We start from the raw sequence: 72,089 nt of genomic DNA on the forward strand, positions 1-72,089 counted from the left end.
GGATGGATGGATGGATGGATGGATGAATGGATGGATGGATGGATGGATGGGAATGGATGGATGGATGGATGGATGGATGGATGGATGGATGGATGATGGATGGATGGATGGATGGATGATGGATGGATGGATGGATGGATGGATGGATGGATGGGGTGCACTGCCCAGTGCAATTCCAGGGACCTGGGCAGCTTCCAGGGAGCAGGCACAGCCATCCTGGTGTGCTCAGCAGGAGCCTGTGCACCACATCTTCTGTGCCCACCCATCCCCAGGGACAGCTTTCCTAAGCCTGTGTTCTGGTCTCAGCTGTAATATCAACAATAATCATTCCAGGAGGGAAAAAATGAAGGATTAAAGCTTTTCTATACTTTTTAAGAAGGTCTGAGTAATGACATGAATTAAAATTGCTAAATGGGTTGAGAGTTATAGTTCTCTGCAGTGAAGCAGAGAAATGTGAGTCTGTGGAAACAGCAGGATCTGTAACATTTGGGAATTCAAATGGAGAAATTGTTGGGATGGAGTTGGCATTGGAGAAAGCAGTTTAAAAATCCCTTTATACCTCTTTCTCTAAAACTAAGATTATACTTGATCTCAAATGTAAAAAATCATATTTTGTCCTAGAGTAAAACCAAAACCAGCATATTTCTTTAAAAAAAATTAGATTTACCATCAAATTGTGGTTCACAATCCCTCCCATCAAATCCTGACAATAATTTTTGTTGTCAGTAGCAGCAATAAATGATTGCCCATCTTAGCTGTAGAGGACATGCAGTTTATATGATCCAAAGAATTGCCAGTAACATACACAAAAATGAGGAAAAAGCATTATCCAAATTACTAGAGCAGCAACCTGCTGTAACAGGCTTATATAGTACAACCTGTAGAAATATTCATTTATCTCTTTGCTTAATGCAATGCCTAGTACATGAAAATGATACTTTGCACCATCTTATTTACTGCAGGCAAGAAGGTTAATGCAGGAGAACATATTAAAGGTCATTTCCATTCTTTGAAATAATTAAGTGTAGCACTTGCAGAATCCTTTTAGGGAGATTTGCAACAGAAAATGCTTTTAAATAACTCCATGGGTAACTGCATTACATAAATCCTCAGACAGTGGAGGCTGGACAAAGAACTTGGAATAAAACAGCAGCCCCCATTTGAGAGTCTCAAGGTGTCTTGAGTTTCCAGACCAGCAGTGCCCACTGCACACCCTTTTGTGTATTGACCCTTTTGTAGCCCCTGTAGGAACATTTTTATGTGCTTACAACTAGATTAATTCAAGATTTCCATATTGGAACAAACCTTCTAGTAGACTGGAAATACCATACATTCTTCTCTATCATTTCACCAGATCTCTCAAGGGCTCCAAAGATACTGAGGCCATTAAAGGAAGTTCAATAAACAAGAGCAGGAATCAAGCTGAAAACCTCACAGTCCTGGACCCAGAAATTCCTCTTGGAGCAGAAAGAACTGTGAGACCTCAGCAGCCAGCATGGGAGAAGGTGGATCTGCAGCCAGAGAGGAGGAGCCAGGCAAGCCCAGCACTGCTGGCATGGCTGGAACCCATTTCCTGCCTCTCTTTGGGGGCAGTGTTTTTGTTAGATGGAGAACTTCTAAGAAATCATTTTTAATACTCTTTGTTCAGTGTTGTCTCCTCTTGAGGTATCACAGTTAAAATACCCAAAACTGGTGGTACTGAGAGAGGTGCACAGAGACAGCAGAAAGGAGGCTCCTGTGTTTTAGTTGTAGCACACATGGCAGGAATCCCTGAGCTCCCACATGCAGGAAGCACAGGAGAGGCAGGCATGTCTCCCTAAATTAGGTCATAAGAGGAGCAATGGGATGTGTCAGAATGATGAGGTGGAGAGGCTCCGGCTGTGAAACATTTTGGTGGTCTCTGTTAGCGCTGGCAGCCACAGGGACAGTGCTGTGCCTGAATTACACCAGGAGACATTCCCAAAGCAGTGACAAGCTCATAAACACACAAATCTGCTCCCCAGGTCCAGTGAAACCCTTCAGCTGCCCCCAGGGATAGTGTGAGCCCCAGCAAAGCCCTGCTAGTGCTCACTGGGCATCAGCTCCCAGCAAAGAGTGAGCTACAAACAGCCCATGGAGAGCAGGCAGGGATGAGATTCTGCTTGGGAAATCTTCTCGTTTTGGTAATTTATCACTTTTCAGACTCAGCAATCACTTGCTTCTGCATAAAAGCCATGAAACCTGTAGGAGCATCGGGGGGTAGGATGGTTGGGACAGATGGACACGAGACATCTCTGGAGCCAGGGCTGGAAATTGGGGTTTATTTTACAGGCCCTGGGTGCAGGGCCCTGCTGGGAGCTGCCAGCCACAGCTCAGAGCAGGCCTGAGAGAAGAGAGGGGGAGAGAGGATGAGAGGGTGAGAGGGGAAGAGAGGAAAAGTGTAAGAGAGTAAAAAGGGTAAGAGAGTAAGAGGCAAGAGCTAAGAGAGCAAAGTTCCTGTAACAATATAATAAATCATCTTCTGTGTTGAATATTCTGATTCTCACTAACCAGTGAGAATCTAGTACAAGATACAAATCCTACAGCATTTACATACAGCCTATAAGAATCATTACATTACCACACTGTACTACATTTTAAACCCTAAAAACTCCTCTTTGGGCCCTTCTGCCAAGCTGTAGGGTCTGCTCTGACCCTTGGGCCTGTCTGCAAGCAGAGGGTGTTGTTCCATCCAAAGGGGATCACCTTCAGCTGGCCACACCATTGTTTTCCAGTTGTTCAGTAACTGAGGTATCTCAAAGCTTGCTTTCATTTCAATATCACTTATAGTTACCATATTCTCAAAATCTTTTGCCAGACAATCATATTTATAAGGCTTTCCTGTTTCATCTTCCCCAACAGAAACCCAAAAGGAAAAGTCAAAGTGCTGGGAAGTGTCCCCACGTTCTTTAAGCGTCCCCAGGCTGTTGGCACAGGTGGGGTCAGCAGATCAGTGAGTGCTGCCTGCTCACTGATGTTCACAGCTACACCTCCCCCTGGGCAGGGTCTCTGCCCATGCCCACAGCCCCTTGGAGGGCAGGGCAGCTCCCCAAAGAGGGGGCAAGGTGCCAGGGAAAGGCTTCTCCTTCCAGCACCAGTCAGTGTGGCACAAACATCAGGAATATTTTCCTGCTGAACTCTGCTGTCAGCTACAGGCTGTAATTTCTGCCCTCAGGCACATTACAAGCATAATGGAGAACACATAAATGAATGCACAATCATTACAGATATTTATATGCATCCTGCTGGTGAGAGATCATGCCTATAATTCATATGTGGTAAAGCCACAAAATTATGAAGGTCTTCCTAGCACAGCCGTTCATAACCCAATGGGAATCCATTACATTTTTATTTCTCATGCTACAAGAGGCAATTTATGACTGTCTGTATTTCACATTATGTTTTAGAGGTGATGATAATGTAAAAGCAGCCTGACCTCAAAATGGAATAACTGATTGAGGCAAAGAGCCATTGCACAAAATGCATACTTCGTTTCTTAAAGAAAGAAGCAACTATGGTTTTTTAATATTTGTCATGGAATTCACTTCAGAAAAACATTTTCATCAAATTAATTTCTTTAATTTAATTTAATTTAATTTTCCTTTTAGGCACAGAGATCTGGATTAATTTGATTTCCCTAATTTCAACCCAACATACAAACTCAGGCTCTTTCAGAAACATTAAAATACCTCATTCTCTGGTCTTTCAGTCAGGTCCTTCCCAAGCCCCTTTCCTTGAGCTGTTCTCAGCCTCAGTGGAAATTTGCTGTTACTATTTATCTACTTCCTTATTGTGTTGTGAGACTTAGGCTCTTGGTGTATTTACATGTATTTAGAAGTTACTGTGGTGGCATGGCTAAAAGAGGACAAGAATTAATGTCAGAGCTGTCACACCTAACTACTCAAAATATGATGGGTTTGAGTTGTACTTATTCCTTCTTAGAACTGAAATAACATTTGTGATAACAACTGTCCTATGTCCTCTGCAAAACCATTCCTTTACCAGTGCTGTTGTGTGGGGCTTGTTATTATTTCTGGGGTAAATCTTCTGTAATATCCATTTGATTCCTAACAGGAATATAATTCTGTTCATACCTTTGCAAACCCACCACATTTTCATTTTCAGATTCTCAAGTCCCCAGTATTAAGGATAGCATTGCCATATTCTGGTAACAGTTTTTTAAAAGCAGTAAATTGTGTTCTCTCTTGAAGGGCTGCCTTTTTGAGGGCATGAGTATTTCAGAACAGATCCATAAAAACTGACAGCTAGCTAAACTTTATACATCTTGACCTCACTAAGAGCCCTGTTTCACCTGCAGCAGAGCCATTTATATTGGCATCATGTGTTACACAAGGCTGGCTGCAGTAAAATTACCCTTAATAAGCCAGACTATATTTTAAAAAAATAATGAAATAAGAAATAATGGCTATAATATTTAATGTGTCATTTAACTGTCACATTAATAGTAAATCCGTCAGTAAAGATGACAGAGCTACAGTGATTTAGCAGTCAGCAATCCAGATCATCAGAGCTTTATGTTAACACCAGCAAAGAGCATTTTGGGGTCCAAGCCATGTAATTTCTCAGATGGAAAATTACTTTCTTGAGCTTCCTGAACAGTCACAACTACATGGGACTTGTAATGAGGCTGCTCAGAATTACTCAGAGTACCAGAACATGGCTCTAGCAAGAGTGAAACATGATGCCATTTTCTAGATTTTACTGGGATACCTCCTGATGGACTATTTTAATCTTTTTTAAATATCATTCTGACTGCACAGAATTTCATATTGTAACAGTGCCTTCTTCTCTTCACATTAAGCAAGCCTAGTGTTGGGCAAAGGTACAAATTTATTTCCCACAGTGTGAGGCCTGAATTGCAGCTGAGCTTCTGAATGTTTCAGGGATGTCAGCCCCAGGCTCTCTTAGCTCACCATGGAAAACTCCAATTGCCCAAAGAGCCTCCTGTCCATGGAAAGGGAACAGCTCCAGTGCCACCTGTCCTGTTGTCCTCTCCTTCATTGCAAGGCCACCAGTGTAGGGTTAGCTGATGCCACATGGCTCATGTGCCTGAACCCACTTTTTTCTTGGGCACTGGGCTTTGCTCTCCCGCCTCCCAGAGCAAGGGAAAAGCTCCAGAGTCCATTAAAAACATCCCAGGCCATTTGATCATCCAGATCAGAATCCATCTAAGAGGGTTTGGGTCACAGTCACAGAGGAGACACTTCCCAGACAGGAGGGATGTGCCCACTCAAGCCCTATATAAACATTACCTATGCAAACACACAGCTTTACCAAGACCTGCTTCAGGCTGTGTGCTCTGTGGAGGATTTTAGGCCTGAAGCTGCAGCCCTGGTCTCAATCTTCAGTGCTGACCTCCCCCTGTAACAACTCTCATGGCCACTGTGCTCTGCTTAAAAATTCAGTAGCCTCTGGCCACAGATAACCATCCACCAAACAACCTTAAATGTTATCCTCTCAAGGTTAAAAAAGTGTGTTTGGGATTACTTTGGCTTTCAGGTCACATTCTTGCATCCTTCCTGAACTCTTGCTTCCCAGGAGATTCTGACTGGTGATGGATTCAATGTGTTTTTACTCCTGTCCTTTAAAGCTGATTCATTCATCACACTAGGTGGAGTACATTTTTTAAGCACTGGAATGAGAACTGGTCAGCACAAAACAGCATGTGTGAAAGGGAAAACTGTGCTGAAAGCAGGCCTGGGGCAGTGCTGGGGAAGAGTCCAGAGAAATGCACAAAAACCTCCCTTATCAAACCCAAAACTTTGTATCAAGCAGCTCATTGCACCTCCCTCTCAAAATCTCTGGAATCTCAACTGATGTTCCTGTTGTTATCCTGCATTGAGATTTACTCATATTAATCTGGAATATGGCCCAAAAATTTCAACATTTTCTCTCATCTTTGCTGGGGGAAAGCATCAGGAAAGAAAAAAAGAAAGCTGCTCCACAGCCAGCCTGGATTGGGACTGTCTACACAGTGAACAAAACATCACAGACAGAAACTATTCCAAGTAATTTTCACATCACTTTTAATAGACAATGACATTTCTCCATATATATATTCTCTGTATGAACACTCACCCTCTTGGCTCTCCCAAATTACTGCCAAAGAAGATCTTTTCTAAAACAAGACCAGCTTTCTTTGCAACCAGAGCTGTGCACATCTTTACAAGATACATCTCATCACTTACTTTTCATGCTACGACCAAAAAGAATTAGGATATAAAAATGCACATCAAATAACAAAGGTACTCCCAAGATGGACTAAATGTAAAAACTGAGGAAATCTCCTCTTAAAATCAGATTAAATTAATAACAGGCTCTGCCTTTGCATGGTACAGGAATACATTTTTACTAGAAATGCCCTGGCCATTGAAGATTTGGCTCTTGTCAGTCCAGCTGTGAGTTTGGGACTGGTCACAAAGCTCAGGGCACAGGGTTTTCATCTCTGGGGGTAGAGATGCATCACTCCTGCACTGTGTGCACATAAACAAACCCAGTTTAGAACTCAGGCTGTTAATACCCAACAAAATCACAGAGCACATTTGGAATTCAGGCCTAGAAGCTTTGTTGAACTACTGGCACAGAAAAAAATTGAGCCCTAGAGATGAAATCTTTCTGCTACTGTTGATTTTCATGTATCACTAACCTACATAATCTGTTATTTAATCTGCCATCACTGTTTTTAGTGGGCCAATGCTGATAATTTTTTTAAGCTGTCATTAAATACAGAAATGAGGAGAGACAGATGTCACAGTCACAGAGGAGACACTAACCAGGCAGAAGGGTGTGCCCACTGAAGTCCTATCAGCACACAGGGTGATTACCTTATCTTGAGACAACAGCTCCTCAGGAGGGGGCTTCAGATATGGGCAAGGGGGGACACAACCCTTATCTGTTGGAGGAAGCTGATAAACACAGCAAAGGGTATCTTGGATCTCCTCCAAGATCTCCTGTTTCTAAAATGCATTAGTATTAAAATTCTACACTAACACAGAAAAACAACTTTCTCCCTTTCCTTGCATTCTGCTTTGTTTCCCCCATAGCCAGTTTCTGAAGCATGGAAAAAACCTCAACAATTCCAAAAGAGAAAAGCCCAGTACAAAGGTACAAGTTTGCCATTCTACCACAGTCTATACCTTCTTTCAGCAAAGTGCAAACACAAGGTGCTTCCTGTCCCAAGCTCTGCAACAACGGAAATCCTTTCAACAGAAGCATAGATGGGTCAAAACATACCAGAACTACTGCATTCAGATAGAAGAAAGTTCCCTTTCCCACCTATTATTCTATTCAAAGTGTGCTTGAGAGCATTAGTGGCTCCCAGGTGGTGTGTGTGTGTGGTGGGTTTCACTGAATGTCTTCGGGGAGCTGAGAAATGTGTTGGTCGTTTTCTCTTCAGTAAAAATCTCCTCTTGTGACAAAGGAGAGGGGACAAGACATATAATAATTAATCCAATAAGTGTGCAAAAATTGCCTTGGGAAATCCTAGCTGGGACACAGGATCTGCCCAGCACCACCAGAGCCAAACCAGTGTCACTGTGGGCTGGACAGGGACAGGGAGACCGGCAGGGAGCAGAGCACCCCACTCCCAGCTGCATTTGGGGTGTTCCATGTTGCAGACATCTTTTATGGAAAATCCTTTCCTTAGGATTTTTCCTCCTGAGAAGCTGAGAGGCCTCAGGAACAAAATGTAAACAATGATTGTCTGCTGCTGTGGAATGCAACAGGTGCATCTGGGATTGGCCCATGTTGGATGTTTGTAATTAATGGCCAATCACAGTCAGCTGGCTCGGACAGAGAACTGAATCACAAGCCTTTGTTATCATTCCTTCCTATTCTATTCTTAGCTTAGCTAGCCTTCTGATGAAATCCTTTCTTCTATTCTTTTAGTATAGTTTTAATGTAATATATATCATAATAAATCAGCTTTCTGAAACATGGAGTCAGGTCCTCATCTCTTCCCTCATCCAAGAACCCTGTGAACACCGTCACAGTTCCTGACTTTGTTCTCCTGAGTTTCAGAGATCCTTTGGCCCTGCACATCCCTACCAGCAGAGGAGGACGAGGCAGCAGCACCTGGCACAAGCACACACATGACAGCCCTGAGGGACCCTGGAGGGTCACTGAACACACCCCAGCAGCACCCCCAGCCTGGTTTGCTCTCTTTGGCTGCTGATGGAGTTCTTTGTGTGTTTGCATCACTTATACAACAGAAAGCAACTCACACTACATAATGCACACAGCAAAATGTTACCAATCCAATTAAAACCAGGAGTCAGCTTCTGCTTTCCAGAAAATGAAAGCAGCATTTGATTTTAAGTGGTGATAAAAAGCCTTTAAAATCATCACTGTAGTTCTTACTACTTTCAAAAGATACACTTCCAAGTCAAATCAACCTCCAAGACTAAAGCCAGAATTCAGATTACCTGACTCATTCCAGCAATACTATTCAAGGAAATGGGATGATTCTTCCCACCATGGGGCACACAGTAAGCTGTATTGTTATACAATTCTGTGTCACACATTAGGATCCAAAATGAAAAGTCTAAGCCATCCTTGAAGAAATGTGATTCCCAAAAACCAGGAAAGAAAATCAATAGGAAATAACATTTGAGCTATTCAGAGACATATTTCTTTCACAGAATCACAGAATTGTTTAGGTTGGAAAAGGTTTGAGATCATCATGTCCAACCTTTCCAGCACTGCCAGGGCCACCATGTTTCCACGTGCCTCATCCTCATGGCTGTTAATTCCTCCAGGGATGGGGACTCCAGCTCTGGCCTGAGCAGCATGCTCAGAATCCCAGAATCTTTTAGGCTGGAACAAGCCCTCCCAGCCCACGGAGTCCCAGCTGTGCCCGATGCCCACCCTGTCCCCAGCCCAGAGCCCTCAGTGCCACCTCCAGCCCTTCCTGGGACACCTCCAGGGATGGGCACTGCAAACCCCCCTGGGCAGCCCCTGCCAGGGCCTGAGCCCCCTTTCCATGGGGAAATTCCTGCTGTGCCCACCCTGAGCTGCCCTGGCCCAGCCTGAGGCCGTTCCCTCTGCTCCTGTCCCTGTTCCCTGAGCACAGCCCGACCCCCCGGCTGTGCCCTCCTGTCAGGAGCTGTGCAGAGCCACAAGGGCCCCCTGAGCCTCCTTTGCTCCAGGCTGAAACTCCAGTTCCTCAGTCCCAGTGCTGGACAACCCTTTCAGCAGCACTCAGTCACAGAATTTAACATAAAATCACTTTTAAAGTTAAGTAAGCTACAGCAGGGTAAATTGATCAAAATGTTGCCCTATTGCCTCCAATGCCTTGAGCAGGAGAAATGAGCACTTGCTAGGCCAAGGCTGGCCTGAAGATTTTATTTGCACAATATTCAGCACAACAGGGCCCTGTTCCAGCCTGGCCATCACAATAAACCTTCTCAGCAATGGTCTCAGCAATGGTGCAAGCAGGTCCCACCATTGTTTGAAGCACTGCACCTTTGTAGCTGGGGTGAACAGAGCACCAGGACCAACCCTACATCACCCTTCAGCCAGGAGGCTTTTGGCATGCACATCCCATCAGGAAATATTTTTGGCACTGAGCAGGCCATATCTGTTGTGGCTGGGGAAAGCCAGGGAAGCAGGAAAGCTGGATTCAATCTCCCAGATTCCCTGGCCCATGGCAGGGGCTGCTCCCTCCTGCTCTGCAGGGGTTTGAGGGCACAGCTCTGCAGAACAGAGCAACCTGGAGGTGCCACAGGGGAAACTGGGCAAGAGTAAAACCTGAGGGGCTGCAGGAAGAGCAGAAGGATGCTGAGTGCAGGAAAAAGGAGGGAATGCAGTGTACTGGCTGAAAAATGGGGGGGTGAGAAGAGAATCCCCAAACAGCAACAGAAAACACAAACTGTCAGCTTTGTGACAGGAATATCTGCAATCATCCAACCTTCACCACCTGTTTAATTCCAGCAATTCCCTTCAAACCAGCATGTCCCACCACTACCAGCCAAGGAACCTCTTGGCTCCCCCTTACCCACAGACTGCGTGCAGCCACTCTGCTCCTGCTGACAGACACAACCTTACAGAAACAAGACTGTCTGACCCTCCAGCAGCAGCACAATGAGCAAAAATTGTTCCACCTCTGAATTCTTTTTGTTCCACAAATGGTCAGTTTATGATGTAAACTCTATTTGTGCATCTGTATTAACAGGGCACACGACAGAGCAGGCTCAATTTGTCATGTGCTACCTGGTCTCTTGTCTGGAAAGCCAAAACAAAACCTGAAATTTCTCATTTGCCTGATTTGTGATGCATTCAGCCCTTACTGAAAAGTCCAACTCTGTGGCTACAGTTGCTCTTCATTTTCCCCTACTTCCAGGCTGTTAAATCAAAATAATACTAATCCTAGTAGTAGTAGTAGTAATAGTATTAATAATAATAACAATAATAAAACTTTCACATATAACTCAACACCTGCACTGGCCAATTGCCACTAAAGAAGTACTACTACTACTACTACTACTACTACTACTATTACTATTATTATTACTAAATGTATATTATAGATTATACATTATATACTATATATCATATAGTATATATTATTATATATTATTATTATATATAATATTGTCTTATATATTTTATATATAATATAATATAATATAATATAATATAATATAATATAATATAATATAATATAATTATAGTGAAGTGCAGGATTTGCACAACTGTTGTTGACAGCTTTGATGAAAGCTGTTTATATTTGCACGTGTGTAATAATCAGAGATCAAGTCTGCTCCAATAAAGTGATTTATCATAAGAAACCTGACTATTACAAGCTTTCCTGTAGTGTATTAAATACCTCAGCCTGCCCACAAATGCAGCCATGGGTACCCATCCTGTTAGCCTCAATGGCACTGTGAAAACAAATCCCCTTTTTGTAATGATAGCAATAATTTCTTTTTCCTCCAGGTAAGACAGGACAGAAAATCTTTGCTGTGACAGGCAGAGAGTGCTTGTGAAACAAACACACACAGATGTGCTTGTCTATTTTAGCACCAGAAAAGCTAAAATAGGGGAGCACATATGTGTGTGTTTGTCCCTTGTTGGGCACCCTCCAGACAGTGAAATCCCAGGCAGCCAGGCTCAGTCCCACTGCACTGACACTCTCTGGGCCCACTCTCTGGATTTTCTCCCCACACCCAGCTGGTAGAGGCGCCAAAGAGCATCCCCCAGCCAAGAGCCCATTCCAGGCTGCTGACTCACAGCATCCTGTGCCATTTTGAAATGTGCTGGGGTTTAATGCTCGTATTTCAGCCCTCATGCGCTCTCGTTTGCTGTGTGCAGCCCTGGCTGTGATACACCCCAAGGGTGGTGGGAATGCCTCCTTTCCATGCCAGCTCCCCCAGGGCAGCCTCTGAAGATGTGAGGGGAGCACGTAGAAGGCGTTTCCCATTGTGCTGCCGCGCACCTGCAGCTGCCGGCCAAGGTCACGAGAGGAAACAACAAAATCCTTCCAGAGAGCCCCTTCCTTTGTCATCTGAACACGGGCAGGAAACACTGGAAGTGTCTTGAGAAAGCTTTTCTAATGAGCTCTCAGCCCAGCCTTGCAGAGGACAAAGATGATCCTTCCAGCTGAAACAGCCTATTCTACCCTAGCCTGCTTTGAGGAAAAAAGAGAACCAGGACCTGCCTATGTCACACCAAAATCTACATCCTCATGTTCACTGGGATTCCTGAGCTTAAGAGCACAGGAACAGCCACAAAACCTGGGTTGGAGGGAAGGGTCTGGGTCAGAGCTGCTCTCGCTGAGCCGCCCCATCCGCCTGAATTCAGGTCTTGTTGCTCTGGTTTAACCTCAGGAGCCCTTCAGAGGAGGCTCAGAGTTATTCTGCAGTATAAATAATATTAATTACCACCCCTTTTATTTCATAGATATTCAAAGCCCATTAAAAATACTGCACTCAGTGTGCAAATAATATGTAAAAGGTGGGGGGTTTTGAAAAGCAAGTTTTAAAATTATGCTTTCTCTTCAAAACAGATTATTAAAGTTAAATCAGCATCATTTTCTGCTGCATTAAACCGGGGACAAGTTAAAATGTCTGCAAGTCTGCCTGAAGTATTTCACAAACATTTCTCTTTCCTCTTTTTTACTGTAAATCCATCATTATAGAATAAGTTAATTTTGCTACATACTTTTTCAGGGGCAGTCAGGAAGACAGATCCTAACAGAGCTGTTCATGCACAATCCTTGCAAACTAGCAAAATCAATCATTTTCCTTTTCTCTGAATTTCCAAAATTAATGTAAATCCTGAGAAGTCAAAGCAAGGATTTAACTGCATTAAATTTTCCATTGTGCTTTTAAATATACATGTTCTCTCCTTTGAGATTCTGTTTGGATGTAAGGAACCAGCTCTCATTCTTTTTAATCTCTGTGAAAGTGCACAGGGATGGGCACAGCATAAGCATTTGTATGGTCAAGATGAAATATCAGCAAAAGAAAACTGTCCAGGGCAGATATATTTCAGTATGAATCATTAGTTCCTAAAGCTTGCATTTTTCGTTATTCATTCCCCATTTTTCATCCTGTATTACTCCCTCAGTTTGCAGAGCTGCACGGAGATCCTCACAGCTCACAGCGCTGGGGGGAGCAGCCCCACACCTCAAAGTGAGCAATTCACAGGTAAACAGAAGATTAAAAATTATTTCTCCAATGCACTGCAGAGATCAGTCACTGAAATTTGGCATTTTATAGACTGAACCCTCCAAGGTCTGTGACTGCTTTCCCTGACTATTTGCAGGGTACATCCTCATGCCAAAATTCCAAGTTACAATACCCAAACCCAAAACCTCAGGTTTCCATCTGATTTGCACTGCCCCTGTGCTTGAAAACTAGAAAGCAATTGATGCAATTATAAACACAGCATTAAAAATCAAATGCTATTTTATCAGTTCTAGGGAAAGCCTGAAACTTTTACATTCCACATTCCCGTGCAACAGCTAAATTCAGAGCAGCACAAATCAGAGCAGCCTCACTGCAGAGGAGACATCAGAGCCTGCAGAGTTTAAATAAAGGCAAAGCCTGCCTGCTGTAGCCTGCACACAGATGGCTGGGGGCAGAAATCCATCCTGACTGGTTTCCAAGCCATTAGGAGCTCTCACACATCCACTCAGTGGCTAAAGAGGCACAGAGCCCACTGCAGCACAGGGACAATGCACAGGGGGTGGCACTGGGGCTCCTAAACCATCTGCACTTGCACAGGCCTTGGCAGCAGGAGCAGGACTGGCAGCCTGGGCCTGGGGTGTGATAAAGGGAGGGTAATAAATGAGTAAAAGTCACTGAACCAATTTACAAGGCATTAGTGCCTTGGCTCTCACACTGCAGCCCTCGGCAAGAACTCATCCAGAGCAGCTCTCTCCACTCTGCTTTTGGCAAGTGCTCAGCTCCTCCAACAGCTTTGGAGAAGGCACATCACCAGCAACAGCTTTGGAGAGGGCACATCACCTCCAGCAGCTTTGGAGAAGGCACATCATCACCTCCTTCCCTCACCCCATGGGCCTTTGAGCAGCACAAACCCATCTGGAACCCCTTGGGATGGGGGGCAGCAGCCTGGGAGTGGGGCCTGTGTGGAGAGGCTGTGGAGCCTCACGGGGCCTGTGTGAGCTGCAGCCACAGCTGGCACTGCCCAGCCCAGCCCGGCTCCCACACAGGTCACAGGGTGTCCCTGCCACCCCCAGCCAGGAAACATCAGGAACACATGGCAGAGAGAGCTGGGCACAGCCAGGGGACACCGGCTGGGCTGGCACAGCAGGGCCATGGCTGGGGCACAGGAGACACTGAGTGTGAGTGTGAGTGTGAGTGTGAGTGTGTGAGTGTGTGAAGGCTGAACTTGAGCCAGCAGTGTGCCCAGGTGGCCAAGAAGGCCAAGGGCTCCTGGCCTGTGTCAGGAATGGTGTGGCCATGATCTCCCAGCAGGGAGATCATCCTTCCCCTGTGCTCAGCACTGCTGAGGCCACACCTCGAGTGCTGTGTCCAGTCTGGGCCCTCAGCTTGGGAAGGACCTTGGGACACTCGAGAGCATCCAGAGGAGGCAACGAGGCTGGAGAGGGGCTGGGAACACAAATCCTGTGAGGAACCCCTGAGGGAGCTGGGGGTGCTCAGCCTGGGGAAGAGGAGACTCAGGGGTGCCTGTATCACTCTCTACAGATCCCTGAAAGGAGGCTGCAGCCAGGGGGGGTCGGGCTCTGCTCCCAGGGAACAGTGACAGGACAAGAGGACACAGCCTTCATCTGCACTAGGAGAGGTTTAGGCTGGACATTGGGAAGAATTTCTACACAGAAAGGGTGATTGGGCATTGGAAAGGGCTGCCCAGGGAGGTGGGTGAGTCACTGTCCCTGGAGGTGTCAAAGGAGAGACTGGATGTGGCACTGAGTGCCATGCTGTGGGTGACAGGGTGGGGTTGGGTCACAGGTTGGACTCAATAACCTCAAAGGTTGGTTCTGTGTCTGTGTGTGCATCTGTGTTTTTGTGTGTTTGTGTTTTTGCGTGGTTTTGTGTGTTTGTGTTTCTGTGTGTTTGTGTGGTTTTATGTGTTTGTGTTTTTGTGTGCATTTGTGTTCTGTGTGTTTGTCTGTGTGTTTGTGTTTTGCATGTTTGTGGTTTTGCATGTGTTTGTGTTTTTGTGTGTTTGTGTGTGTTTGTGGTTTTGTGTGTTTGTGTTTTTGTGTGTTTGTGGTTTTGTGTGTTTGTGGTTTTGTGTTTTTGTTTGTGTGTTTGTGTTTTTGTGTGTTTGCGTTTTTGTGTGTTTGTGGTTTTGTGTGTTTGTGGTTTTGTGTTTTTGTTTGTTTGTGTGTTCTTGTGTGTTTCGTGTTCCACAGCCCCGTGTGGCCACACCAGGGGAGGAGGTTGGCTGTGAGCAGGACACACCAAGGTCAGTGCCATGACTTCCCTTGGGATGCACACATGGAGATTGGATCACCTGGGCTCAGACAGCTCACAGAGGAAAACCCAGAGCCTTGAAGGGGCATCAAGGAAAGCATTGGAGCTATGGGCCATGTCACATCCTGTAAACACCACTTCCCTTCAGGAACTGTTTATGGGCACTCACTGAACAAAGCCCAGTGAGCCACATCCCTTCTCTGGTCCTTTACAGGGGGAGGGACAGTGGGATGAGCAGCAGCCCTAAAGCAAACCCACAAAGTGTGTGACCTGCCTGTTGTGCCACCCTGCTCTTCTCACCCCACTACTGTATAATCTTCCTCTCAAGATAAAACTGCCTCCGCACTTGAGTAGCCACATGAATCCCAGCACAGCAGAGCTATTTGTGTGCTGCAGCTTTTGGGATGACAGCTCTTCTCTGCCTGGAATTGTTATTTAGTATATAGGTTGCAGTTCAAGCAATAATCTGACTTTTTATGTCCCCTGAAGCTTTCATAGAACAGTAAGAGGCATAAAAATTAGGTCTCAGACTTCCTTGAAAGAAAAATCAACATTATTTCACCCAGTTAAAAATCTTTTTCTGTTTTAGAGCTTTCTAGCAGACATTTAGCAGCAGGACAATCAAAGAGCCAGTACTGCTGGGTGCAGGGACCTGTGCCCCTGCTAACCCCAGTGCTGAATGCAGGAGCTTCAGGCTGAGCCATCAACGGGCAGAATGCCATGGGAAGGCCAGGGCCAGGATGGGCAAACAGTTGTGTAAACAGTGCAGGAAGCAAAGGGAAGAGGCCATCAAAGCCCTGGTCCTGTCTGATCCCTCACAGCCAGGACGTGAGCGCAGGTGGGGTTCACAGAGGGAAACCTCAGCAGTTCTGCTGCCCCAGGAGCTCCACACCATCCCCTGCACACTCTGCCTCTGGAGTTATTTAAATTAATGCCACAGACATAAGAATGTTTGCACTGCAGACTTACCCAAATTAAGATGGATGGATGTTCCTCTGCTTTCAGATCTTGCATAGCAGAGAGAACCTCTTCTTCACCAGACATAAGCCTTCCATTTCCACCAGCAGTCAGAGCTGAAAGCTGGGCTGCTTCAACAACCAAACAACTGAGTTCATGAATGGAAGGTGACAATTTTCATTTAGGAACAGATTTCTTGGTTTCTAAGGGGCATTCCGGTTAAAACAGGAATGTTCTTCAGGTGAAAAAAAAAATCACTGAAATGAAGATTGTTTATCAAAAACATTTGTAGAAAACTTTTTATCAGTTTCTCACCTCTACACTTGACCTGCTCTTCCCACTGGAATCCTGTGTAAAGGTTTGTGCTATCCATTGTGAGGCTACAGCCTTGTTGTTCCAAACCCCTGGGGACTGTGCCTTCAGTGAGCACATCAAAGGGATCCCTGACTCCTTCCTTCAGCTCAGGAGTGATGCATTTTATGGCTTCTGCTCAGGCTGTTATACAGTGTTAGTGCAATATGGGTGCATTTTGTACCATCTATTCTTTCCTGCCATTTCCAAACAAGGCAACAATATCATTTGGGACCATTCCCTGCTGAACATTTTAAGAAACACCCCTGTAGTCATTAGTCTGTATGAAGCAGTGGTCTCATTAAGGAGCAGGGGACTGACCCTTCCAGGAGAGATCTGCTGCAGTGAAATGAGTGTAGTACAACCAGAACAGGGCTCTGGAAAATAGCTCAGAGATGCTATCACACCTCCCCAACAAACACCCAATTCCACCAGCTCTAACTGAAATTCCTCAGCAGTTTTTGTTGTTTTTTTTTTTTTTTTTTTTTAAATACACTTTAAATTAAAAACAAATCAGAGCTCCATTGCTTTGTTTAAAAACCCTGACAAGAGGAAGCTGAGTCAGAGTGGCTCCAGGATGCACACCTCAGGCTGTGACAAAAAGGAAACCAAGTGGAAACCAAGTGACCAAGTGGAAATGACTAAGAGCACATTGCACTGCCCTGATTAAAGGCCCAGAAATAATAACACAACGTGCTGCAGAGATTATGCCTTCCACACAGAGCAGGAATTGTTATTTTTTAACCTTCAGGTAATGGTCCTTCCAGAGAGGCTGCAGACAGCCATCAGATACAATTGCACATTTCAGATGGGAGGGATTTTGCACTGATTAGCTGAGCTGCTGGAAATTAGCATTTGGGGTTTGTTTTTATAACTGAAGGAAAGCCTGCGCTCTCCCCTACTCTAACTGGTCAGAAAAATCCTGACACAGTTGGATTCACTGCTGTGCCTGCATTCCCAACCCTGGCACACCTTCCCTTGCACAGTGCCTGTAACAGGCTGGGTTTAGCAGGACAGACTCCTCAATCTAACTTTTATAAACTGTTACAAAAGCATTTTTGGGCTGTGCTGGCCAGGGTAAAGCCCTTCCCTAGTGAGATAGAAGGATGAGAATTAAAAGATTATTAGTTGCAGCTGTTTCAATAGCTGTCTCTGGTTTTGATGTTTGTGCTTATCAAGAAGGGCTTATTTATCATGTGGAATTTCACCATAACTCAAATTACTTGTGAAGGAAAGGAAAACTCTCACTTAGTGAAAAGTACAGGGCTGCTTTATCCACTTTGCTGGTTAGGAAAACAATGAACTTGTTCCTACCACTATGTTTTCCATGAATTCTATGAGGAGAACTTCGCAGAGCCCTGCTCAGATGAGACAGTGAACAAACAGCACAGCACAAACCTGAAGCCAGCTGCAGCCAGGAGTCAGCCTGCCCTGCTGGGAGCACAGCAGGCCGAGAAACTGGAGCTCCTGATCAATCTCCTCAGCCACAGATAGAATCTAATTCTGAAGAAAGGTGCTTTAATCTCACGTTCATTCTGTGCACTTACCAACCCAGTAACTTAGACCAACCCCCCGGGTGTCTGTGCACAGTGAGCACAGCCAGACTGAGCAGATTTAATGTGCTGAGTGAGGGCTGTGATTCTGCCCATTATAACACATTATTCCTCTCAGCAGCAGCAAGATGACAGTTATTACTTCAGATTCCCAGGAATGTCAAATTCAAACTATGCACAAAACCTGTAAAGCAAAGTTGAGTTCTACCCCATCATTCAAGAGAGGGAGGACTATTTTAAACTTTACTAGTCTGGCAAATTGCTCAGCCTGCATTTCAATAACACAGGCTGAACTCTCACAGAAAGAGATGCTGATCTAAACCAGACATGTCTGACCCAGGTGCCACAGAGCCCCAGAGCAGCAGCTAATGAACATCTGTGGGAAAAGCACTGGAAAGAAGCAAATGATCCAGTGAGGGCAGCTGGATATAGCATGGAAGAAAACTCATACTGCAGAGCTGAACAGAAAAGGGCCTGATGTCATTTGGAGATGGGAATGGCAGGAAAACACCATGAAATGACAAGTAAAAAATTACCACTCCTTTTGCTCTGCCACCATCTCCATCCATGAGGCACACAGACAGTGTCTGCTAATTCATTTTTCACCTGTTCCCTTCTATTCCACCAGCTGGATTGTTAAATAATATTTCATACCCAAAATTACACAACTAAAAGGTAATTATGCCTGCCAATGTTGTCTGATCATGCAAAGGATTTTTCTCATTAGCAGAACAGTGTGAATTAATATTTTTGAAGCATTACCCTCTGGATTGCAAAAGGCTTGAGCCACCAAGGAATTTTTCCAGTCTTATGATTTGGTCACAAAGATAAAGTCTGAAAGTCTGAGATCTACAAGAAATCTGTTTGCCAGCATTTAAAACTTTCACATGGTGACTTTCACTGCCTGGGAGGGATCAGGGCAAATGTGTGGGACCAGCCAGAGGGCACAGGGCACTCTGAACCATCAGTTCTGCTGCTGCTGGAATTGGTTCTGCTTTCCATGAAATCTCAATGGACCTTCCCTCATAGCCAGAAAGGAAACCTAAAGAGCCAGTTCAGCGCTATGAAATCTATAAAGCATCATGGGAAGGTTTGAGATGGTAAATCAGGTCTCTCGAAATTTCAGTGGAAGTATCTTCCTCTTAAACGTAGAAAAGGTTTCCAGTTTTCTATCGAGCTCTGCAGCAGAGCATGTGAAAAGTCCTTTAGAAACTTTCTCACTTCTTACCTTGAACTCTTTGGGGGAGATGAAGCAAATCAGATAATAGGAAGGTAATTTAGCAGGCTTTGAAAGAGACCTGGACAACTTGAGCACACAGAGCACACAGAGAGAGCCCTGGGGTCTCCTCTTTTCCCTCTGAGCAGAGGATGACTCCTTCCCTCCTCCTTTCCTGAATGTCACCCTCAGTCCCAGCCCCACACAGGACAGCAGAGGCACCAGGGGCTGGAAATGCAGCTGGAGCCACTTGCAAGGGTCAATCCTTTATCTGGGCCCTGTCTGCTGTGGGCACCACGTTATCAGGGGCTGCATCCTGCCCAGAGAGATGGAAAACCCCTATCAGCATCTCCTCTCCCAGCAGTGACACAGCTTATTTAACAGCTCATTTTCCTGCAAGGAAACTGGACTCTCTGAGCTCCTCACACAAGACTTTGAAAAATGTCTCCTTTTTTAAAAATAATTAATATAACAAATTCCTTCAGGAGTCATTCATCTTCATGCTGTACAGCATGAAAAAGTGAAACAATCTGACCAACCTCAGCCTTCTGGCAAGGCAGGAAATCAATCCCACCACCTGTGCTGGACTGTAATGACAAATAGGGGCAAGAGAGTATTTAACTGTGGAATAATATTAAAAATTTAATTCAATAATTAAAATTATTAAAATCATACTTAAGATACATTGAACATTTGCCTACATTTATTATAAGTGGTTCCAAAGAGTGTGTTTTGAGTAAGCCCTGCACTTCTCAGTTTTCTTCTGCATTATTTAGTGGAAAAGAAATCCTCTTTCATTTGTAGTGCACAGTGCCAAGAGCTACACCCTTGTGCTCAGTTTAACACTGAAGCTTCCCCTCCTGAGCGCCCTGAGTGATCTCCAGACCTAGAACTCAGCATACTCAAGATGCTATGAACATTTTCTCCTTCTGAAAGGCCTACCTACACTGCCTTGCTCCTCAGGTTACCTGTGAAAAACACTGTGACATTTCATCTTCACACCCAGCACGGGCAGAGCTCAGCAGGAGCCCAGTCTCATTAACAGGAGGGCTCTACCCTTTTGGTTTCCAGGTATAAAAATTCTTACAGGTAGGACAATTCCGAACAGCTTTGAAAGCCCTGTTTGTGCAAAGCAGCATGGTCTGTGCTGATCAAGTGTCAGTCACCAAAAGTTCCTCTCAGATATTTGCTAGCTGCTAAAACTCTCTCTAAAACAACAGCAAATAACAGAAAAACACTGGTGTTTCTCTCAGAGCCAGTTTCCTTTTATTCAGTTCCCTCATAGGGTCAGCAACAAATAAGTAGATAGAGCAATAATGCTAAGTTTATCTTGTTTCCTCCACTCCCTTTTCTCCCTGGGCCACTAAGAGTTGGAACAATTGCAGGATGCCGGGATGCAGGATGGGAAAAGGCTGACTCCCAGCTGGAAAACCTTGGACACTGGAGAGCTGAACACTCCCAGTATTGCTTCACTAAAAGAGAAGTGTATTTTTCTATTTGATTTTCATTTTTTGTATTCTGCCTCACATTTTTGGATTCTGTTGAGTTCAGTTTGCCTGATTTGGTACCAGAATGAAGCTCGGCCACCTCGGACTCGGGTAAGAGACAAATGTTATTTTCTGTCCTTCAGCCATTAAGTTAATTTCAAAGGGTTTTTTTACCTCCACCCAGATTATTTTCTAATGTCTTAAATAAGTTCAGAAATATCAGCAAATGGGCTGTGAATTTTATACATATCCATCAAATCCTTTGGGTCTTACACTGGTGGCACCCACACCAAGTTAAGCACAAACAGCAGAGCTGTTAACAATTCACATTGGAAGAGGAAATCTCTGGCTTTGTTGTCTCATTAACAGGAGGGCTCTACCTTTTTGGTTTCCAGGCATAAAAATTCTTATAGGTAGGACACTTCCAAACTGCTTTGACTGTTGGGCTGTACCATAATATTCCCAGATTATTTAAAATATATGTATATACATTTCACGGGGGTTTGGGTATTGTTTTGTACTATTTATATCATGTTGCCACTGTTCATTCATAACGGAAAAGAGGTGGAGATTGTGCTGCCAATTGCACCTGTGAAGGCTTTAGGAAGGGATTTCCCTCCTGGTGTGGGCAGGTGCAGCTCCAGGGCTGTTTGCAGTGAGCAGAGGTGCACTAGGCTGGGATTTGATGCAAATCTTTTATTGGGGTGGATTTGGGGTCTGTCTGTAAGGTGGGTGGCTTTCCTGTGCCCAGAGCCAAGAGGTGACAGCCACGGTGTGCCCTGCCAGCTCTGGCATATCTGTCCAAAACTGAGAGGGGAGTTTATCAAACCCAGGTCAAGGATGTGGTCTCCTAATTCCCAAATGTCCCAGGTACTTTAACACCCTAACTCTGGAGTGCCAGGTTTTACACACCTTGTCCTAAAAGACCAGCAATTCTTATTCCAGAGGTTCCTTGATCTCAGTGGTTCACAAAGACTCATCTTTTTTCTGATGGGTTATTTTATGAGCAGTGGCTCGACACAAAAAGTTCTTTGGAAAGGCTTTTATCTTGTCCTAGAGCAGGTGTAGCAGGTCCCTGCACTAACAAGCTCGCTGTGCAGCTTGCAGAGACAAAGCATTTCTGCATAAGAGATGAAGTGATACTGGTTTCTCTGTGAGAAATCCATTCTGCAATAGTGGGACTGTCAGTGTGCACAGCACCTCACCATGCTGGCTGTCACGCTGTAATAAAGATAAAAGAAGGAAAGAAATGCAAGGGAAAAAAGATATGGAGGAAGATGAATTTCTGTGAGAAAATCTCTTCCATTCTTAGCTCCCACAAACATTCCAAGCTGGCTGTTTCTGCAGTTAACAAAGGTAGAGTTAATCAATGTGTCCCTGCCTCCTGTGAATATAAATCATTAGATCAGCATTTGTAAAAGCACTCAGTATTATAGATGTTCATGCAGGAAAATATATTAGACAAAATCAAGGATGCTCCAAAGATCTACAAAAGCTTCTCATCTAAGGTTAATTGGTGCCTGGTAACAACAACCCATATAGCAGAAACAAATCACAGAAATGCTGACTTGAAATTTATCCCTGGTATCTCCAGGAGGTGTTTTATCCTTAAATAAAGGGTGACCCACAGGAGAAAAGGACACAGGATGCATTTAGCATAGGAAAGCCTTAGAATGATAGTGTGCTAGAGAGAAGAGTGGGAATTTACAAGTAATAAAACAAATTAATTTGAAAGCAAAGAATAAACTCAATTAAAAAATCATCCCTGCTTTGCCCATAAAGCCACAAACCTGGGCTATTTTTCAGACTGTTACATCTGCACTGCAGTGCAACGGGAAGCATTTCCCAAAGCTCTGCTCTTTAACAGAAGACCACAAGAGTGTTCTTTACACATTTTTAAAACAAATGTTAACACTGAAATACTGAAATTGAGTCCCTGAGCAAGGTGCAGCTGACAGGCAGGGCAGGGTTAACAGCTCTGCTGCCAGCTCTGCCTCACATCCTGCCTTGCTGAGGAAACGGCTCTGAAAACAGGATAGAGGTAAAAATCACAGGGCATGGCTCAGAAAATGCTCTGATTTACAGCACTCATGGAACAAAGGACTTCATGTCCCTCCATAAATCAATTAATTACATTAATATTTCAAACTCAAAATAGAAAAAAAATTTCATAAAACTCTCTTTTCTTGCCTGGGTATGTGTCTACAGAACTACAGGTTTAAATCAGGTCAGAAAATAATTTTTGTTTTCTAAAAGAGCAGAGGTTCACATAATCAAGATAACTGATTATTTCTGGCAGCTGAGCTTTCTGTAAGGAATCTTCATTGTATTTCCATCATAATTCCAGGTTTTGCTCAGATTCTACAAGTTTAATTCAGAGGTTCCAATGTTAGTGCCAAGAAGAAAATAAGAAAAATTAGTGAGAAATTTCTTGGGCATGAAATTACTTTGGTGTCTTCTTTTTTTTTTTTTTTTTTTTTCACAAATGGGTTTCCCTTGTTATCCTCGTGAGTTTACAAACTGGAACCCCTCAGAGCTCAGCACTGGTGTGAGTGGTTTCCCCTCCTCCCCGGGCACAGCAGACAGGAGTTGTTGGTGCAGACTGAGCTTTGCTGGCACAGAGGTGCCCATTTCACCCTCGCAGAGCAGCTCCCACACAGCCCTGGGGGCTGCAGGAGGGCAGAGCCTGGGGAGCAGAGCTGGACACTCCTCTGGGCCATGATAAAAAGGGTTTTGTGGGCTTCCCTCAGGGCTCTGCTCTGCCAAGGGCCATGCAGGGGCAGCAAACACAGAGAACCAACACTGGTGTCCCTGTCATGGCCAGGAGCCACCAGCTGTGCTGCTGAGGAGCCCCCAGGGATCCTGCCGAGATCCCTGCAAACACACCGAGAAATGCTGGGGATAAACCAGGGCAAAATGAAGGCATGGTTTGGAAATGAAGGCAAGGCTTGGAACTGAAGGCGTGGTTTGGAACTGAAGGCATGGTTTGGAAATGAAGACAAGGTTTGGAACTGAAGGCATGGTTTGGAACTGAAGGCATGGTTTGGAAATGAAGGCATGAACACCACTGCAGGACACTGCCCTGTGCAGCCCTCCATGGGGGACCCAGGCTGCCCCAGGCCCACCCCAGGCTGTCCCTGCTGGGGCTGCAGCCCCTTCCCAGCCCCAGGACCCCACAGGACCCTCTGTCAGACAGGATTCTGTCCCTGCTGGGGCCCCTTCCCAGCCCCAGGACCCCACAGGAGCCAACACACACCCTCTGCCAGACCAGGATTCCTGCCCAGCCCCAGCCCAGCTCTCCCATGGCAGTCTCATTCCATAAAGGCATTTATTCCCATGCAGGAGCACAGAACAGCCCCAGCTGCTGCCTCCCAGGAGGGATCCAGCCAAGGAACCCCAGGGCTTTTATCCCCTCCTATTTCAGGGGTGCCCAAGCCTGGCTCTCCCTGCTGAGCCCTGGGCTGTCTCTGGCTGTGCCCCAGCTCCCTGTGCCCTTTCCTGGGGTTCCAGCCATCCCCAGGGCTCCACCTGAGCTGCCCCAGAGGCTGCACAGAATTAATTCCTCACCACACCCCTCACCACTGCCCCTCCTGCATTCTGCAGCAAGCCTGGCCCTGGAATATGAAAAATCAATAATAAATTGTGAAGAACCTGTTTGCAGTTCTTGAGTGCAGGAATACAAATTAGCCCCTTTCATTTGATTTTCACTCATCTGCATCAGTTTCAGAACTGTCAATAAGAATAGAACTGGCTGTGTTTTGAATGCAAGCTTTTGCTGAATATGTTGAGTTCTTTCATCTCCTGAAAGGGAGGGAAGCTGTTTGTGCCATGGGTCTGAGCTGTGCCTGTGCTGCTGTACACATCTGTTGGGCAGGCAGGGGGATTTGGGGCCCAGCCCTCCCAGGTGCTAATTAAAACATTCACAGGACCTGGAGCAGCTCAAGAACTGAAATTTCCAGGGCTGACAAAGACAGGAGAAGGGCACAAGGGCAGCCTATCCCTCCATGGCACTGCCTACACTCCAGTGTTGGTGCTCTGAGAATAGACTAGGGGTCAAGAGGTGAACAGACTCTGGAAGACTTTTCTCCAGACAAGTATTTTTATGTGAGAGCAAAACTCATACAATAGATTAGCAGCTGCATTCGAAACCTTTATCAAGAATTAGCCACAAAAGCCCAGAAGGTATTGTGAAAAATGACAGATATTTTAAAGAAAGGCCAGCACAAACTAGGGAAATGGCATAGGTACCTTCCCAAAGAGTAGCAGAGAGAAAAAAGAGTGTTCTGCTCCAGCACTGCTGCCTGAACTGCAAGGACTTATAGAACACCATCATAGTTAGAGGTAGGCAGAAAGGCAAAAATGTTTTAAATTCTTCATTTTTGATACCCAGAGAGGCCACTTTTATTGTCCCAGTTGTCACAAAGACCCTTCTGTCCCTGTCCACTTCCCCCAGCATCCCCTGGCACAGCCTGGGGCAGCAGAGGCCTCTGGTTGTGTCACACATCTGTGAGGCCACAGAGCAGCAGCGGCACCTCAGACTTTATCCTTTCCCTGCATCCCTGTCCCTCCAGCCCCACCTGCAGGTGTCCCCGACCCCTGGCACAGCTCAGCAGGGCCGGGGGGCTCCTGCAGCACACAGGGCCCGTGGCCTCATTGTGCAGGGCAGTGGGAAGGGAAATTCCACTTCCACCAAACTCCTTTGTCCACGTTTCTAAGCCAGGCTCTGGTAGCTCCAGTCTTCCTGTTCCCCTTCCTTTGGTGATGCTATCTGCTGTGAATCTGTGCCCTGGGAACCCTCAGGGAGCACAAAGCCTCCTTCCAGTGCTTGGCCTGAGGGGACCAAGGGCTGCTGCTGCTGACCTGCCAGGGATAGGAAATCCTGCCATTGATGGGAAGGGCTCCTGGGATGGGCTCAACCCCATCAGCAAATCCCCCTGGCACAGAGCTTTATTGGCTTCTCCATTCTGTCCTGGGATGGTCCCTGCCTCTACCTCCAGCCCTAGACCTGAATCCAGAAGGGATTTGCATTCTCTTTCTGGTTTTGCTGTCATTATCCTTCAGATACAAATGGTCTGTCTGCAATTGAATCAGTTTACTCATGGCTTGATGAGCTTAAAGGCCTTTTCCAACTTTAACAATTCTGTGATTCTGTTAGGATTAGGCCAAGCAATCAATATTAATAATAATGTATCAGAGTTTTCAGCACCTCCTCTAGGAGCCCAAAGCTGCAATGGATTTGTGTATATTGGCTGTTTGCTCAGTGCTGGTAATGTGGGGGTTTAGGTTCTCATTAAAGCATAAACAAGGATGGCACATTTTAGTGTCATTGACATGGTCAGGGCACTCCAGACACTCACCCAGGACACAAATGAACAAAGGAGGGCAGAAAGCAGGAGAGCTGGAATGCTTTTTGCTGTGGGTACATTTTACAAAGAGAGAAATGTGAATTCCAGAGGGGCAGAACCATCACAGAGCTCCATCCTCTGCAGCACCATCTCACAAACACCTCTGCTTTGTACCCTGGAGCTGCCAGCAGCAGCTTTGGTAAAAGATCGGGATTAGAACAGATACTGAATTACTAAATTACACTTGGACATGACTTCAGTCCCAAACAGGAAGGAGGGGACACATATCTCAGTGGAACAGATTTTCTCATTTCCCTGCTGTGAAGTGATGAGCTGCATCACCTGCCAAATCTGGACTGACCTGCAGCTTCTTCAGATGAAGAGAAAGGGTTTATTCACCCCAGAAGGGCTTTCCAGTGGCTGTGATTAGAACATGAGCTGTGGCAGAAATAAATGTTCCATTACACAGCCTCTGAAAAGTTCCACCTCAGCTTAAGAAAAATCTCTGTTAAATCACAACCACTCCCAAATAGAAACAGATCCGCACAACTTACAACAGCTTTCCTCATCTCTTTAAGCTTCCCTGTGTCTGGGGCCTGCATTTTCAGGCTCTCCAGCTTTCCCCTATCAGCACATTAAAGAGGAAATTTGCTACCCTAGTTTTATTTTGATTTAAAGATGGAGTTTTCCTGACAAGAGCTAGGCTGTAACTAAAACTATTGGAAGACTCATTGTAAATTCACAAGAGCAGTAAAAATATCATTTGCATCATCTCATAACACATGGAGATAATACAATGGAAGTGTTCCAGGAAAGGACTGTAACTATAGGGATGGACATAAAAGGTCTTAAAGTTAATTAAGCCTGGTCTACAATCTGCTGGATCTGCTGGATAAGGGCAGGAAATTGAGAAGAATGAACTGACATTTGAATGAGACGTTCTAAAAAGGGAGAAAAATACAGAACACTAAACAAAATCTATCCAGACACACCCTGCTTTTTCAGCCTCTTGCCCAGAGAGAAAACAAGAGATTGATGTATATGTGCATGCTTTCTTTATCTGCCACAAGGTTAATTTTCAGAGGAAACACTGATGCATTCAGCTACCCCAGAGAACACTCTGGACAAAGGAATGAGCACACCCAGGCAGCTGGGCAGGATTTCTCTGCTGCAGATTGGGGCAGTAAATATCAGTTATGGGCACCTGGGCACGATGCTCCTGTGCCACACAGCTACTTCTGCTCCTGAGCTTTTGTTAAAGAAAAACATGGGGAAAAAAATCTTACCTGCTATTAACACAGCTACATTGTACTTTTAAAACATCATATTTATTGCAAGTGGTTCCTCAAAGGAGAGGGACTTTTCCTTAATGAGGAGGCTCAGCTGGAGATCTCTGCTAGGAGGCCTCTCTGATATTCAGGATTTATGTGGAAGCAGAGGGGAAATGGAGAAAGCTCTTCAATACATTATTCTTATTTGTGCCTTGTGTTCTTTCAGCTTGGCCAAACTCTGGAACACCCAGTGGCAGCTCCAGCCAAGCTCTGTAGAGCTGAGCCAAGCAGGGGAAGCACCAAAGCAGAGCCAGTCTGAAAGGTGCACACCATTAATGTAGGGAGCAAAGCTGCTCAGAGAGGCTGCAGAAATCTTTTCAGTGATCACAAACACCTCCAAGATGCCCAAAATATTCCCTTTCTGCGCTGGAATGAGCAAATAATTTTTGGAGGATTCTCTTGTGCTCCTGCTCCTCCAAAATCTAACAGCATCAGAGTGGGGTGCTGGGGATCAGGGCGGGTCCTGCACCTCTGTCCCACTGAGCCACCTCAGTTTGGGATGAGAGAGAGGAAATTGGCTCAGAGGAGGCAAGGGAAAAAGCTGGATCTACAGCCAGGCAAAAATGTCACTGAGAGTCCCTGCCCGGGGGAGCACTCCTGAGCATCCCTGGAATGTGCTCTTGGATGCAAAGAAGGGAATGAGTTCTTTGCCTGTCTGCAACACTGGCATTTCTTCACTATTTTCAACATCTGCCTTTATCAATAATTAATCCAGATGGGAGGTATCTTCCTCTTTATCTTGGACAAGGAATTCAGAGGGGGAAATGTCTGCAGTTCCAAACTATGCGTGCAGGGTGATCCCACCCATCTTATCAGCTCCCTTCAGAGAAGGAGGGCTCCACGCAACCCAGAGATAACCCCCACCATGGCTCTGCTTCAAAAGCACTTGACAACTGTCACCACAAGACATGTGGCCAAGAGCAGATTTTCTGTCATTTGATTGTTTGTTTCACCCCTGCAACATCTGCCAAGTAAATAAATCGCAGCAGTCACAGGTATTGTGGGATTTCTGATTGTGATAAATGGAATGCTCTAAAGCAGGGAGCACAGAATGTGTGTGACAGTAATGGTGAGGTGAGAATATTCTGTGCCAAGCCCCAAACTCTGCCTGTGGGTTTGAGCCCATTCCCTAACACCAGAACACCCTGCTCCCAGGCACCAGAGGCTGTAAAAAGCTACTGTAGGGGCCTGAGTAAATATATGTATTGTTATGGAGAGCGTCCCTGTTAAGATCTATGTATTGAAGATCTGTGTGGGTCTGAGTTGCTCCAAACAAGCTACAGCTGCTGCCCAATCAAGGACATCACAGCTGCAGCCCATTTACAATAACTAGAATCAGGGCAGGGTAACTTCTACAATACAGAGATCTTTTACTGCCATACATATATTTACAATACATATATTTACTCAGGCCCCTACACATATATTTACTCAGGCCCATATATTTACAATACATATATTTACTCAGGCCCCTACAAGCTACAGCAGAGTGGGTTGGGACCTGAAACTCCATGGGATTAATGCTGTCAACAACTGAGAGAAAGCCAAAAATTTCTGGTTATGATGATATTTTTACTTGCTATGAAACAAAATCTAAAAATTGCTTTAATAATTTAATCACAAATATTTCAGCAGCTGTGTTTATACTGGACATTGTTCTTAAGCACATTTTACCCCTTGTTGTATTTTGGACTGACATATTTGTACATGAAGTAAAAGGCTTTATGCATGGGCAGACTGGACAATACTCCTTATTTAAAGGCTCTAATCCATTTTGGGAATACTTCAGGGAAAGTAAAGCATTGTGTGACTACAGGAGAAAGAGTCAGAAAGCTCAAGCAGCCCCAGAACATTTCAGTGCTTCATGCTTTGTATGTGTCCCATTTCAAACTGGCTCTCATCAGCTCTCAAGTGTCTCTGCAGCTTCTGTGCTGACACCCAACACGATCAAGGACAGTGAGCAGAGCAGGGATTGTGCCCTGCAGGACACAGCCCTGCCTGCTGAGAGTGGGGAATGAGGAAAAGTTGTTAAAGCTCCCCTCAGGCTGAGTGTGCCTCTGACAGACCTGAACCTCTGCTTCCCTTCTGGGCACAAGGCCAGCAGATTGACCAAGATGGGATTTCTTGCTGGACATGCCAGGATGGGCACAGAAAAACAGTCATCCCCTAAAACAACAATTAGCTGCATCACCAATCTGATGAGAAGGAAGTCTGTACTGTCACTGCTCCTTTTAATGACTCCAAAACATTAATTTATCTCCATCACATCCACAGCAAACAACCCTCAGTTCAAGAGTGCACTGTTCAACAACAGAAGCCATTCAAGAATTATTAATTTATCTAGTCCAAAAATAGTCCTTCCTTAAGGTCCATGAACATTCCAGTAACTGAAACATTAACATATATTTAATTTGCATCTCAATTACCAGATTTACAAAAAAGGAACTCAGACAAAAGCCAGATTACTACAGATTGACAGGGAAATTATTTGATTAAAAATGAGAATAGGAATCCAAGCTTGTGCACGTGACCTGGAGGAGCAGCCCCTCTGGGGTGACTCATTTTCCTGGGTAAGATTTTTGACATGACACCTAAAATAAGTCCTAGACTTTCTTGACCTATGTGGAAGTTGCACAATTTTGTACAGACTCTCCAGGTCTCCTTTTATTAGATCATGTAAGGGATTCATTTCCACAAACAGAAGAGTTTCAGATCCCCAGACATATTTAAATTAACACTATCCACAAAAGGCTACAGGTACCAAAACAATGCAGGACAAGCAGGCACAATTCATCAGCCCATCTCCCCCAAACATCCCCAGGAACAGAGATTCTTAGAGGTTTTCTTGAATTCTAACGGAAGCCAATTTCAGAGCTGATTCTGAGCTGTGCAGGTGTTATGTAAAGGAAATCAAGATCTAAGCCAAGCAAATGTGTGTTTGTGAACAGGAAATTGAATCTGGACCTACACCAGAAAAACACATTCAATAAATAATTGTATCCATTCTTTATCAGATACAAATAACACAGGAGCACAGACAGCACCCCCCAAACTACAAATATACTTTGAAAATTTTTAATGGAAGTTTTAATTTTAAGAAAATACATAATAAGAGAAAGTTAGCTAGAAATTGAGAGAAATCAGCAGAGGTTAAAAATCCTTGCACCTTTGAGATTTTGGGCCTTGGTGCTTCACTGTCTGACAGGACCCTCCCAACTCAGTCAGATTTGTCAGCAAGGAACAAAAGGGATCTTCCTTCCTCACTCTTTCTGTTCACAACCAAAATCTTCCTGGACCATCCATTTCTGATCCTCAGCTCTCACTCTGCCTCCTCTCAGGATTCACTGCAGCATTTGAACCAGCAGGGCACTCACTGAAGTGCAGGCAGGGCTGTCAGGATCTCTGGGAGGGCTCCTGGGTCCATTTTTGCTCCATTTTTGCTGCTCACCCCTCTTTAGGGCTCAGGCTGTCACTCACTGACTTGGAGAGTGGCTTTGCTTCTTTGAAAAGAAAAAGAAAAGTAAAAGAAGATAAAAATAAGGAAAAATTGAAAAAAAAAAACCACCAAACCAGGTCTTGCCTCCCTCGTTTTCTTCCCCGTTCTGTATCTGAGATAACAGAAAGACTTGGAGCACAATTTGGCTCCAAGGCAATAAACATTCAAGGTATACAAAGCAAGTATTTACAGTTCTTTTATAGTCAAATTTCTTCATTTCCAAAACACAAATCTGTCTTAGCTGAGGACTCCATCCACCCATAAGGTGAAGCTGTATTTTGCATCATCCAGGAGAAACTTTCTGGTGAGGCGAACAGACAGGGAAAAACAATTATTAACAAACTTCTCCCAAGCCTACCAGAAACTTAAGCTCAAATCACAAAGCCGTTTCAGATTAGAATTAATTCTCCTTTTCCCTGGAAAGAAAATATGAGGAGCCCAAAGGAGAAGTGCTGAATTATGTCCTCACCTGTGCTTATACCCTGCTGCAGCATCAACACCAAGAACTGAGCAGCACCAAATGCAGCACGAGTGCTCTCACTACACTGATATTTTTAAAGAAGCAAGTTTGCTTAAGATATTGCTCAAGTGTCTGTTCATTCAGAGGTACATCCCAAGTAGAAAATGTAATTTTTCCAGTCAGTTTTCAGGCAGGCATTTGCAGTCCAGACTGTTCAGTCATCAGTGGAAATCGCTTCTCACATGCACAGAATCGACACAAGGACAATCAGAACTCAGCCCCAGGTATCCAGGCACGAGGCTGCTGAAATCAGCTCAGGAACCTGGAAAGGAACAAGCAGCAGAGTGTTCCCAGGAAAGAGCACTGCTGTGCCTTGCTGGGACATGTGACAGACACAGAGACACCGAGTTCTGCCCCAACACGCGGAACAGCTGAAAATGGAAACGAATTTTAAAAAAAGAAAAAACAACAACAACAACAACAAAAAGATTCCTCTGAGCCAAAACTGCACAATTTCCTTAGGCAGCTGTTCTCGGGTCACTGGGGTTTGAGGACCTCCCCAGTTCCTGCTGTCACCGGGTGCCCTCAGCCCCTGTCCCATGGGAGCCCCGGCAGAGCCAGCACGGAGGGGAACGGGAGCAGAGGTAACAACAGAGAGGGGACACATCTGGGACACAGCTGGGGACACAGCTGGGACACAGTGGGGACACAGCTGGGACACAGTGGGAACAGTGGGGACAGTGGGGACAATGGGGACACGGGTGGGACACAGCTGGGACACAGTGGGGACATAGTGAGGACACAGTGAGGACACAGCTGGGACACAGTTGGGACAGAGCTGGGACACAGTGGGGACACAGCTGGGACACAGTTGGGACAGAGCTGGGACACAGTGGGGACACAGCTGGGACACAGCTGGGACATAGTGGGGACACAGCTGGGACACAGTGGGGATACACAGCGGACACAGTGGGGACAGAGCTGGGACACAGTGGGGACACAGTGGGGACAGAGCTGGGACACAATGGGGACACAGTGGGGACACAGCAGGGACACAGTGGGGACAGAGCTGGGACACAAGGGGGACACAATGGGGACACAGCAGAGGACAGAGCTGGGGACATGTCCTGGTGCTGCCCTCGAGCTGGGCACAGCTGTGGGCAGCCGTTCTGAGCTGAGGGAAGGGGACAGCAGAACCTGAGGGCGTTGTCACTCTGGTCCCTGGCAGGACCCCACAGGCACATCTCAGTGCTCTGGGACAGACCATGGTTTTTATCTGCCTGCAGAGACACAGGAGCTTTATCAGCCCGGGTTTGCGCAGCCCTCTGTGGCCCCTGAAAGGCTGCAGTAAGTATTGCTAAGGCTGTTTTCTTTTAATAATGTTCTGCCTGCTCACAAAACTACAGCACTGCAAAGGAAAAAGATAATTTATCCCTCCTGTGTTTGGTGTGCTAGCTTTCTGTTCCTTAGGTCTTGCTGCAGTCACACATTTACTTTTAGTCTTACCCATCCTATAGATGGGAAATTAAAGTTAAAATGGATTCTGTATGGCCAGGCTGTTCAGAGTCATTCTGCTCCCTGAGACCAGGTTCTGCTCTCTGTATCTGCCGTGGTTTCATTGAGGACAGCAAATCTGGAGGTGTTTAGATACTGTATCAAAGTACATTCTTTCCATCTGAAAAATAATTTTTCAGTGCTGTTTGCTCCAAGAAAGACTAATTTTTTATTTTTTTTTTTGTATGGGGTTTTTCATTTTCATTTAGATGAATCATTTAGATTTTTACTGGAATCATTCAGATTCCAGTAAGAATCTAAATCATTCAGATTCCAGTAAGAGAAAATAAACTTTCGTTTCCAGCCTTTCTCGCAATCAGTAATGCAAATTATCTCAACAACACAGACATGACCCTTTTAAAATGTGTTAGCTTTCTTGTGTATTTGTATATCTCGTGCCACTTTTAGCAAATTTCTCTCTCAGAATGTTCATTATCACCACTCTACATTATCCATTTGGGGATTTTTGGATGCTGAAAAATTCTCAAAGATAAGCATAAGGTTTTAGTATGATTGACCAGGAAAATAAATCATTTCAGAGGCAACTGTTCCTCATGTCCTAAAATCTCTGTACAGAAGCCTGGTTTAACTTTTGTTTAACATCCAAGCAGAGAACAAATTTATTTGCCAGCTACACTACTAACCTTGCATAAGAATTAATACACACTTTTAGAGTTGGAAGTAAACCAGGTGAGAGGCAAGTAGCAGAAAAAAAAACCACACACACACAAATATTCGTAAGAATATTTCATCCAATGTGGTTTCATTATGTGGAGACTGTATTTATATCAGCTGTTCATCAACTTTACAGTTGATTACTTGCCAAAACAACCTGTAAAATGCAAACTTTTAATTAGTACAGTATTGTCTGTATCTCCACCCAACATTTTTTAATAATTACTCGCAGTCTGGGAGAAGAAACTGCACTATATGAGTCATGTGTCACACAAATCACTTTGAATACCAGAATTTCTCAGTTAACTGTCTATGGTACCCTGCAGACCAAGAGTTATTTGCTAAAATAATTCAACACATAAAATGAATAATATGGGTGGGAGAGCCCATCATTTGCTGGAAGAAAATTTAAGAGCACAGCAAGAAACTCAGCTGCTTGAATAAACCACTCCCTGCTAACTTTCAGCAGCATTTATGGTGCCTGATTAGATTAAAAGAGGCTGGAGCTGTTGGGCTGATGAGCCAGGACAGAGGGAAAAGGGGGCTGTGTGGGGCAGAGCAGGGCAGGGACTCTGTCAGCATCCCAGAGATCCACCTGCATTCCCACCAGGCTGGAAATGGGGGTCCTTGTTCAAGGGATGCACCTGATCCCATCCCTCAGTGCTGGCTGCCCAGCAGACACAGAAGAAAGGAAAAGCTGATCCCCACAGGGAAAAAAAGGGAAAGCTGATCCTACCTGTTAACAACCCTGTTCTCCCTCAGAAGTGTTCTTGCTGCTGGCTTTGTGGGAATGCTCAGGCCTGGCAATGTCCCTTTCTGCTGCTGCCTCTGCTCTCTGGCTGAGAGCTGCTGGGAAGGGAAACTGTCATGGCCAGAAAAGAACATTTAGCACAGCTTGTCAGGAGCTGGCACCCAGGGAGAAAAGTGCCCTTCCCACAGGAGAGAGCCCATGGCAGCACTGCCCACAGGGCCTGCTCTGGGTGTGCTGCCAGGAAGGGCACTCCTGAGCATGCTGAGGGACCCAGGGACAACAGCAAGGGCTGCCATGAGGAAAATGGGCATGGTGTCCTGGGGAACGTGTCCTCAGGGTCAGCCTGCCCTGGGGAACGTGTCCTCAGGGTCAGCCTGCCCTGGGGTGTCAGGATCCGTCCTAGTGGACAGATGACCTGATGGTTCGTAGGAATGATCTCAGAGTGCAAAAACCAACACAGCACAAGGGGGTTTGCTGTGATAATCAAAACAAATGCAGTTTTATTGAAATAACCACAGCAAAAATGCGATAGAGGGATAAAGGGAGAGAAAAAGATAGAGAAAGAGAGAGAGAAGAGAGAGAAAGGGAGGGGATATAGCTACCAACGCAGAGACGAAGCCCTTTGGTCCAGTCCAGCCGAGGGTCCGCCTGTTGCGCTGGGGAGATCTCAAAGGCTCTAGCTAACTCAGAGGCTTTTATTACTGAAAACTGTGAGGGGGGAAACAGATACAGTAGGGAACAGATGTAACAGGTAGTGTATGCTCTCAGCAGTAAATGAGAGCCATTGTTTTCTTGCTCCAGTGGTCACAACCTGCAGGCAAACATCTTGCTTTGATCAGCTTGCTTCCCCCACACACCTCCCCCGGGCTGGGGGTTTCAGTCCCAGTCCGTGGAAGGGGCAGAAGGCCCTTTCCACATGGGGGTTCCATGTCTCAGTCCTTGGAGGGAGGAGAGGGGCCTTTTCATGTCTCAGTCCTTGATGGAGAGGCTTCTTACATCTCCGTCTGTCTGTCACGGTGGTTGTAAAACAGGTGAGGGTCTGCTGTGGGAGACCACCTGAAACTCAGGAGAAGTCCAGCCAGGCCGAGAGGTGGGACAGCTTCCAAGGCTGCTATTGTTGAAAACGGGGCATAGTGCCCTCTTCTTAGCATACAGCAAACACACTTGTGAAAACAATAGCTTAACACTGAGCTTTCAGGTCTCAGGGCCCTTGGCATGTGACTTTTCCCCTTCAGAGCCAGATATTCTAGACGGGGGGTTCTTCTCTTCAGTGGTCTCCCAAGGATGATCGTGAGGCAGATGAGGGAAAATTCAGACCGACTCTCACATGGGGAATGTGTCCTCAGGATCAGCCTGTCCTATGGGGCAAGTCACTCCCGTGGAGTTTGCTCTTGTCCCTGGAGAAGAGCAAGCAAAGAGCTCCAGAGTGCACTGTCATTTTCCCCAAATGAGCAGCTTGAAAGTTGCCAAAGGTGGAGCAGAGATGAGTTTTTGCAAGAGGCTCTCCCACCTCAGTCTGTGGTTGGGCTGCAGTGCCAGAGGGCAGCCAAGATCTCCAAACTGCTGCCAAAGGAACAATCCACTTTCCAGGGAGGTTGGACAAATATGAACAAGGAATCCACTAATCAGGAGTTAAAGGAATTGAAGCCTCCTTAAAATCTACAAACACAAAGATGGACATGCTGAGTGGAAGGGGCAGCGAAATTTCAGCTGAAATGCACATTCATGTAAATATATTCAGTCAGCACTTTCTGTTTTAAAGCTTCCAGGCAGCAGCTCAGGCCCACAGGAGAGCTCCACTCAGCACAAGAACCAGAGAAAAAGGCTCCTTAAACACTTCACTCTGCTCTTTGGCAAAACCACAGCCTGTGCTGGTTGGCATTGGCCAATGGCTTTCTTTGGTTATTGTGTTTTGTAGTTTTATTGATAAAAGTCAGACTTATGCAATCACAGCAGAATCATATCACTGCCCTCCAGTTTCCAGTTGTCCATCTACACAAATAAAGTATAGAAAAACAACTAAAATATACTCATTGTTTCTAAAAGTATTCAAAGTCAAGCTAAAGGCATAGAATAGAAAAACCTAGCTTAATCAAAAGGCTTTGTTTGAATCCAGAAAACTGGATCAAACACAGCTTATCTACCACAAAGCAAATTCAAAGGCACCTTCTTCACTTCCTACCCAGCCACAAAGGAGGAACATTCCTCAGGTTATGTACAACAATGTGAGAGAGAGAACAGTACAGCAGAGAAACATTTCATGGTAAATAAAATCCTTTTTACTGACATTGATGCTGCACCATGGGATAACACTGATTGCCTGGTTACCAAAGAGTAATTTTGGAAACGTCTCAGCACCTTCCTGATGAAAATATTAATTTAATCTCGCATCCAGCAGCCTGTGTGATGTCAACTTCTCATCACAATTAGTAGGTTTATTTTTGATGTGCATGCTGACAGCTCCTAAAAGCTAATGGAAAGTCATTTATGTGCAATTTAAAGTCTGATTACTTGAGTGTTAAAGTTCCCTGACAGTCCTTTATATCGGGAATGGGAAATTTAGGAAGAAAATGAATCAGCTTTGATAACATTAGAATAACTTCTCTGATTTGAAAGTCAGGCCTAAAGTTTGCTAATATTAACACAGGATGCAAAAATATGATTTCACCTGAAAATCATTTCACAAATTATCATTTTGCAGATGTTAAAGTCTGGGAATAGGGGATAAAGGAACTTTATGTGAGTCTCCAAAGCTTCAGAAGACAAGGAGTTGAATCAATAGATGAGCCCTTAAAGAAAGATAATTTGCTGTATTGTACTTGGAATTGATTGAAAATTTCATACTAATAACATTTTCTACCAAAAAAAACCCCAAACATTTTATTCTAAATCAATCTTTTCCATAGGAACATATTGACTACAGCATATTTTGTGTTGGGGCATGTCAAAACACTGGATTTGGGTTTGTCAGGCCTGAACATTTCATTTCCAGTGGAGCTCAGCTGTGGTGCCAGGCTGCCCTGGCCCTGGGCACAGTGGGGAGCTCAGCTCTGAACGTGTGAATGTGCTCCTCAGAGCAATGACAGCCTCTCAGGGGGATGCTGGCCCTTACATCAGCATTCAAAGCTCACTTTTTATTGAATTGAAATACTTTGTGCTGCTTTTTTACAGTTTTCATCCAGCTAAAGCTATTTCATAGAAGGAAGAAGCTTTCAAATTTTGATGCTGAGGAAAATGAACAGAAACAAATGTCCATTTCCACTTCCACGTGTGCTCCCTCTGCTGAATCTGATTCTGTTGTTATTTATATTGTTGCTTTTCTGTATTACTTTCTAGGCTACAGAAGAAGATGAGCCACCTTATTCTACTTTTCTCGTTGTTCTTGGCCCCAGCATTTGCTGATGGAAGAGGTCAGAAATCAACCCAAAACCTTTGCTCAAATGATGTCAGCCACAAACGCCAGAAGAGAGACTGGATATGGAACCAATTGCACATCCAAGAAGAGCTTGATACACCTTTGCCACACCACGTTGGCAAGGTAAGCAGCAACCTGTCAGCAATGACTAAAAACAGCAAATGAGGATCTTGAAAAGAGTATTTGTTTGCAGTCTAGGCGGGAGAAATGAAAAGGAAATAGAAATGGGACTTAATACCTACATATTGACATGTTAAAATCTTCAGAATGTGGGCAAAGAGTAAGTGAAGAGCAGTGCCACAGGGATTTTAATTCCTTTGAAGAATACAGGTAAATTTAAGGGAATAGCAGGTCTGGAGGTTCCAAATGCAGGAACAGCCCCATTACCTGCAGGTGCATGGTTGGGAAGGAAGTCTGGTGACTGATGCATGTTAGGATTTTTCTGGCAGCACAAGATTCTTTCAGAAACCTCAGAGATCAGCAAGTAAAAATAAAAATCAGCAAATAAAAAAACAACAGTTTACATCTTTCAGCTTGTACTCAAAACACGAGTGCTATGTTTCGAAATACTGTTACACAATCAAAGATATTCTTGCACAAAGCGAAAGCAAAGAATTTTTAAAAATACTAACGAGCATTGACCTGGTTGCAAACTCATGTTCCTCAGGGCAGGGCTCATAAAAGCCAATCATGCACTGCCCATGGCCAGGGAAGTTCTCCCAGTGCAGCCTCTCAGTGCTTCCCTTTTGTCCTCAGCACCAGAAAAGGCATTCTGAGAGGTTTCTGCTTTTTACACTGAATAGGTACACAGGAATCAATAAAGAAGGCACAGACCATCCCATCTCTGAGACAAGGGTGGGATTCTCTCTCATGGGGCATCTCCAGAGTTGTGAGCTGCTCTCCAGCAGTCCCAGCTGCCTGAAGCATGATTAAGGAATGAGGGGTGGAAATATTAATGGCACTTTTCAAGAGAGAAAACTGAAATTTAAACAATGCTCAACAGTAAATGACAACTAGAGGATAAATCAAATCCTGAACACCCAACAGGTGACATTTATAATAACATCAGTAACAAAAGGGTGGGAATACTTGGTAAAATCCAGCAATCCTTGATAATTCGCTGGCTGAAATAAGAATACTGATATAGTGCATGGAAAATTGGGGTTTAAATCTTCTAGCAGTGTCCCTGTATGTGCGAGGGTATAGAAAGGGAAGTATCATTATGTTATCTGCAGATCAACGAGTGTGCAAAAGCATTTAGAACTGGATTAAATTATATTTTAAAACTGATTAATGCTCATTCCTCTTCTCACATCCCTTTTTCACTGCATATAACCTTAAATTTCTATGGGGAAGAAATGTAACCTTCCTGTCATACCATGAGCCTAAAAACTGCCTATTAAGGGATTGGATGTGACTGAGCACGAGAAAGCTGTCAGCTGTGGCAGGAATCCTGCTAAATGCTAAGGAACAGAGGCTAATGCTGAATAATGTCAGGAGCTGTGAAGACAGATTTCATCCTGTAATCCTGTGAAACTGAGCAAAAACCCCTGGCAGGTCCAGAAAGCTGCAAACAAAAGTAACTCAGACTGAAGGTGGCTCATGGCATTTCAGACATAACGCAGTTAATTATTTGTAAGTGTTGGCTGCATGAACAATTTAAACCTTTAGGAAATATGAGGTATGATTTAAAAAAAGCTTTGTTCTGTATAAGCAAGGAAGTTTCAGTGTGGGTGCAAGTGTCACCCCACGAGCGCAGCTCTGCTGTGGTGCTGCTCAGTGGCAGCACAAGCCCTGAGGGTTCCCAGTGGGGTGAGGAGTTCCTGGCTGTGTGAATCCCCCAGGACAGACCCAGCTGCCAGGCCCCACCTTCATCCCCCTGAACATCCCTTTGCCCCCAGATCACGTCCAGCGTGAGGAACAAGAACGCCAAGTACATCATCGAGGGCGAGTTCGCCAACACCATCTTCAAGGTGGAGGAGACCAGCGGGGACGTGTACGCCTTCGAGAGGCTGGACAGGGAGAAGAAGGCCGAGTACGAGCTGACGGCCCTCATCATCGACAGGACGAACAACAGGTCCCTGGAGCGCCCCTCCAGGTTCATCATCAAGGTGTACGACATCAACGACAACGCCCCCGTGTTCGTGCACAAGGTGTTCAACGGCTCTGTCCCAGAAATGTCACCTGTGGGTGAGTCCTCCCTCCAGCGCCCGGCTCCCTCACGGCTGGCCTTGAAAAGCACCGCTTATATTAATTAATATGCACCTTGAAAACCCTTCTCTAGGGACCTCAGTCACCAAGGTGACAGCTGTGGATGCTGATGACCCCACTGTGTCAGGTCATGCCACCGTGACCTACGAAGTCACCACAGGAGGGGAATATTTCACCATTGATGACTCTGGTAAGTCAGACACACAAATGTCCTTACGCTTTGTCCATACCCTACCCTTTGTAGAAAACACAACTTTAAAGCATTTTCATTCTGTAAAAGAGGAATGATCATTCAAAAATATAATTTTAAACATGATTAAAAAGGTTTTTCATTCACACTCCACAATGCCACTGTCTGTATCTAGAAATGAACTCATAAAGCCAGGATATCAGCTGCCATGAACACAATGAGGAGATAAAAGATCATTTTTTTTCCATCTTTGGAAAGATTAACCAGGAGCTGAGTTCATGTTTTCAGTTTAGCATAGATACTGTTCCAGTGACCAAACATGAAAAGGGAATACACAAATTCTGAAGCAGCATTCGGTAATCAATAGTAATTTGCTTTCCTAAACTTCCTACCTTAAATTTTGCCCAGTTTTAAAACCAATGTCAGTATCTCTTGTAACCACACTAGTTTGGTAGAACAAAGAAAGCAGTAAAAGGTTAAAGATCCATTAAAAGGAATATTCTGCATGAGCTCTCCTAAATATTCCATCGGGAAGAAAAATTTCTAACATTTCTTGAAAAGTACCACTGTAAGATCGGTATTTAAAGCTGAATGTGTGGAGATAAAAAAAGATAAAAATTTGCCACCAAAATTGAAGAGATGTTGGACGTGCTGCAAAATCTAATTGCATCCAATATTGTTTTTTCACAGGTGTGATTTATACAAAAGAGCCTAATTTAGACAGAGAGACCAAGGCCACGTACGAGATTGTTGTCCAAGCCAAAGATGCTCCGGGTTTCTCTGGGGATTCCAGCACAGCCACAGTGATCATCGCCCTGTCCGACATCAACGACAACTCCCCCGAGTTCAAACTCTGTGAGTGCCCCCAGCCCTGAGCCCCCTGCAGTCAGGGGCTGCCACAGCACAGCCAGCCCAGCTCATGGGCCTGCTCAGCTTTCCTTAAAAATGCCCAAAAGAACTTCATGTGTTCAGAAGCTCTTCTGTGTTTCAGCCAGAGCCAGTTTTTCACCTAGAACTGAAAACAAAAATCAGTATTAATTTCATCCCTTTGCTAAAGATCCTGACAATTTGGGGTATCATTTGTGCTTTCACATGTCTTAGAGATACAAAATGCTAAATTCTCAATGAAATACTTTTATGTGCATCTGTCAAGTAAGAACAGTTTCAGCTGAGTCCTAACTTCCATGTACACAGTCCTTATGTATTTTTCTTTTTTTTTTTTTTTAACAGCATCATTTCACTTTAAAGTTCCTGAAAACGTTTCGGTCGGAGGAGAAGTCGGCAGAGTCAAAGTAGAAGATATTGACGAACCACAGCACAGAAATACAAGATACAGCTTTATCCAAGGAGAGTTCAGGGACACCTTTGACATTGTAGCAAATCCATACACAAATGAAGGAATCATTAGGCCAAAGAAGGTACTTTTCCCCATAACAGAGATGTTTATTGTGCTTTTCCATGTGTAACAAGTGATTTTTTGGTTTAAGACTAGCAGCAGGAAAAAAAGGAAGCACATGAAAGTCAGCATGAAATATATTGATCCTGAACACCAGCTCTCCGAGCTCTGGGAGAAGAAGAGCTGGTGATTTCTGGTCCTTTTCAACCTCCAGACCTGAAAAACTCCAGAATTACTGCAGAGGGCAGTGGGGGCTGTGTCAGATATTCAGGTTAGGTGCTTTGGGTTCCTCTCAAACTTCAAGTGGTTGGATGCTTCAGAGAGACAGTGATTTAAGAGTTGAGCCAAGTGGCCAAGCCAAAGAATCATTCCCTTGTGAAGCCCACCTGAAACCAAAGCAGAAAATGTGAACAAATCCACCTGACCCCCTTTCTAAAGTCTCTTTGCAGTTTGGCATTTGCTCCAATCCGAGCCACAGCTCCCTTGCTTTCCTCAAGGTGAGGAAAAGCTTTTTTTTCCTTAAGAGCTTCCCCACTAATTTCTTATGTCTTTAAGACTCTCCAAAGCCTTTATTAGGGTCTGTTCTTTGTTTTTTTTAAATTCTCAAACCCACATGATTTGTACCAAGGGACTGCTGCAGAGCATTGCCAAACCAAGACTTCATTGATTTCATTGACTTGCTGTTAAAAGAAAAAAAAGAGGAGAAAGGACCATAAATCAGCTCCTGTAGTCCTCAGATTGACAGGAATGTGTTTTTCCCTTCCAAATGCTTCTCTGTAACTGCTAAGACTAGAAATGTCATCAAGAAGAGAAAACTTTCAGGAAAAGCTGTACCAAGGATTTCAAGACTGGCAGTAAAATCCTGGCTGTGGTCACACTGGGTATGAGCAGCTCTCCTTCCCAGGAGCTGGGAATGCAGTGCCTGCCCATGGGAGGAGCACTCACAGACCCCACACACCCTCCCTGAGCGATTTGGAACCAGCTCTTCCTCCAGCACACAGCGGGCAAAGCTCACCCCGTTTTCAATGTGATTTTGGCTGTGCACACGTCATAATTTTAAATACACAGCCATGTGAGATAAAATGTCAGCTGCTGGATAAGTCCCATCACTTGCCCTTGCAATGTCTGCCCAAAAAGGAAAACAAGAGTCACCATAACTGCTGTGAATCTCAGTGCGTTTAGAATCTCAGGTGGTAGAACAAAGGAAACTTTGAAAGGATCATTTCTTACTGCCCGAGCTCCTGGCCTTCCTCCCATTGTGTGATTCCTTTTTTAGTCTCAGGCAACTGGAAAAACAGGGAAGAGGATGTAATTTCTCACTGGATGCCCCAGCTGTCAGCCAGTGCAGATCTGCAGTCTGCCTTGAGTGCCTTCAGAACACAAAGGATAGCCAAGAGGAGAATCTCTTCCCCAGCCTTTGGGGGACAGGAGCTCACCGAGTTTTGGTAGTTACAGCATTATAAAAACACAATTATTCAACCCAAAATAAAATTATTTTGCTGAACTTAAACTACTGGATGAATCTGTCCCACAGCAGAGGTACCTTGAGCCACGCTATGATAGAGAAGTTCAACATGGGAAATGCTCTCCCATGGGTCCAGCCAAGATGAAATTTGGTAACATTGCCAAACATGAATGAAAGCACAGATCTTAAATTACAGAAAGCCAATGGAAAGTCTGCTTAGACATCACTAATAAAAGAATATCTGTAACTGTCTCTTTGTTTCTAGCCCCTGGACTTCGAGGCAGTGTCAGAGTACAGGTTCAGCATCGAGGCCACGGACCCCACGGTGAACCTGCGGCACTTCAAGCCCGGCAATCCCCGCAGCATCGCCAGCGTCGTCATCGAGGTCACGGACGTGGACGAGCCCCCCGTGTTCAGGAGGCTCCCCTACGAGTTCAAGGTGAGGGAAAACCACGCAGAGGTGAAAACTCTCGGCTCGGTCCACGCCGAGGACCCCGACGCAGCTAAACGGAAAATCAGGTGAGACAACGCCAGCTTTAGCAATTCTGTTTGAAAGTGCAGAATCCATCAATAGCACCAAGAATTTCACAAAGAACCCAGAGTTTGGCCCTATTTTTTTAGAATCTGCCTGCCAAACACAACAAAAGATAATCCAATTTAATTTTTTCAGCACTGCAGCCATGGATATATATGCTCACCGAAAGCTGAACATAAATTTCATCTACCCATGTCATTACCACATGGACTTACTGATAAAACATTTGCACGTTTAGGGAAAAAAATATAAACTTGGATATTTTTACATTATTATAATTTATTGGGGTTTTTTTTATTGTAAGAGCTCTCTCAATCATGTGTTTAGAGAAGAAAATAGACTTCTGAAAGAGCAAAGAACCATAATATGGAAACTCTTCCCACAGATGTATTTCACTGTCACAGCTTGCATAGTTTTAGGGCAATATTCTCAGCCCTCCTGGCCAAGATATTAATGCAATTTGTCACACAAGAAGCCTCTGACCTTCCTCTGAGAAGAAATGAAATGAAACACAGTATTACCATCCATGCATTGACATATCTTGTTTTAAACAAAATCCAGATATATTCAGCGTAGAGCAAATCCTAATGGAGACTTCGTCAGGGTATCCAACAGCGGAGTTATTCAACTTCCCAAGCCTCTGGACAGAGAATTCAGCTCCTCATACAACATCACTGTGGCAGCTGTGGAGATCCTTGAAGATGGTAAGTGCCCCCCATTTCCCAGTTTGAAAGAAATCCGGGTACACCTTTCCAGGAGGGCTGTCAAGAAGGAAAGGCACAACCTGACAGGCTGTTCCTGCTGAGCTAGGAATGAAAGGAGTGCTCCAAGGCTTGCATCATCATCTTCCCAATCAAACAAGTCCCTACAAATAGGTCAGAGATCATTTTAAGGTTTGACTCCTGGCTTTGCTCAGCTCCAGGGAGTGGGGCAGGCCAGTCCCAGCTTGGTTTGATATTTCACAATATAGACATGTTCTGTGCCTGCTGCTTTAGTGCCAGAGAACAATCAGCATGCAGTGGAAAGAATCAGGAAAGCCATAATCTACTGTCATTTCACTCCTGAAAAATCCTTGATGATTTAACCTCTACGAGAGGCTTTAGGAAAATATCTAAATCTCAGAGGGAAATTTCAGTTGTGATGGAGCTGGAAAATGTTCCTCATGTGTGAGGCACAGAAGGGGCAGGAGGTGTGGGCTGGGGGCTCCAGGCTGTGCCCTGCTGTCGTTCCAGGCCGCCTGTCCGACAGAGAGTCGCACGCCCACGTCCATGTCATCGTGGATGATGTCAATGACAATGCTCCAGAGCTGGTGTCTCCTGAGGAGCCCCGAGTGTGTGAAAATGCTGCACCTGGGAAGGTGAGACGGGGAGAGCATTGCCCTGAAATCTGAATTACTGCTCAAATAAAATGTGTCTTTTAATACAAGTGAGTCTCAGTTCCCATGCGAAAACACCCGATTATTTCACTGATTTCCAAAACATCAGGAATAGCTCTTAAGGATATTGCACTGCTGGAATATTGACTTTTATCTGCTTGCACACATGGGCTGTGCGGCTCCTCTCCCCCCAGGCTCTCACATCTGTGTATTGACAGCTGAGCCATGAAGGACAGTCAGGCTTTGCACAGCAGCAATCAGCAGCTCAGTTCCTTCACACAGATGCCTGAATGTGATACTGAGGAGGAAACCATTTCAAACTAGTAACAGAAACATTGCTGTATGGAACATTATCCTGCAGTCACAGAGTGCACAGATCTGCACATCCAAATTGTTACTACTTGGCACACTGTTGGTATTTTGGGTTTATGTGTTTGGCCTCAGACACATGTGTTCAGCCCATACTGTAATATTTGTTTGATTAAGACACTTTGAGTCAAGGTTTATGGGAAGTACTCCCCAGTTTAGTGTATTTAGGATGGAGAGGAGAACTGGAGGAACAAAGGGAAAGATCATGGGCTGAGATCAGAACAATTTAGTGGAAACAGCAGTGAGATAAGAGAATGAACAGTAATAGCAACAATATAAATAACAGAAATATATATAGAAAAAAACAGAGAGCAGAGCAGGCACACCACCAAACATGCTCCCTCTGGCTCAGCACCAGCATTATCCCACCCCTCCCTCCACCACACCTCAGACAGAAGGAACCCCTTCTCCAGGAAGAGAGTCCCTTTGCTCTCCCAGAAATGACATGAGGTGCTCAAGAATAACCACTCTGCCCCCTCCCAGCTACTGGAAAAAAAATAACTCTTTGCTGGCCAGAACCAGGACACTGCCACTGCCTGAACTATCTGACAGAACACACAAGGTATTAATTTCACCTTTAGTTTAATTTATAAAATACCTTTGGGATATAACCAGGCACATTTTTTATATTTTATACATCTAATGTTCATCAGGTTGAAGATTTCAAAATCCAAGCATGTCCTTCAGGCATGGCAGTCTCAAAGGCATTCCAGGAATGACAGTCACACCTCAGAGTAGGCTGAGGACTTCAGAAGACACCATCTTGGACACTTCAACAAGCCATATGTCTTTAAAAATTAGGCTTTTTTCACGCTTTCATTGCACAAAATTTGAAGAGGCAAAACTGCTCTTTTTGAAGACCCACAAAGAAAAATCTGAAACTGAAAAAACTTGAAGAGGGGTGTCCTGAGGTGTCTCTGTCCTGCTCTGAAACTGAAGGGTTACACAGGACACAGAGCCCAGCTCAAACACCCCACATGCTTTATCCCTGGAGGCAATGTACGCTGAAAACTGTGACCTCTTCCATCCTTGCAGGTGATTGTCAGGATTTCAGCTATTGACAAGGATGAAACATCTCCCAGAGGCTTCTTCAGATACTCGCTGGCCACAGAAGACAGCAACTTCTCCCTGATTGAGAACTACGGTAGAGTATCCCTGCAATGCCCTCCTCAGCTTGTTCCAGAGCAGGACCCCAGGGCTCAGGGAACAAAAGCTGCAGCACTGACCTGTGGCTGGTTCAGCTGAGCTAAGTAACTCTTTATTTGTACTGAAAAAAACTATGTTTGATGAAACCAAAGTGTGACGGTGTTCACAGGGGTTCTTGGATGAGAGAAGAGACAGGAATGTTGAGTCCATGTTTCAGAAGGCTTAATTTATTATTTTACAATATATATTACATTAAAACTATACTAAAAGACTAGAAGAAAAGGTTTCATTAGAAGGCTAGCTAAGCTAAGAATATAATCAGCAAGAATGATAATAAAGCTTCTGTCTCAGAGAGTCTGAGCCAGCTGACTGTGATTGGCCATTAATTAGAAACAATCACATGAGACCAATCACAGATGCACCTGTTGCATTCCACAGCAGCAGATAATCATTGTTTACATTTTGTTCCTGAGGCCTCTCTGCTTCTCAGGAGGAAAAATCCTAAAGAAAAGATTTTTCATAAAAGATGTCTGCGACACCAAAGTTTCACTGGGTTCCCAAAGGGCTGGCACTGTCTAAGGGGAAGAGGCTGACTGGGAACCTGTGAGGACAATCTGGTGGAGATTATCACCTGGTGGGATGTCCTTGCTCTGGTGGAGATTATCACCTAATGGGATGTCCTTATTCTGGTGGAAATTATCACCTAATGGGATGTTCTTGCTTCTTCCAGACAACACAGCTAACATCACTGTCAAATACGGGCAGTTCAACCGGGAACTTGCCAAGTTCCACTACCTGCCCGTGCTCATCTCAGACAATGGTGACCCTGACCTCACCAGCACAAACACCCTGCTCATCAGTGTCTGCAAGTGCAACGAGAAAGGCAACTTCACCTTCTGTGAGGAGAGGGCAAAGCAGGTTGGCGTCAGCATACAAGCGCTGGTGGCAATTTTTATCTGCATCTTCACAATCATTGGTGAGTATCTGACTTTTGGAATGTTCTCTGCAGCACAGTGTGAGGATGTCTTGTTCTTTTTTTAGCTGAGATCTACAAAAGCTTTGTGGCTATGAAATGGTCACAAAGACAGAAATGCTGTACCTATTTGATTCATCTCATGTGCTCTTCCTCTCTGGCCTGTTAGAACAGCTTCAGCTGCAAAGCTGCTCACTCCTCTAGACAGGCTATTGCACACATGTATAATATACTTGATTTACTGGTACCAGCCTCATACACAGCTATAAAACAGGAAATTTGGGCTGGAGCAATAACAACAGGTATTCCTGGTTCCTATGGCAGGAACTAGTCCGGAAACCCTTGAAGCAGCACAGCGAACATAAATGCATTTGTAACAAATCAGCAGACCAGTACCTGCTTGCTGCATTTGAAATCTATCAGAGAAGGCTGAGCACCTTTTCCTTGCCTGAGAACTGGGCTGTTTTACAAGTTCCACATAAGCAGCATCTGATGCTTGGCATTAAGAGTTCAATTATTAATTCATTAAGTTGATTCAATGACCTTGTGACACCATGCACTTGTACTTGTGATTCCAGCTCAAGAGTCAGAGCTGGAATCACAAGTACAAGTCTGACAATCTCTGTCCAGACTGAACTCTTTGAACAAATCCTTAAACAGAATTTTTTAAAATAAATATATGTTAAAAAAACACTCAAAAAAACCCCCCCAAGACTTCAGACTACATTACATATCATAAATGCAATTTGTCTTAGTGCCTTACTTGTCTATTCACTTGCGCTCATCTAAGTTTCCTTTGCAGTGATTGTGTTGCTGATCCTGCTGAGAAGGAGGCACAAGAAGGACCTGAGCGGGCTGGGGAGGAGCGTGGCAGAGATCCACGAGCAGCTGGTGACCTACGACGAGGAGGGCGGCGGCGAGATGGACACCACCAGCTACGACGTGTCCGTGCTCAACTCCGTGCGCAAGAACGGCCTCAAGGCAGAGCCCGCTCCCTCTCCCTATGCTCAGGTCCAGAAACCTCCTGGGAGCATCCCCCCTGCAGCTGGGGGCATGGAGATGATGATTGAGGTGAAGAAGGATGAGGCTGACAACGACAGGGATCTGCTGCCCTACGACACCCTGCACATTTACGGCTACGAAGGCGCCGAGTCCATCGCGGAGTCGCTCAGCTCCCTGGGCTCGGGCTCCTCAGACTCAGACATTGACTATGACTTTCTCAATGACTGGGGACCCAGGTTCAAGATGTTAGCTGAGCTCTATGGATCAGAACCAAGCGAAGATTTTGTGTATTAGGCTCAAACTAGCCACGAGTTTTCTCCCTCCCGCTACAGACTGACACCAAGAGACTGCCAGTGGCCAAAGAGGAACTCACAGCTCTTCCCTCAAGGAGTTCAAACAGGCATGGAAAAAATCTGCAGCAGGGTTAAAAACACACACAGAGATCACCTATATTAACTTCCCCCAGCACTACTGTCCTCACTGACAATCATTTTTTGCCCCAAAATTCCTGCTCACTGATCTGGTCAAGCCTTCCAGAACACACCTGGAAGTGTGTTCTTCCCTTCCTCACCCCCTCTTCCCCGCTTCTCCAGGTTTTGTCCCCAGTTTCTCCCTCAATCCTCTCCTCCTGTGCTGTTTCCATCCAACATGCATCAAGGTCACCCTCCATTGGGAGAGAGGCTCAGTGCCATTGGGAATGGATGTTTCAGCCCCCCTGGATCTCCAGCTGGCTGCTTTGCCTGCCCCTCTTGCAACATCTTTATTGATATTCCACACTTATGCTCACCCAGCAGAAGAGAGGAGGAACATATGGTCTATCACTTAGTATTAGAAACTATTCTATCACTTTCAAAAAGAAGCATTATTTTTTTCCTTATTTCCCTTCTATTAATTATTTTTGGTTTATAGCCTTCCACTACATCTATGAGTTACTCAAGATAAAATTAGACAGGATTTTTAGACACACAATCTGGTTTCATCTGTCATTTTTAACAGCCTGATGACAATTTCATTTCTGGCGTGCTAGAATTTGCTCTAGCTAGCAGCAAAATTGTTTTTTCTCTCTGTAAATAGGATCTCAGTGTTACTCAATGGAACATGTCCTGCAGGGCAGGAAATGTGGAGATCAGGGGAATGTCAAGACTCCAACACTGTAAATCTCTCTAGATGGAAATACAGGTCTCTCCAGATTTCTTAGAGGTTGAATAGGGGGTTTATTCAGCATTATTAAAGCAATAGCATTTTTTCAGGGACAAAAAAAAGAAGGGCCTTATTACTGTGAAACTGTTGTGCTTTTTTTCTAAGCAGGTACTGTAAAAGGAGTTTTTTCCACCTAGGAAAATACTGTAGACTCCCATGGCAGAATGCTACACACCCCCACACTGGGCTGCTTAACAGCACCACAAACGTAAGGCAGGTTTGGAGCTGCAGTCTCTGGAAAGGGACTGTGCTCGCATTCCCACCTGTGCAGAGCCTCAGAATGACCAGAATGAAACTTCCCACACTGGAAGGGAAACATCCCAAACACCTTTTGGGAACAGCGGGTCCCTTGGGACCATGGCCTGTCTCTGGCTTCCAGCAGAGCAGAGCCCTGTTGCCTCCAACAGGAGCAGAGCCCTGCTACACAGATCCTCCACTGTGCATGGTCTGTGCTGGAGCTGTATGTATTAGTTTAGTTGATTTGATTATTTAAATCTGGTAGCTAACCAAATAATACTAAATCTTTTTTTTTATTTTATTTTTCTTAAACAAGTATAGTGGAACCTTGCAAATTTGCTTTTTACTTGTTCACATCATCTCCAATTCATACTATTCACACTCCCTTCCCCCAAAATGTTTTCTGGGCAGGAAATAACAATGCACAATCATGGTCTCACACTGCTCCTCACTGCTGTAAAATGTCCAATGCAATACTTCCGGGACATTAATATAACATCAACAATGTAATCACTCAAATTTTCAAATATGAACTAAAGGAAAGCTGAGGAGAATTCTGTCCATTGGGCAAATCCACCTTAGAACCTATCCTTTGCTTTAAAAAAGCATATTTTGGGGTGACAGCCTTGGTTTTATTTTCAATGGGCTCATTCTGTTTTGCTTAATCCAGCCAGCAGTATGTGCTCTAGGGGTTCCACATATTTGTGTATTATAAAGAATGCTAACTAATAACACTTAGAGTTTAAGGGTTTTGTCAGTACCTGTGGTATTGGCTATCAGCAGGTAAAGTTAGTTAGGAAATTATTTAGTGCAGTAGGTCAAGAACTTTGGTAGGTATCAGCCAGATTCTATTACCTAGAATTGCTGTTTTTAAGCCTGATTTTTTTAAAGTTATTTTAAGGAACACTGTATCCATTTCCAATGTATATGATGTTTGCACTGGACGGTTTCTTTTTATACTCCTGTACTGTATTATGTTGTTTTTTTTACTACATAAAGCCAATCTCAAGTTTGAATTTTCTGTGCATCAACGAGTCCCACTCAGCAGACAACATCAGGCTTTGTGCCACAGTGAGCCAGCCATGAAAACCCTGCAAGGGAGCCCAGCCCTCTCCCTGTCTGCAGCCCCAGACTGCAGCAGAACCTGTGCAGAACCTGTGCAGAACCAGAACCTGTAGAGAACCTGTGCAGAACCAGAACCTGTGCAGAACCTGTGCAGAACCTGTGCAGAACAAGAACCTGTACAGAACCTGTGCAGAACCAGAACCTGTAGAGAACCTGTGCAGAACCTGTGCAGAACCAGAACCTGTAGAGAACCTGTGCAGAACCTGTACAGAACCAGAACCTGTGCAGAACCAGAACCTGTAGAGAACCTGTGCAGAGCCTGAACCTGTGCAGAACCTGAACCTGTGCAGAACCTGTAGAGAATCTGTGCAGAACCTGTACAGAGCCTGAACCTGTGCAGAACCTGTACAGAACCTGAACCTGAGCAGAACCTGTGCAGAACCAGAACCTGTGCAGAACCAGAACCTGTAGAGAACCTGTGCAGAGCCTGAACCTGTGCAGAACCTGTACAGAACCTGTGCAGAACCTGTACAGAGCCTGAACCTGTGCAGAACCTGTGCAGAACCTGAACCTGAGCAGAACCTGTGCAGAACCTCTACAGAACCAGAACCTGTGCAGAACCAGAACCTGTAGAGAACCTGTGCAGAACCTGTACAGAACCTGTGCAGAGCCTGAACCTGTGCAGAACTTGTGCAGAACCTGAACCTGTACAGAACCAGAACCTGTACAGAACCTGTGCAGAACCAGAACCTGTGCAGAACCTGAACCTGTGCAGAACCTGTACAGAACCTGTACAGAACCTGTGCAGAACCTGAACCTGTGCAGAACCTGTACAGAACCAGAACCTGTACAGAACCTGTACAGAACCTGTGCAGAACCTGAACCTGTGCAGAACCTGAACCTGTGCAGAACCTGAACCTGTGCAGAACCTGTGCAGAACCTGAACCTGATCAGAACCTGTGCAGAACCAGAACCTGATCAGAACCTGTGCAGAGCCTGGGCAGAACCTGAGCAGAACCTGTGCAGAGCCTGAACCTGTGCAGAACCAGAACCTGTGCAGAACCTGAACAGAACACCCTGGGTACAGAACCTGAACCTGTGCAGAACTTTTACAGAACATGTGCAGAACCCGAACCTGTGGAGAAGCTGTGCAGAACCTGAACCTGTGCAGAACCAGAACAGAACACCCTGGGGTACAGAACCCTCCAGCCTCCTCAGGACAGACGCAACAAAACACATCAGCACCAGAAAATGAAATCACCCCTAAATCTGCAGCTTTAGGCAGCACAGCTCCCCCCCTTCTCTCTTTGCTGCTGCCAATGACTACCCCAGTATATTCCCAAGATTAATCTAGGGCTTTACAAAAGATCACATCCATTTTCCCCAGATATGGCACTTATAATTTACAGAGCCCGGAATAAAGCAAAAAAGTTCAATTCCTTCACTGCTAATTGCCATGAGCAAACACCAGATCAAACACACTTTAGCACAAGTTGTATTAAAAACACAATAGATGTGCTAATTATCTTATAATGAAATGCATTTTTCCATAGAAAGAATTTGATTAAACAGCTACTTGCAACTTGTGGGAGAGAATCTCACAAAGGTTTTCATTATTCATTTAATTAATATGCACTTTAATCTCTTATCCCTAAAAATACATCATAAATTATTATTTTATTACATTCAGATCCAGAAGTTCATGCCATTTAATAAAGGGTTTTTTTACTCCCACCCCACTGGAACTTTTTATGAAGCAATGTCTTGTGATGAGAATCCTTGATATGTATCAAAGCAGCAATGAAAAGCTGTTTGAATGGGAACACCTGGCACATCCCAGGTAGGGCAGGTGAGCCAAAGTCCCCTTATCAAGGCAAATTTACAAGGAAGGAAGTGGCGGAAGGAAGGGAAAGAACGAGAGAAAAAGAAAAAGAAAAAGAAAAAGAAAAAGAAAAAGAAAAAGAAAAAGAAAAAGAAAAAGAAAAAGAAAAAGAAAAAGAAAAAGAAAAAGAAAAAAGAAAACAATTCTATGATTTATTGTCCTATTGCAGTCCAGTGCAGTGCTGCTGCAACAGCAAACCCAGTGAAAACAGAAGGATTGGTTACCAGAGGAAAATCAAATCATCATTTCTGAGCTCCTTTTCTTCAAGTGCATTCTTCCTTTCCTCCTTTCAGCCCTGAGGGCTTGGGACAGCCCCAGGAGGGCCTTGCACAGGAATTGTCACAGGAATTGTCACAGGAATTGTCACAGGAATTGTCACCGTGACTGCAGGGACAGCCTGCAAAGCCTCACTGCTTTGTGGAGCTCAGGGTTCAGGTACAGACCTACCTCTATACATTTATTTTACTTCTTTTTACTCCCTAGCATATGTCACATGCAGGGAAAATGCTCCAGTGGCAGTAAATATCTGCCAATATATGGTGATGTACTCTCTTATTTGGCTAGAACTAGTTACACTTATTATATTTCAGGTGGAGTTAGGACTAATATAAATAATCACCATGCTTTCTGACCTATTCTCCTTTTTTTCTTCTTTTTTTTTTTTTAATAAATGTTTCAAGTTTGAGAGAATAAGAAATAAAACTCTTCACAAACTATCTGGAATGAAATACATCACCAAGGTGATATCTTCCTCATTGAAATCTTCCCATTTCACAATCTTAGTGTACCACAAGTCATGAAGTCCTACCAGGAAATGAATAAGAGTCTGATCAGATCACAGTGTAAGATTTAGGCTGAATCTTGTCCATAGAGGAAAAACCACAACAGAAAACAAAACAGCAAAGACATTCTTTCAGGCTGAATCAGAAAATAAGGAAAATATAACAATACCAGAAAAATGCTTTTATGAGCAATAAACACGCACAGATCTTTGCTGACCTCTCTCACCTTCCTGACTTTGTTCCTGCCTGACCTAAAGGAAAAGGGAAAACCAGCAGTTCCTTCTACTGAACCCCAGTGAGGAGCTGTCCCACCTGCTTCCCCTCTAGACTCTCCCAATTCACCCGGTTAACCCCTTCATCAATGCCACAATCAGCCAGAAATCTCTGCAACTCTTTAATTCCTCTTTAAAAAAGGAAAGCTCTGGGTGAGGGCACCAGAACAAAGCAGGACAGAGCTCCTGGGCAGACACACCAGCAAACACAACCCAGAGAGGTTTGCCAAGAGGTCAGGAACGGCTGGGCTGCAAATGGCCCCAGGAGCCCAAAGCCCGGCCTGCAATGCTGCTCCAGAGCTGAGTGTTCCCACACGGACGAGAGCCTGAAACACAAACTGCTCTGCGCTGCATAAAGAGCCTGAAACCATTCCCAGCTCCAGCATTCAAAAATGGCTTTTCTAAACAGCTGTCCAGGCTTCCCTCTTCCCCCTGAAATTCAGAGCAAACCTGAAGAATCCCAAAATCCCAAAGGCCTGAGATGCACTTGGTGTGTCCCACAGCACTGATGTGTGGAATCCCTGGCACTTCAGGGAACCTGAGCCTTGTCCCTGCTCTCAGCACCGGGACACTGCCCTCTGTCCCGTGTCCCTGCCCTCGGACCCGGGACACGGCCCTTTATCCCGTGTCTCTGCTCCCGGGACACTGCTCTCTATTCTTTATCCCTGCCCCGCGCACACTGCCCTTTATTCCCTTTATTCCCCTTTTTCCTTTTCCTGTTTCATCCCGACCCGCTCCGCGTCCCGCCGCACAGAGCGGCTGCAGTGACCGCCGGCGGCCGCCAGGTGGAGCCCGAGGGCAGCGCTGGGCACGGCCGCGCTCGGGCCGCCCGATGGATCCACTATGGATTCCTGCTGGATTCCCCATGGATCCTCGTTAGATTCCCGATGGATCTCCCATGGATTCCCCCAGGGATCCCAAAGGATCCATCATGGATGCCCCATGCATCCTCTATGGAATCCCCATGGATACACGATAAATCCCCCATGGATTCACAATAAATCCCCCATGGATCCCCCATGGATTTCCAATGGAACCCCCATGGAATCCCCCATGGATGCCCGATGGATTCCCCATGGATTCACGATGGATCCCCCATGGATTCACAATGGATTCGTGATAAATCCCCTATGGATCCCCAACAGATTCCCAGTGGATCCCCCATGGATTCACAGTAGATCCCCATGGATCCCAATGGATTAATGATAAATCCCCTATCGATCCCCGATAGATTCCCGATGGATCCCCCATGTGGATTTCCAATGGATCATGATGGATCCCCGACGGATTCCCAATGGAATCGCCATGGATACACAATAAATCCCCCATGGATCCCCAATGGATTCCTGATGGATCCCCATGGATCCCAAATGGATTCCTGATGGATCCCCATGCATCCCAATGGATCCCCGCTGGATCCCCCATGGATCCCAAATGGATTCCTGATGGATTCCTGATGGAATCCCCATGGATTCACAATAAATCCCTCGTGGATTCCCCCATGGATCTCCCATGGATCCCGCCATGGATTCCCCCATGGATCGCCCATGGATCGCAATGGAATCCCCATGGATTCATGGTGAATCCCCCATGGATCCCTGCTGCATTCCCACTACTGCCCACTCCACTTCCCTGTGTGCCTCCTCACATCGGCCATGGTCAGTGAAATCAGTGATGCCCCAAAGGTCATTCCATCCATTCATTCTTTAGCGCTGACTCCACAAGAATTCCCAGACATTTGTGGAGCCAGGGAGGCTGCAAGGCTTGGATTGCTGCAGGGAAAGGCAGTGATTCGTTCAGGCAGCAGCTCTGGCGGGCATGAAGGGCAAGGAAGGGCTCTGAGGGGATGCCATCTCCAGATGTCTCCTTCCATCAACCTCAGTCCAGACCATCCTCCCTGGGGCACACTGGCCTGCTTGCCAGGAGGAGCCAGCACCAAATCTGCTGCTTTCACATGACACTGCACTCTGGTTTGGGGGATTTCGAAATAGGATGTCCAACACTATTTATCCAGGTTATTCTCTTTCCAAACCAAACTATGACTACTAAACAGGATTTTCTGAAGCAACACCAAATAATTTATATCTTTGGTGACTCTTGGTTCTGTTTTGCCTTGAATGAGAACATTTGTTTACAAGCACATATATCATCCACTAGTTACAATTTGTTAATTATTTCTATGTTATAACCACACAGCAAAACTTTCCCAAGTAGCCACAGAAACAAACCAGTACCAAAAATGTACCAGGAACCTTTCAGTGATCACCTAAAGTTGGAAATATTCACAGAAATCCTGACACACAATTACAGATTAATAACTACCTGCAAGTCAAAGAATTCTTGCAAGTGGATCCAGTTCAGGAAGTCAATCAGCCTCCATCTTCTCTCCTGCCCCTCCTCTGCACAGATTCCTGCTGATCCAGCAGCTCTGCCAAGAGGGAGCACAGTGGGAGGGGCTGGCTCTGCCTTTGGGATCCACATCACCTGCAGATCATCAGGTCAGCCACAAAGAACATCAGCAAACACCCAGGTCAGCTTAGGATCTGTTTGTGACATTTCACTGGGCTGAGGTAAGGACAAAGGTGACAAATTAAGTGTTTGTGCACACTGACAACGTGTCCCAAACAGCCCTGGACAGCAAGCAGGACACAAAGGGAGGAGGAAAGATAAACAGCAGCAGGTAAATTTAAAATGTTATTTCTCCCTCTGATCCAAAAAGTTCTGCTGTACACAAGTAGAAAATTCCCTGTGAGCAGAGCCAGCCTGGAGGGACACGGCTGCCCCATTGCTCACAGCAGCTGAGCCACCTCAGCCTGCTCAGCCCACACCTCTGCTGCCCCACAGATCCCATCCTGGCCCCCCTGCTCTTCCCTGTCCCCACAGATTGTCCAGGGCCTGGTGACCACCACCCTGACCAGCTCCCTCCCTGCCAGCTCCCCTCTCCAGAGCAGTGAGGGTCCCCCCAGGGCTGCTGTCCTGGCCCAGGGACAGCACAGGTGACACCTCCAGCACGTCCTGACCTGGCTGTCAGCCTGGGCTTGCTCCAAGGGCAGGTTCTCTGCACACAGCTGGGCTTTGCATGCCTTGGAGCACAGCCTTGCTGGCTGAGGAATCCTGCTGGAGCAGGAGGGAGGATGGATAATGGTGGATGATGTGAGTGTGTGACACAGCTGGGCAGGACAAGAAGCTCTCGTCTGTGTCACCCAGCTGTAAAAGAGCCATCCACATGGACACTGAAAGTGCCCGAATGTCACTGCTGGCTGCTCCAGCCCTGGGGCTGGGTGGGCTCCCACTCCTGCAGCCTTTTGCCCTTGCAGACACAAGCAGGGCCCTGCTCTCCGTGGATTTCCCAGCCTGGGAATGACCTGAGCTCTGCAATTGCAGCCAGGTGAGGACCCAGAGCAGCAAAACCACAGCCTTTATGCCCAGTGCAGCCAGGACAAGGCTCAGATGGCCATGGCCAGTCCTGCTAGAACTCCACAGCAGCTGCCAGCACCAGCAGAAGCCAGGCTGGCAGGGATCCACATGAAACTCAGCTGTGGGAAAGAGCTGGCACCAAGGAATACACCTGGAAAGCCAAGGGATAAACACTGGGCAGTGAGAAATGCCCTGAGAAATACCACCTTGGAGACCCTCAGATCTGCCCCTCAGGGCCTGCCTGGACCTGGCAAAACTGCTGCTCAAGGCAGGCAGGGAAATCACTTGGAGAAGTGCAAAGCATTAAACCCTCCCTGAAGGGCCATGAAAGAACAGCCAGCCCCTCTTTTTCCTTCACTGGAAGAGCTTTGAGTGAGCTGGAAAAATTAGTGATTCTCTTCAATCCTGGTAAAACCATCTCCACAATGAATTCCTTCCTATAAATAGGTGATTAAGTATTAACCCTAATCAGAACTTCTTGGGTTTCATCCCCACTTCTGGATTTTTGTGCACACTTGTCACAGCAGGCCCCTGGCCAGGTAATAACCAGCATTGACTCCATGATTCACAGAAGGCTGATCAATCTCTTTATTATAAATCATTATTAGGAAACCCATTGCTTTTATAGACAGTTACAATACACCTGGACCTAATTCAATCAAAACCCATCCTGGTCCTTCAATCCAAACCCCATCACCACTGGCTAATTAAGAAACCACCCTTTGGTAAACAAATCCCCATAACACATTCCACATGTGCACAACACCAGGTGTTGAGACAAGAATTGTTTCTCATCCTTTGCTCTGCTCTTCTCACAGCCCTTCCCAGAACAATGCCTGTGAAAATTGTGTTTCTGTGACCAGAGAGTGCTGCCACAACACTGAGCCAAGCACCTGGGCAGGGCTGTGTGTGACCCCCCTGCTGTCACAGAGCCCCTCCTGAGGGCAGGGGAAGCACTCACAGCTCCCAGGAGAGGGGATCTGGCAGAACATTAAATGGTGACCAAACTGATGATGCCAAGCTGGTCACCTTTGGTATTTTGGGCAGTGGGAGCACTCACAGCCTTCCAGGAGAGGGGATCTGGCAGAACATCACATGGTGACCAAACTGACTATGCCAAGCTGCCTTTGGTGTTTTAGGAGGCAATTAGGCCCTATAAACACCATGCACTAACAAAGCCTGCTGGCAAGAGCAGAACTCAGGGCTTGTACCCTCACTGGGACACAGAATTCCTTCCCACCTCAGGTACATCATGCAGGCCAATTTTCGCTTTTTCACATCAAGTGTTCAAAGTGGGATTCCCTTCTCAAAGGCCCTTCCTGTGCCACAGGAGCCACACAGACACACTACAAGGGTTAGTTAACACACACCAATGCATCCTGAATAAGGAATTTCTCTTACATTTACTCATTTTACAGATGAAATTTTTAGTACCACTCATCATTTTAAAGCAATTTCCAGGCACAAGAGAATTTTGCAAAAGATCTACAAAAACCTGTAAGTGACACATGCTCCCCTGCCCATATTTACAGCTCTGCATGGAATGTACAGGATTATTGCACTGCAATTAACAGAAAACCTGCAGCACAGCACAGGGGGGGAACCTGCACCTCACAGGTCCCTGTGGCCAAAGTGAGGGGTAACACTTAAAACAAGGCAGTCAAACACACATCTGGAAGTTAAAATTACTGTCTTAGGCATTTATAATTCATGGCACAGCCACAAAGAGAATTTACAGCAGAAAACACTGGTGGGAAATAAAGTGTTATTTTTATGAGATGCTGAACATATGAACAACACACCTCATGTGGCTCTGTATGGGATGGAAAAATATTTACTTTTAGTCAAGGGATCCAAGTTTCAGTGCCTTTTCACTCCTTTGATTCTGCCTCTAAGTTTATCTTAGCCATTTGCAGTATTCACATCAGAGCTTTGGTGCAGCTGCCCAAATGAGCCTTTTTCAAAACACAAAAAATAACCAACACTCACCTGTTTTTCTTGTATAACTAAGACTGTATTTTTTTAATTTCTACCCACCTCTGATGTTCTCAGTCACCAGGCTCAGAGGCCCTATGTGACTTTCCTCCTCTGAGCACAGCACAACTACTTCATCCTGCAGGAATAAGTCTCTTAGTCAACTCAAAAATATGTGTTGGCTACTGGTGTTCAGGTGCAAGGACAGTCTGCAAGGAGGCCACATGGCCACAGGCCTCTGGAATAAATACAAATATAGAAATATAGAACTCTACAGAGCTCTGATCTGAACGGGGCTCCACCATTAGGAGAGCACAGTTTCACATCATGATGTTTGGGCAAATGTTAAATCACAGCACAGCACATTGCAAGCACCAAATGAAGACCTGAAAACTGAGTTATGGGGCCCTGGAGATGGGTGAGTCCCAGAAATGCTGGTGGAGGCTGAATTACAGAGATCCTGCTGTATGGAGCTTGGCTGGGCAAGCAGCTCCAGCCCTTTCAAGAATGCTTTCCTGCAATAGGAACAGCCTGAGCTGCAATAGCAGGTTTGCAACACAGAGAACATTACACCAGCTGATCTTACTCCTTCCAATAAACTCATTTCTAAAGATTTTTTTTTCTGCTGATCCATATCACTTGCCCTCATCTCTAGAGAGAACAAATGCCTTTTTTCTGCCATTTTCAGTTAGCTGTGATTTTCAGATTCAGCTTGGAGGAGCTTCATTCAATATCAAATAAGTATTTTTCCACATATTTCATTTATTTGAAGAAACTGAAGGTTTCCTACTGAATGCTGTGCATGGGATTGCACTGCACCTGGGAAACTCTTCCCTTGCTAAGTATCAAAAAGCTGCAAGACTTACCCTCCCAAGGAGTCTGAGAAAATGGAACTCCCACCAGATATTTCCACAGAAGCAACCAAAGGAAGGAATAACTCAGAATGAGTGGGGGGCATCAAGAGAAACACATTTCCCAGCCATGACATCAGGCAGTGGTGTGAAGAACAATACTCACTTTTAAAATTTCAAAGGTTTATTAAACCTTAACAAACATACAACAAAATGACTGAATAAGGAAAAATGACCGCACTGAGAGCATGGAATAAACCACCATGTGCTCATCTACAAAATGGATGTGATGCCTTGTGAAGGCTGACCTGGAACAGCTAAAGAACAGAGCTAAAGAATAAAGCAGGGATTTATTAAGAGGCCTCAATGGATCCACCTTGGGCAGCACAACCCAAAATGGCCATAAAAATGGACAACTGGTCACAGAGTCTCTCACTTTATAAGATTTGGTCCATTTGCATATTGGAGCTAATTGTCCAGTTACAGCTCCAGCCCATGCAGTCCCATCCTTCTTGTTTTTCTCTCTTCATTCCACATTGTTTGTGCTCTTGGGCCTGAGGTCTGGACTGGCTGTCCTTGGTGCCCAGCTGGAGCAGGAATCTTTTTGTCTCCCTGCTCTGTGCACAGAGCTCACCTTCCCTTAATATGAAACCTAGGCTAACACACTAAACCAGAACAGAATCTGAAAAATATAAAAGCTAAAACCTGAGGCATCAGATGCCCCACCTTTTATACCTCTAGCTCCTCCTAAAGTCTTGTCAGTGACTCCTTCCTTGCTGTCCAGGGTTGCAGATCACTTTCCTACACCTTGATTTGAGGTCAACAGGCCAACCCTCCCCAAATGCCTCTGTGTGCCCAAGGCCATCCCATGATAACCATGCAAGGGGGAGAACACATTGCAGTAACACAACTACACATCTACAAAACTTCTGTTAACATACCTGTAATGTTCACCCCTGAATTGTGAGAGCCAACCACCTCATTACTCATTGATAACAGTGGGGAGCCAAAAAAGAATGTGAGTCCTCTCTTCTGAGAGCACAGTTTGTGCTTGCCCAGCTTGGAGTTTGTTATTCTTATCCCACCTTCCCAAACTGGGAACTGCTCCCTCCACACAAATCCCCAGCACCTTTCTCTGCCCTTGCACCCTCACCTTTGCCAAACAAGAGCCCAAACCCCTTTTCTTGCACTCTACCCATCCCATTGAACATCATGAGGTTCCTATCTGAATTCATTAAATCTGCTTTGTTTTTCTACATTCTACAGAAAGAGAAACTCTCTGCAGCTGAAAAATGGCAGCAGAGCCCCAGGGAATCCCTGCCCTCTTTGGCCACATCAGAGCCCAGAGTCAGGGACAGCAGCCCCTGACCAGAGCCTCCAGCAGAGACCCGAACTGCAGAGAGCAGAGCTTTTCTGTGTCCATCACCTTCAATGTTCCAATGGACTCACCTTCAAAGGCAAGGCATGACCCAAGGCAATTTGTATACAAACCTTCTCATCAACTGTCTGCATTTATCCCCAGCCTCTTAATGCCATGTTTCAGTATTAAGACATTTTGTTTAATCCCATCTCTAGCTACAGCTGTTCTAGGATTCTGATTTTTCTCACAAGTAATCCTGTTTTTCACCTAACAGCCTAGAGCTCTATCAAAAAAAAAAAAAAAAAGGTGGATTATCAGCTCAACTAATTGCTTATTTTTTAATAAAGCATTTTAAAATATGAGTGATGATTGTGGGGCTATATATATACCTAAGGAGTAAGTAAGGTCAAATCACTTGAATTTTTCTTGACTTAGCAAATACAGCAAAAATACATTATTCATATAGTAGCTTGTCTCGTGTCTTGATGCACTTTTATTTTTTCATTAGCAATTAATTCCACTCAATGGCAGGAAGACAATTTTCATAAACTGATCACTTCAGTGAGGATTTCTGTGTGAATTAACGGGGCTTAGGAGTCTTTATGTAATAAAACTTGAAAAATTGAATGTCAAACACAAAGATGTACTTTTCCTGTGCCTTGTGTAAGCTTCTAAAACCATGCGCAATCCCACATAACAATGCCTGGTTTCCCTCTCTCTGGTGCCCATTTCAAGGCCTCCCAAAAAGCACTGTGCAATTCCCAAATCCAAGTCCACATCCAGAGCCCCTTGAGGGTGGGTGGACTCTGTAAATAGATCTTTTCACAGCAGCACTAATCATTTTCCAGCAATAAATTCCCCTTCTTTTCTCCCAATCCCCATAGGGTTGTGTCTGCACCATTTAAATGCAGCTGAATTTTGGTCTCCAGTGAGGGTAAGATCTAGACCCAGCCCTCACATGGGGCAGCTAAAGGGAAAAGAAAGGAAGAACATGTACAGAAAGACATAAGTGGGTGGGACACGTTTTCATTATTCTGCCAGTTTGTTGCAGACAGGTAGAAGAATTATAAAAGAATGGTCTTATGAAATCAGGACTCACTCTGCTAAAATTGCCAAAACTGGCCTGGCATTTCTTCTAAGCATAGCTAACAAGCAATTTGCAAGTTCCCGTGTGAAGCTATTTTGTGAGTGAGAAGTTCCTTTAACACAACAATCTGTTCTGAGGGTGAAAAACAAATGCACCTGTGTAAACAATAAGATTTGTCCCATGAGAATCCACAAAGCAAAAATGTTAACATATCTAGAGAGAGAAAATTTGATAGACATATACAAGAGCCTTAACTGGCCAATGAACTGAGTTTCACTGTATTGCTGACCAGTTAGGTTTAGCACAGTCCCTTCTGATATTTCCTACAAATATGAGCTTTGTGAATAAAGAATTGGTTTTCTGCATGTAGAAAATGGAGTCTCAGCTGATTTATTCCAACACATGGTGACCTCGAAGACGTGATCAATGTGAGAAAAACAGCCTGTCATAAAAGAAGAAGGTGAAACGAGCCAAGCTGACCACAGGACTGGGAAGTTAGATGGGAATTAGAGATGGAATATACAAAGTGGGAAAGGAAGATTGCGGCCAGCCATGAGCATGGCCAAGCACAGCCTGTGTCTGCAGAGAGAGCAGACACAGCACAGGAGCACAACTACCACAGCATTTCAGGCTGCAGGAGCAGCATGAGCAGAGATCCAAGCAGTGAATTTACTAAGTATCAAAAGGCTACAGCTATGGTCAGCCACAGGATCAGCACAGAAAAGCAAAGACAAGAGGCAGCCTTGGAGCAGAACCCGGGCAGCGAGTGCACAGGGCCACAGACAGTGTGGGATGCACAAAATCAAACACAACTGCTGGGGAAAGAGCACACTTGGGGAGAACAAAACTGCAAATCACAGCATGCAAACACTGTCCTAAACCACGGAGGATAAGCAGGCAAAAGAGCCACAGAGGGTGAGGCAGCCTAGGAGCTGCCCAGGAGAGAGAGGCCTAGCGAGTCATGGGGACAACAGCCTCAAGAACAGTAGTGAGTAAACAGTCAAGAAACAGAAAGTACATCTGCTAAGGTGTGGGGAAACAAGTCTGAGAATAGAACTGTGAGAAATGACTGATCACTTTTGAAAATTTTATTAAGCTCTAACAAAAACTATGAAAAAAGAACTAAATAGGGAAAAATTACAGTGCTGGGAGCCCCTGTGATTAACAGCCGCATCCTCATCTTCAAGATGGATTCTCTGCCTTTTATACTTCTAGCTCCTCTTAAAGTCTTGTCAGTTGACTCCTGCCTTGCCACCCAATGGTGGAGATCACTTCCTTACATCTTGGTAGGAGGCCAGGTGTTACTACAGTACCAGGCCAACCCTCCCAAATGCCCTGAGTACCAAGGCCATCCTGTGATAACAATGCAGGGGGGAGGACATATTACAATAACATAACTATACATGTACAAAATTTCTCTTAACATACACCTAATGTTCACCCCTTAAATGTGAGGGCCAACCATCTCATTAGTCATCTATAACAGAACCATGATGTGGAAATGGCACATGGGAGCAGCAACTGTGCAGAAATGTCACAGACATCTTTTCATAAAAATCCTTTCCTTAGGATTTTTCCTCCTGAGAAGCTGAGAGGCCTCAGGAACAAAATGTAAACAATTATTATCTGCTGCTGTGGAATGCAACAGGTGCATCTGTGATTGGTCTCATGTGCTTGTTTCTAATTAATGGTCAATCACAGTCAGCTGGCTCAGACTCTCTGCCCCGAGTTACAAGCCTTTGTTGTTATTCTTTCTTTTTCTATTCTTAGCCAGCCTTCTGATGAAATTCTTTCTTCTATTCTTTTAGTATAGTTCTAATATAATATATATCATAAAATAATAAATCAAGCCTTCTGAAACATGGAGTCAAACCCTCGTCTTTTCCTCAACCTAAGACCCCTGTGAACATGGTCACACAGAAACATGCATGTCACTGAATGAAAGCCAAACTGTGAGTTAAAAGAGGCAAAATATGTTGGGAAAAGGAGAGAGAAGGTACCATAAGTATGTGCTGATACCTTTATTACTGTGTTGTGTGGTCCAGGGGCTGGTTCCTGATTTGGCTAATGTATTTAGCAGAGCCCGAGCCTACACTGGTCCCGGGACAGTGGCTGTGTGTGTGTCCCTGCTTGCGGATGCTCTCGAGGGCATGGGCCCTGTGTCAGTCATTCTCCCTTCTGTCCCAGGGCCAGACACAGTGGTAGGTGCAGTGGGATTCAAACCTCATGGAGAAACAAAGAACCAGGAGCCTGGAACCAGAACTGGTTGTGTGCTCTTGCAAAATTACCTCTGGTGTGATTGAGTTACCCCCACAGATGGGACGGACAGGCGGCACAGGGCCGGCCAGCGGCTGCTCTCTGGCACCTGGGGTGACTGTGGGGGTAGCGTGGCAGCCATCTGAGCAGGTCTCATCCTCCAGCAGAACTGTAAACGGCAGGACCAGCAGAGGCCAGACAGTATTTTTGTAGCAAAGCTCCTTTCCAGACCCAGAGGCTCCCCTGGGGCTGGGCCCCTCAGTCAGCACTCCCCTATGGAACTCACACACTCCAAAGCAGAAGAGAAGAGCCACGAGCACTTTGTGCCTTTCCAGCGTTCTCTACATTTGTATTTTGGTATTTTTCCCTTTATGGTGTGCAGTTTTTAGGGTTTGTTTTTATTGCCTTTTCCCCTCCTCTTTTTCAACTGCAAGTGTTTTAGGGGGGGAGCAGAGGTGCTGCAGTGCAGGACAGAGGGATGGAGTTTTCCCTTCCCTCTCTGGCAGCAGCAGTAGCACAGGGTGGCTCAGCCCCCTTCCCCCTCTTTGGGGCAGCACCTGCCCATCACTTGGGACTGGCTGATCTGTATTTAACTGCTGTTCATCTGACAGACCTGTTGTAGCTATGGGGTGGTGCAGCAGGCCTCTCTCCACCCTGCCCCAGCACATGGCTTGGCTGCTGCAGCTCTGCTCCTTTTTTTTTTTTTTTGTATTTTTTTTCTTAAGACACAAACTGGTTTAATTAAAACTTTACAGGAAAACAATATGCAGGAATAAAAACTCCAGATACATAGCACTTATTAATTATGAAGCTGTTGCTGATCTTGAAAAAGCATTTGAGAATCCATGACCAAATATTCAGCCTTAAATTCTGAAGGAAAGGGAAGGAAGGGCCACGACCTACCAAGTCCTTGCACACTATGGCACATAAAACTGTACTACTTGATATACTTTTCCGTGACCTTTTTGTGAAACACTGATCTCAGAGTATCATTGATGAATCTTTTGTCCTTTTTTGTCTTATCTATCCCCTTGGCACAGTTCTTGAAGACAACATCATCATCTTCTCTCCTCCTTTTAACTTTGAAGTTTGCCTGAGGCTGTGCTGGCCCAGTAAGGTTCAGCAGTGTTACCAGTCAGGATGTTCTCCATCCAAATTCTTTCTTCTTTGGCCTTTTGTGCTTGTTCCTTTTGAGCATGTTCTTCAGCTTATTCTTTTTTGATTTTTTCCAGTTCAGCCAGAAGAGCTGCAGTATCAACATCCTCATATTCATCATTTTTATAATTTCATCATCTTCATCAGTAAGAGGATCATCTGCATCAAGATTTGCTGCAGGAATTTGGTCTAGCTGAGGCTTCTTAGACACAGAAGATGATGTTGTATGTTCTCTGGTTGGTTTGTTTCTGTTCTTTTCTCTTGCAGCAACTCATTCTCTCTCCTCTTCTGCTGGCTCCCTGGCTTCATATTGGCTGTTGTCTCTTCCTCTCATCTAACTGCATTATTTCTTTGATGTGGAGAAATCAAGCCTCTTCGGCATTTAGAGCCTTTTCTAGTTTTTCTTGCTTCTTTATCTCTTCACCCTTACTGTTGGAATTTGAGCTCTTCTTGTGCTTCTTTTTTTTTTCTTTTTCTGTTTCTCTTGGTGGATCTCCATTGGTGCTTTGGGTTTTGTCATGTGTTCCTCCTCCTCAGGCTGCTCTTCCATTAAACTTGCCTCTGTATTAGCAATTAGCAATTTCTTTCCCAGCTTCTCCTGTACAGTAGGAGCATTTGACAAAGGAGTGACAGCACTTATAACCCCACTTGCCTTCTTTCTGGTACAAACCCCAAATGCATGTGTGGTTGATGATCTTCACATTCTCTTCATACTTAGAAAAAGCAATAGCTTTCTGCTGTCCTTTGATGACTGTTCCATGCCTAGAATACTCCGCATAATCTTCTGTTTGAGCTAGCAGCAGTTCATCTAGGAGGGGCATCCAAATGTTCTTGTCCTCCATACTTCTCTAGGATGCTTTCTTTCAGCTGAGCCTTGAAATCTTCTTTTTTCAGTTTGAAAGATTTATAAAGAAACTCTAATTTTGTAGGGTCTGCTTGAAGATGAAATTCAGAGCCTTTGTCTTAACCTCCGAGGCAAAGAGCTGAGTCAGTGCCATGGAAATGGTGTCACCTGTGTAGCAAACAAAGTTGTCACCTGCATAACCAGCATGGAAGAGATAAAGAACATTCCTCACCTGGTTTTAACGGATGGTGATATAACACATACTTCTGGTTACATCCTGCATTGCAATCTAAGACAGTAAAATATTACTTTTCAACATTGTAAGATATGTAGTTGCTTTCTTTTAAGGGATGTGATGACTCCAACTAAAACAGCTGTGATGAAACATGACAAACACCTGTTTGTGGATAAAGAAGATACAGTCTTGATTTTGTCAAAGACTCTATTGCTCCTTACAATCTCTGTTGTTTTATCTTCCATAGATGACACAGAAGAGTCAGTTATGATTCTACATTATGGCTGTTAATGATTGTAAGCTTTTCCTTTGTTTCATTTTGCTGTCACAGGTACATGACTGTTTAGAAAGGTGCTGTCTCAGCTCCCTAAGATGGTTACTGCTGATATACTGATGTGAATTTACTGATTTTATAATAGGCATTATTCATAATATGCTATTACTGTATTTATAACTAGCTTCTTATATGCTTTAACATCTTTGTGTAATTATGTAAAAGACACGTGTTGTTTCAGGATGTTTCATTTTTGTTCTCTAGCTGCTTATGCATCTCTTATATCAAGTTAGCTATCTGGATTGTCCCTGCACTGGCTCTATGGTTTGACCCAATGCTGTCTCATAATTTTAAGTATTTTTCAGAGTTCCAAGAAAAGATACCTGAGCTTTGTTAAAAGCCTCCTCCAAACTGCAAGTCTTGTAGTTTGTCCCAGTTATTATTACAGAAGCACTCCAGCAGTTTGCTGTGTTTGAAGCATCTCTATCCTGAAGGAAACTTCAGAGTTATACAAGTACTAGATGGTTTGATGAGTCTTTAACCCCAAGGCTTTTACTCATAGCTGCTACTATTAAGAGCCTTGTTTTAAAATGTGTTTAGGGAATTCCCTCCCAGATGGATCTTGGGCAATGGCCAGGCCTTGGCTCTACCTGGATGGGGAATTTGCCAACAAACCCAGATGTTTTCTGCATCAAAACTAGATTCAGGTCACTTTGACTTGGCAATTTGACCCTTTATATATGACAGCAGAACCTATTTTTAGAGTGAGCTTGGGAATTACTATCTGGAAATAATTATCCAAGCCCTCGCTAAATTGAGGTTTGTCAGCTGTTCACAGACTCTGGGATGATGGTACAGTATTTCAGAGATTCTGAATTACCTAATTTCAAATGTATTATTAAATATGTGTATTATCTGAAATATTCTTAATTGTTGTACCTGACTGATTCCTGATTGCTGTCAGTTTCTTGTTCACTACATGTATTGTTTTGCCTTGATGTTTCTTCATGCTCATAACCAAAGATATGTATCTCATTAAAAAAAAAAATAAAAGAAGGGGAATGTAGTGCCTTAAGAACATCCAAATAATATAATATGTGCATTAGAAACTTAGACAACAAATCATTTTGAATAATGCAATATTTGCATTAGAGATTTGGAATAAAGATCATCAAATCTAAATCCCAATTGAGTGTGCCACAGCAAAGCCTAGTTGATTCATTGACTTGAAGAGAGAGTGTGCTTGTGTTTTATCATCAGCAGGTTCAAAGAAGTCACCCGTTCATTCATCAGACACCAGTTGCCTCTGAAGAAATGAGGCCCAGTGCAAAGAGAAATAACCTAATCACCATGCAGCCCTCATGGCCAGAACAGGAACAGAAATGGGACTGCCAAGACATGGCTGTGTCTGCAAACTACAGAGGCAATCTGCCAACAAAAGCCTCATGGCATCCTTATGGTACAGTGCTCCTTCAGTTATTCCCTGTTCCAGGACCCAGGAGGACATTCAGTGATGCCAAAGATCAACATTTCCAGCTAATGAACTTTCTCCTGAGTGTCAACTATTTGGACTTTAAAACAATGGTCATTTATTTCCATTTTCCTGAGAGACATTGGACATTATTCTTTACTTTTCTCATGCTGTGAAACCCTGTGTCAATACTTTGATAGAATTTGATACATTTTGTTAATTGTAATCGGTCTTTTATGAATCTTATCCCATATCTAATTGATAACCAGTGATAACCTTAATGACATAATACCCTCATAAGAGTGAGCTGTTTTAACATCAGAACACATGAAACTTTTTTAAATTAACCAAACGGGTGAGATGTCATAGACAGGTAGAAGAATTATAAAAGAAAGGCCTTATGAATTCAGGCCTCACTCTGCTAAAATTGACAAAACTGACCTGTCATTTCTTCTAGGTGCAGCTCACAAGCAATTTGCATGTTCCCATTTGAAGCTATTCTGCGAATGAGAAGTTCCTTTAACACAACAATCTATTCTGAGGGTGAAAAACAAATGCACCTGTGTAAACAATAAGATTTGTTCCATGAGAACCCACAAAGGAAAAACGTTAACATATCTAGAGAGAGAAAATTCGATAGATATATACAACAGCCTTTACTGACCATGAACTGAGTTTCACTGTATTGCTGACCAATAACACCAATTAGTTGTTAAACCTTCTGGTATTTCCTACAAATATGAGCTTTGTGAATAAAGAATTGTCTTTCTGCATGTAGAAAATGGGGCCTTGGCTGATTTATTCCAGCACCAGTTCACACTGTGAGATACAAAGTGATTTTGAAAGCAGTAGAAAAGCAGTGTAATAACAGTGTCCTCAGCGTGGCTCCCAGACCCATTCCTGGCAGCCCCACGGGCTCTGCACATTGATCACTGCAGCCAAAGCTGCACTTAGCTCCAGACCAAACACCATCAGGAGGCAGGGTGGTAAATAATGCCTTTCCCCAGGGCTTTTGACTGAATGTGTGATCATTCCATGCATTTCATACCCTGAGAAGAAGCCACCCACACAGTAATCTCAGCTGCACTCTCCCTGCATCAGCCCCAGAGCACCAGCATCAGTCAGGGAATGAGGACCTTGGTGCCCCAGCAGCAGCACAGTTTGGGGTTCCCCGTGCTGGGCAGCCCTGGCTCCCAGTCCCTGTGTTCATTTTCCAGGAGATCCACAAGCAGCAGCCATGGTCACTCTGCTGTGGCACTGCAAGCAATGTTAGCTCAACGTGTTCAACATTAACAAGGCCATCTCACAGTTTTAAAGCATGCTCCAACTCTCTTCATGCACCTCTTCTTCCTCAAGGACAGCCTCTCTACAAAGCCATGGAGAGTTTTTAAATTTTGACTTGAATATCAAGGCCCAACACTGAATTTTTTTATCAATATTTGCCAAGCCAGGTGCATGTGTCAGCTGGCTTTGGCTTACATGCTGCCAAAGAGCCACAGGCAGCATCAGAGGGGGGACATCACCTGTTCCTGGGCAGCTCTAATGGAATATCCCCCAGTTCAATCTCACATTTCAGAGCAGAGGGGAGGCATATCCATTTTAAAGTGTGATTACTGGAAACTGGCTGGAAAAACTGACATTGCACCCCCTGCATTCATGTTGTTAGTATTTGCTGTATTCATAAGAGCAACAAGGTATTTTCCTTGCCAGGACAGCAAATGCATCTGGAATTTATAAATCCACATGTTCTCTCTCCTTCTTAAAACTTGGGCATTTAAACCAAGTATTTCTGGTGGTAAAACATGCTACAATTGCTCAATAGATATTTACATTGTATTTCAAAATGTGACAATAGAGATAATGTAGAATCATTTTTGTATTTATAGATAGATATAGATATAGATATAGATATAGATATAGATATAGATATAGATATAGATATAGATATAGATATAGATATAGATATAGATATAGATATGAATAAATGTTTTCAGTTCTAAGATTTAATAGCTATATGGTTTTGATCTTGACCCTTACTCACTACTAAAAAAAAAAATGTGTTATCAAACCTTTGGCCACAGATATTACTTCGAAGATGGACCTGCAATGAATTTATGACATATAAAATACCCAAGTCTAGCATTGTTTAAATAACTTCTTCAGATCCAAACTGTTACTGGTGGTATCAGCAATCCAAGTGCCCCAGAATAAGCAAGACTTGACCTTTTTATTATATTCCAGCACCTGAAAATTGCATGGGATTTTTTTCTTTGTTATTTTTTAAGGCTCTCAAGCTCATTCCCAGAGTCTCATGCAGTATCTGGAAGCAGAAAGCAGCACAGGTTGAGTGATTTCCTCTGCAGTGATGGGCTGAGTAAAGGTGACTTTCAGAGATAGTAAAATGAGCTCTGAATGCTTTATTAGCACAAGCAGGGACTAGTGTGAGACAGTTTTAGATGAGCATGGAAGTCAGCTGCTTATACTATATTTTATTTAGTTTTGTTCCCTTTGCATGCTCATACTCTTAAGCAGATGTTCACCTGCTGGAAGAGATCCAGGTAAGGCATTGGAATCAAATTCATGTTACAGTGCAAAAACATGAGCAAATGTCACATTCCTGGTGACTTCTGAGCACATCAACACTGGACAACATCCTTGTTTCTCATGCTGGATGATCCAAAAGGAGCAAGGAGCAATACACTCATTACAGCTTTTTTCCCAAAGACACTACATTGTTGTGTAGCAGACCTGAAAAACTGTTGGTGTGTGTGTGTGTATATATATATATATATATATATAATTTAGCTAAAAATTTCAAAAACAAAGAAATATTTTAACAAGTCATAACAGCAAGACTCAATTCTGAAGCTTCTTAGGGTATAGTGAATACTTTAGGATTTAACAAGTGCTCATTTGGGACACTTTGTTGACCTTGGGAGTGGTCTATTTGTTACAGATCTGAAGCAAAGTAGCATCAGAGCTCATGAATGAGAATCTGCACATTATGCTCATGCTATACTTTAATCCTTAATGACAGATAGTTAGTGATAAGAAGTTTTAACAACCAGAATAAAGGAGCCTCTAAAATATAATCTATTCCAAATAATAAAGTATAAAGCATACACAGGAATTAAAATGAAATTTTAAAACAAAGCAAAAGAGAACAAACAAACAAAAAACAATGAAAAAAAAACCAAACCAAAACCCCTCCAAAACCAAATTTGGTCCCTTGTCAAGCTAATAATCAAACAAATTTTTAAAAAAACATTTAAAAATCTGGTTGCCCTTTACTTTCCTCATCCCCTGTTTGACATTCAGCACATTTTCAGTTAAGCTTGGACCAAATCTGTGTCAGTAAGAAGGGCAAGCTCCTCTGTCCACCTTGTGCTGTAAAATAATGAAAGCAAGAGTGGCAGAGACACATCTCCAGTGCTTGTGTTTGTACCATTCAATTGTTTCTATTTGGCTTCTGATAAAAGTCAATTGTCCTTTTAAGTACTAAGGAACAAAAGAAGTGGCTGTCCTAATAAAA

The 72,089-nt window shown here is 44.5% G+C and overlaps 1 protein-coding gene and 1 pseudogene across 2 annotated transcripts; one reads left to right on the forward strand and one right to left on the reverse strand.

Moving 5' to 3' along the window:
• The first annotated feature begins 20,423 nt into the window (after window positions 1-20,423).
• CDH5 (cadherin 5) lies at window positions 20,424-51,008 on the forward strand. Of its 2 annotated transcripts, none has more exons than XM_058813301.1 (12): window positions 20,424-20,617; window positions 37,455-37,656; window positions 39,435-39,723; window positions 39,818-39,934; window positions 40,625-40,789; window positions 41,165-41,352; window positions 43,061-43,314; window positions 43,892-44,034; window positions 44,563-44,687; window positions 46,110-46,218; window positions 46,951-47,196; window positions 47,984-51,008. In XM_058813301.1, exons 1-12 carry the CDS (start codon window positions 20,592-20,594, stop codon window positions 48,487-48,489), a joined length of 2,370 nt encoding a protein of 789 aa, XP_058669284.1. In that variant the 5' UTR covers window positions 20,424-20,591; the 3' UTR covers window positions 48,490-51,008. The 2 variants fall into 2 exon arrangements, with proteins under 2 accessions (XP_058669284.1, XP_058669285.1); XM_058813302.1 differs by having other exon boundaries at window positions 47,996-51,006.
• A 14,507-nt stretch (window positions 51,009-65,515) lies between these two features.
• On the reverse strand, window positions 65,516-66,067 carry LOC131563686 (spliceosome-associated protein CWC15 homolog; annotated as a pseudogene).
• Between the last annotated feature and the right edge of the window lie 6,022 nt (window positions 66,068-72,089).

This window comes from Ammospiza caudacuta, chromosome 13, assembly GCF_027887145.1.
Source record: "Ammospiza caudacuta isolate bAmmCau1 chromosome 13, bAmmCau1.pri, whole genome shotgun sequence".
Taxonomy (NCBI): Eukaryota; Metazoa; Chordata; class Aves; order Passeriformes; family Passerellidae; genus Ammospiza; species Ammospiza caudacuta.

Bases quoted from the DNA above. Each gene is read 5' to 3' on its own strand.
- CDH5 (XM_058813301.1), top strand. From the start codon at position 20,592: ATGAAGCTCGGCCACCTCGGACTCGG. The intron at 39,935-40,624 runs GTAAGTCAGACA...GTTTTTTCACAG, and splicing joins TTTCACCATTGATGACTCTG to GTGTGATTTATACAAAAGAG. The intron at 47,197-47,983 runs GTGAGTATCTGA...CGCTCATCTAAG, and splicing joins CTGCATCTTCACAATCATTG to TTTCCTTTGCAGTGATTGTG.